The following is a 60,948-nucleotide window of genomic DNA, read 5'->3' on the forward strand; positions in this document are numbered from 1 at the left end:
TGAGGAAAAATGAGGTCTCAACATAATTCAAATAAAACAACTTCAACAGTTTTCACCAACCAAATCTCCATGCACCAAAAAAACTACAAAATCTCTTTTGACGTGTCGGTTCTAATTATAAAATTAGTCAATTTTAGTCTTAGTACTTTTTAAAATTAGTTTTGTATTATGTGTACAGTTGTAGATTTGGTCCATATTCTTTAATTGGATCATTCTAAGTCTCTTTACTTTTCAAATTTTGAAATTTCAGTCTCGATAGAAATAACAGGTGTTGATTCATTAACTGAATTTTTAGTGAGTAATAAACAGAAATAACTAGCTGACATGACATTACACATATAATAATATGTTTGGAACATCAAATTTTTAAAATAACAAAACTTAATAAATTTAACAATTATCATTTGATGATGACAAAAATTTTAATTAAATTCACACCTTCCACAAAATTTAACTTTTTGGAAACAATAACAAAACAAAAAAGACACAGTGCAGGAAATTCAAAAGAAAAGGCTAATTATTTCAAAGATTTGATATTAACCGAATTAACCGACCCTTTTAAACCCTTAATCGTTAACCGAACGAAATTTTTAAAAAAAAATTTAACCTAACCAAACTTTTTCGATTAATTTGGTCGGTTAACCGAATTAACTGAAATTTATATATATTTTTTATTTTTGGTTAAAACAAGTATAAAACATATAAAAAAAATTAACCAAATTAACCGACCGATTAATTTATACTTCCAAAAAATTAACCGAACCGACCGACCCCCGATCGAATACTTATGTATTATAATATTATTTATTAAGTTCGGTTAATTCGATTAACTGACTGATTTCGAACCGAATTAACCATTAACCGAACTTCCAAAAATTTATTAACCGACCGATTAACCAAATTCGATCGGTTAACCAAATTAATCCGATTTTATCCGAAATTTGCATACCTCTAGCTGCAGGTGACTCTGACTCCCATTTTAAACCTCTAAATATTTAATAAGCTGGAATTTTTCAGCATATTCTCAAACAGAATGGTGGGGTTGTGGGGGGACCTTGCATGGCATACCTTTGAAGACAATTTCATAGCCTTGGTAAGATTTGAAAATTTGCCACATAATATTAATATAATTATTAATGAAGTTTTGGTAGTAATGAAAAAAGTTGAGATCCTACAGTTTTGATGTCGTAAGTTTGAATATCATTCTTCGTAAATCATGTTGAATTGTCTTTATATTTATTTTGAATTAAAATTCACACATCTCATTATAAATAATATGATTACATTAATTAATAATTTTTTAAATTTTGGTGAATTACAAGTAGAGAGCAAAGCCTTAACAGCAATACGACTAGCACAACTCGAACCCAAATCACACTTGAAGTGATGAATATCTTAATTATCAGGCCAACAGATGAGTTTAATTTTTAACCTATTTTAAGCCTTCATTTAATCCCTCACACAGCATGTACTAAATATGAATATTTTAAAATTCTTTAATTTTTTTTTTTTTTTACTTATTTGAAGGATCCTTAGAGTAACATATTTGGTATTTAAGTAAGATAGGAATGGGATACCTTTGATAAATCATTACTATTTTTGTTATCTTAGACCAAAAATCTGTCCTGCACCATTTCTCGATGCATATAGAGTGGAACATATATAACAAAAGTTGAGATGGTCTGGAGCTATTTTGGATGACCAAAAAAGACATGCAAATGCATGAGAGTACAAGAAAAAAATATCTATGATATGATGCATGACAAATAGAATATATGTTGAAACCATGATATTCTCATTGAGAAACAAGAAGATACAGAATAGGCATTCATTCCAATGATACTGCCATGTGCATTCTTGCTAGTAAAAGAAAACAATACTACATGACATACAAGAAAACAGAACATGAGCCGGCAGCAGCTCTTATTGCAGTGATAATAATTTATCTATGTAGCCATAGTAGCTCAGTTGTCGGGAATGGTTAGCCGAGGAAATCTCTCTATTGAGGCTTCTCCAATGGAGGGTGTCCTGGATAGTGACCATATGGTGGCTTCTTGGGAGACTCATATACTGGTGGTTTAGGTTCTGGCTTCTCTTTCTTTGGTGGTGCATAAACCGGTGGCTTTGGTGGCTTAGGCTCATACACTGGTGGCTTCTTTGGAGGCTTATAAACTGGTGGTTTGAGTTCTGGTTTTTCTTTCTTTGGAGGTGCATAAACTGGTGGTTTAGGCTCAGGTTTTTCCTTCTTTGGTGGTTCATACACCGGTGGCTTGTGTTCATGCTTTTCTTTCTTTGGTGGTGTATAAACCGGTGGTTTAGGCTCAGGCTTTTCCTTCTTTGGAGGTTCATATACTGGTGGTTTCGGTTCAGGCTTCTCTTTCTTTGGAGGTGTATAAACTGGTGGCTTAGGTTCAGGCTTCTCCTTCTTTGGTGGTTCATAAACCGGAGGTTTATGTTCATATGGTGGCGGTTTCAGCTTAGGAGGATTATGAACAGGAGCAGGGGGCTTCCCATAGTTGGGAGACTCGTAGGTACCAAAAGAGGGAGTGGCGAGAGCCACCACTCCAAGTAGCAATATTAGCAAATGGGTAGTAGCCATCATTGAGCTTTTTGCTTTCCATGGTGCTATGAGAAGAGCCCTTTTTATAGTGGTAAAGGAGCCTTACTGTTAGCCCCAAGTGTCAAACCATTTTCTAGTTTTAATACCTTTCGAATTAGTCAGCTAGATGTTATTAAATCTTTGAAGTAATTCATAAATGAAATAGGGTCCATTTAGGTCCCACTTAGTTGACATTTTAGAGCATGGATACATGGTTAGTCATGGTAGGAGAAATTTATACAATTGTGCTAGTAGAGAGTGAAGAAAAATTAGCTCTTTCTTAAAACGAAATTTATACAAGTGGTTTTATTTTATTACTTTTTTGTTTTTATAATTTCAACTATTTTGATATAATACTTAAAATTATTTATAGTCCCTTTCCAACTCATAAATAAGAGGATAATGCGCTTTAATGCACTCAAACTTACATCCTCCTATATTAACAACAATACTCATGCCAATCGAGTTAAAACTCAATTGACCGAATATACCATTTTAATTAATTCATATAAGTTTTTAGAAATCATATATAATTTTAAATTTTAAATTCATATCCGCATATATATACATACTGTATGAGATTATTTTTTCTTTCTTTTTGAAAGAAAATAACCAAATAGGTTTAGGGTTAGTTGTTGAAATTTGTAGGTACAAATTTGTCAATAATGGAGGTGTAAAACTTGAACTACCACTACCACTCTCATTTCCATCATTCAACACCGCTACAGCATGTGAACTAGCACCCTCATTTCCCCTAGTAATTGTGTGTTATCCAAAGTTTAATCATGTGTCAAAAAATTTGGATTAATATTGACAATTGTGTACATGTTTTGGAGAATGGATTATATGGAATTGTGATTTCACGTCATCCCTACCTTCCTATTGGAAAGGGGTAGAGATGATGTGGAATCACAGTTCCATACAATCCCTTCTACATGTTTTGACACCGTAGATTATGGAAGTTGTGTAGAAAGCAAATAGAATTTGAGTGTAAACACTTATATGTTACATATTTAGATAACTATTATAATTAGTGGTATCATTGAAGTGAATATCATTAAAACATTTTAATTACATTCTTTAATTCGTAGAGGAGCGTGAGAACTAAAACAATTACATTGTAATTAACCATCATTAATTTTAAACTGTTTTAAATATTTTATTTCTTTTAGAGATATAATTACATTTTTTTACAATTACCTCACTTAGAATACCTTTTAAAGGAATACGTGGTACGATTGGATCGAATAAACCCTTATATCCAGTCGTCTGTGAACCTTTCGATATTGTTTTATTCAATGTTTGCTCAATTACTTTTTTACTTGCAAATGCAATATAGACATAGAGTTCAACAATAATGATATCCCCCAACATATCAAAACTCGCAGTCACTCCACCAATAATAAAAGTCGTAAGAATTAATACATAAAATAACTTTTTATTTAATTGTTAATCATATAAAACGAAAAATATTTTAACCATTTGGATCAAGCTCAAACTTGTTTCCTGACTTTATATTATTCAAACATGTTAATAATATAAGGTCTCATTATTGAGCTAGGTTAAAAGTAAGGCCTCTTGGGGGTAGGAGACATACTCAAAAAGGCTTAGAGAAAAAGAATATATGGGCTTTTGACCTTTAAAAATATTGGGTTAGATGATTCTTGGTGCTAGCCTAAATTAAGGCTAAGGAAGATATGGGTTGAATAATGGCTTCATTGGTGAATTGTGATTCAGCTTTTGATCGATACATGGTTAATGATATTTGCATTTAGATTTCGGAAGTTTTGTTGAGTTTTTATTGATGTATCCAATAATTTATGAAATGAAGTTCACATCTGCAAAGACTTTTATTGAAATAGTAAAGTTTGAGGAAAGGAAGATTTTGAGGGATTAAATTTATAATACATATTATATGCATGTTTTTTTTTTAAAAAAAATTGTACGTGAAAAGATAAAAATACTCTAAAAATTATATTTGTTGCTTTATAAAAATGTTGAGGTTTTGATAATTTCACAACTGAGTTGAAATATGATTGAGAGTGAGATTAACTCAAGCAAAGCTTTAAATGATAGTACTGATAGATACGAGTATGAATATAAGTAAAGCAAATCCCTCATTGATTTGTCAAGACTTGTTTAAAACAGTGGTTAAAGTTCTTGTGAACTTAGATGACAAATCATGTCATCCTTTTCCTCTTTCCGATACTGTAATGATAAAAGGTATAATAACTTATTTGGCCCTTTAACTTCATAAAAAAATTATTTTAGTTCTTCATTTAATTTTTTTTACCTCTTTTAGCCCTTAAACTTGTGTGACTTGTCAAATCACCTCAAAATAGATAGAACTGGCGTGGCACACATGTAGATTGCCACATTAGCAATTAATTAATTGTTTAATATAAAAATTTAAAGAAATTATAAAAATTATAAAAAATCATTTCTATATTTTTTTTTAATTTTAAAAAATTAATTATTTGCTAATGTGACATCTACGTGGCAATCCACGTATATGTCACATCAACAAAGTTAACAGATGTTAACTTTTCAATCTATTTTAGGTTGATTTGACAAACAATACAAGTTTAACAACTAAATAGACAAAAAAATTAAATAAAAATTTAAAATAACTTTTTTTATAAAATTGGAGGGCCAAATAAGTCATTGTCATGGCAAAAGAAAAAAAAACACTCGAATGGAACAAATTAAAGCAGCAAGGGAAAATTTACGTACCAGCGATAAGATTTAAATCACAAGCCACAATTGCTTCATCCTGCCTGAAAGGCTGACCAGATTGAAGGATTGGAATCCTTGTTCCATGTCCACTGAAGTAGAAAAACAAGACATCCTTTGGTTTAGCCTTTTTCGCCATTTCATTAAGTGTGCTTAATGTTAGCACCTGTAGGCAGAAGAACCGACGTCGAGCCTGGTGCATCAGTCAAGACCTGAACATTGCTTGCTTTCATGAAATCCTAATTTTCCCTCAACCACACTTTTGATGCGATTCACATCTCGTTACGCATCCATGCAACGTGAATTCGGTGTTGGGACAATTTCATCCTACAAGAACAGCTCTCTTCATACCTTTCATCCTACAAGGACCAAGACACTGCCTATCTATCCATCACCACCCTATCTTTACAAGTTACAATTTGAAAATGCAATTGACTTGTTTAATAAAATTATTACTTTACATTATTTGCATTATTATAATGTATTTGATTAAATTAGTGTCATTAATCGGGTCCAAATTCAGTTGTAAAATTATCAAAAGTTCATTACTTTTATTAAGTAACAGATATTATTTTAAGGGTATATATGTCTGTCTATACTTCGATAGATCATAAAAATACATATACATGGTAGAAACCATTGGACTTAAACACAAAACATCCTCAATTTTATCATTTCAACTAAAGCTACATTTAGTTTTTATATCAATTTTTTATAAATTTGCTGCATAATTTTTTTTACTCATATTGTAAGTGTGTCGTAATCTAGTATATATAATAATCTCATTATTGGTTTTGTTGTCAATACAGGAGGACATGGGTTCGAGTGCGTTGAAGCGCGTTATCCTCCTATTTATGAGTTGAAGAGGGGCTATGGGTAGTTTTAAGTATTATGTAAAAAAATTAAATATGACCATAACCTATAATGAGATTATTAAAAAAAGTAAACAAGGAAAAAAACATCCTACACACTAATCAAAAAAATTATCCAAAAGATTACTTAAAAGAAAACATATTAGACAAAATAAAACCACAAAAAATATTGACAAAATAAAATCACAAAACTATGAACAAAATCATGAAAATATAGATTGAAATTAAAAGCAAAATAAAATTACGAAAAAAATGTTACAAAAACCACAACCAGTAATCAACTCGAAGACCGATGTTGTCCACAAAAAAAGTTTAATTTGAAAAAAATTGAGTAGATGAATTTTTCTACGAAAAGAAAAAAAAGGAGAATAAGACTAAATGATTTCAAATTTAAGTAATTTAGAATTGATACAAACTTTGAATTTAAGATATTCCAAATCTAACTCTCTCTTTTAATCAAATGAGATTAAAATTAAATTTAATAAAGATTATTCTTATGGAATTGAATCAAAATAATAAATTAGGAAAATGATGATAATATATGTTTTGAAAACCATAAATGTTGTTATATATACTGTCGTTGAATATTTAATTGAGATTAAAAATCAAATTAGTGCCATTAAATTCATAATCAATGTGGAGTTGACAATTTTAGACCACAGGTGTCGTTAATAATTAGGTAAAGATGATCTTTGACTTAAAATAGAAGGTCGTTCCAAAATAATAAATAAATGAAAAACCCTGTTTTGGTAAAACAATGAACATGTGGGCACCTTCACTGCCTCATATTCTAAATTATTATACTAAGCATTAAACAATTGGAATCCCTCCTCAGCTTCAACTATGGGTTTTTGCCACTTGCCATTCCCTCCTATATGAATATGCATGTTTTATTTTTATAATCAAGGAATCTTTTGCTATGGAAAATGTTGATTTTTAATAAAGACTAATCACAATTTCATCATCTAGAGAGGTTGAAATATAATTTTACTAATTTAGAGGGACTAAAACACTTTTTTTTTAAGAGGTCAAGGCGCTTACCTTCCCCTCTAAATTTGCCCCCGGCTTTTGGTCTAGTTTTTGAAGTAAATTCAGCCCATTGAGGGGCACTAAATTAGTTGCCCTGACCAATTCAACTTATTTTTTTCTTTTTAATATTTTTTTATAAATTTTTAGTGATTTATTTTACTAAACCCTAAACATTTTTAGGGGAACATGCATTTATTGGTTGGTGGGTTTAATAGATTATAATTAGTTCTATTCGAATTTGGTTTGTATCTATTGAAAAATTAAAATTATGCTTAAAAAAGTGTTTAATTATACTCCAATCTTTATACTCTTTATAATTTTTAAATTCGACTTTTCTATTAAATTATCAATTAGATTTTAAATTTTGAATATTAAAATACCACACATTCAAATCTAATTGAAATTGCCATCAGTGTAATCAATTGGATTTTCATTTTCAAATCAATCAAACAAGTGACTGAAAATAAAAACAAAGGACTAGATTTCAAATTTTCAAAAATACAGCTACTAAAAATAAAATTAAACCTTTCGAAGCCATGTTTTTGTGATTACAACAAGTCACATATCTATATCTGATTGAACTGTAAATATATCATGGAACTTTCTACATTTAAATCCTAATTTTTCCATTATCATCTTCTTCTTCTTCTTTTTATCTAGTGCTTTTTTTTTTTTTTGCTTGGGGGTCCATTTTTTCACCTACTTTGCATTCTCTTCTGCTTTATCTAGGTTTTCAATTTTGTTTTTGAAATTCCTAGTCATTTTCTTTATATAACCCTCTCTTCTTATTCTTCTTATCATTCCTTTTAGCAAACAACTTTGAAAGAATATATTCTCATGGTTGCTTTTTTATTTCAAGAACCAACAATCAACCATTCTTTTTCTGCACCATGAACAACCATTTTATTCTTTCCTTTTTTAAATAAAATAAATATTCTTTTTTCACTTTCACTAGAAAATCATAACATGTAATAGGTGGTAGTAGAATGAAACCCTTCTTTGAATTTTAATCTCCTTCTTAGCTTTCTCTTCTTCTTGTTTGGTGACTATGGAAACTAGGGTTCTTGATGGTATAATCAATAGGTTGCTTGAAGTTAGAGGAAAACCAGGGAAGCAAGTCCAACTTTCTGAGCCTGAAATAAGACAGCTTTGTCTTGTTTCTAAAGACATCTTCTTGATGCAGCCCATTTTGTTAGAGCTTGAAGCACCTATTAAGATCTGTGGTATATCTTTTTCTTTTTCCTCTGTTTTTTTCTTCATTTTAATTTTCATTTCTATGTTGATTTTGATCCTTTTTTAAATGGGTTGCTTATAGTTTATGTGTTTGAACATGGAAAGTACTTGTCTTTTTGGTGCGTCGTGTTGTGTGATCACTGAAATGTTCTAAATTTGACACCCTATAACCTGTTTGTTGGAAGTGATGTCTCATGTTTATGTTGTTCTACTACACCTTTTAAAGGTGACTGCATGAACCAGTTAAACTAAATTTGAGTATCTATGTCTTAAAGGAGACATACATGGCCAGTATTCGGATCTGTTAAGGCTGTTTGAAAATGGCGGCTTCCCTCCTCGTGCCAATTACTTATTCTTAGGAGACTATGTAGATCGTGGCAAGCAAAGCCTGGAAACCATATGTCTTCTCCTTGCATACAAGATCAAATACCCTGAAAACTTCTTCCTTCTAAGGGGCAACCACGAGTGCGCGTCCGTGAACCGCATCTACGGATTCTACGACGAGTGTAAACGAAGGTTCAATGTCCGGCTCTGGAAAGCATTCACCGATTGTTTCAACTGCCTTCCCGTCGCGGCCCTGATCGAAGAAAAGATATTCTGCATGCACGGTGGACTGTCCCCAGAGCTTCGCAATTTAGACCAGATTCGAAACTTGAAACGGCCTACTGATGTCCCAGAATCCGGCTTACTATGTGATCTCCTATGGTCTGATCCTAGTAAAGATATCCAAGGCTGGGGGCCTAATGATAGGGGTGTTTCATACATATTTGGTGCTGATAGGGTGCTTGATTGTCTAAAAAAACTTGATCTTGATCTAATATGCCGTGCACACCAGGTTCAATAATGCAGCTCACATCAAATGTATTCAGTATAAACTCGTATAGTCTCTCGCTAAACCGAATCTATATGGTTGTTTGCTTGCAGGTCGTCGAAGACGGATACGAATTCTTCGCCAACAGGCAACTCGTAACCATATTTTCAGCACCAAATTATTGCGGAGAGTTCGACAATGCTGCCGCCATGATGAGTGTAGATGAAACATTGATTTGTTCTTTCCAAATATTAAAGCCTGCAGCTAAGAAACCGAAATTCGGGTTTGGGACATTCACATCAACTAAGTCTCCTACACCTCCATCTAGAATCAAGGTATACATAAATTAACATACTCGTGTCAGATACATATTTATATCCGGAATCAACGGTGTCCTTACTTTGTTCTTTGAATCTTTGTTTTGGCAGTCATTTCTTGGAGCCATGGTATAATGATGGCTACCATTGGATATGGGAAGAATTGCAAAGTAAAAACTGGAAATCTGGTGATTTCTAGGAGCATTTTTATGATTGGTATAAGGTAAATTTGAAATAGTTTTTTTTTTCAATGTATTGACCCTTTTGTAAAATAATAGTTTAACAGAGTCCCCCTCTGTTCCTCTTCTTTCATCTCTGTATTTAAGCTTTTGGGTTTTTGTATTGTAATCAATGAATGAAAATGAAAAGAGGGATTGGTGACTATTTGCAGTAGTTAGTAAATCCATAAGCTTCTTGATCTTGCCATTTGTCTCTATACTTGATTTAGTTAATCTTAATGTTTATTTTTTTAATTTTAAAATTTAGTCCTTAACTCAAATAATAGCATTTAAATAAGTTAGGTCAAACTTTGCTTTTAGTCTCGTACTATATATAACTTGGAGATTTAGTCTTTGTTCTCTAAATTTATTGTTTTTACTTTTATACTTTTCAAATTTTGAAATTTTAGTCCTGATTCAAACAATCATCTTTAAATCCGTTAACTAAAATTATGTGACTTTTATATGAGAATTATGTAAAAATAGCATTATGACATGGCATTACACATGTGATAATGTATATTTGTCTAATAAGATTTTGAAAATAGTAGAATTTAGGGATAATAGGTACCTAAATTTGATAACTTGTATCGACTTGGTACCCAAATTTGGAAACTGTAAGTTAACTTGGTATTTTTTTTAGGTATCTGACTAACATGGTTAAAAAAGCTGGTGAGGCACTTAACTAATAGCACAGTGGCACATGGCAACATCACATTTTTACATGTGACAACTTTTTTAAAAGAAACTAAACTTCAATTTTTTTGCACATGTCAAAATGTGAGACTGCCACGTGTCATCATATTATAGGTCATTTGTGTCATGTCAACATGTTTTAACGGTGTTAGTTAGGTCACTAAAAAAAGTATCAACTCGGATTACGATTTTCAAGTTTAGGTCCAACAAAAAATTTAGTTACCAAATAAATATAAGTTGCCAAATCCAGATATCTCGGTATATATTAATCCTAGAATTTAACTGAAAGAATTAATGACTCTCTTATGATAAAGGCTGAAATTTCTAAATTTTAAAAATATAATAACTAAAAATGATGAAAATAGAGTGTAGGGACTAAATTAATAAGAATCAGACGAATAAAAGCGTTGAATATGTGTAAATAATACACTTTCTTTTCCATTGTGCATTTGGAATGAGTAAGAGGGAACACGAATAAGACTCAATAGCAAGAAAGGGTGAAGGCAATGTGGCTGCACTTTCGTTTTCAAGTACATCAATTATTTCTACTAGTGGTTTGATCGAATATCATCATGTCTTGGTGATCCTCATTACCTACTTTTGCTGCTTGATTAACCAATTTGTCTGAATATCAAAGCACAATTTGTTGTTGTTTTATACCATTCATAAATTTGGGTAAACTACACTCAAGATCACTAAATTATTTATAAGTTTATGTTTTGGTTATTAAATTTTAAAAAGTTACAAAATGATTACTGAACTATTTAAAAACTTTCATTTAAGTCACTGGGTTATTAAAATTATTGTTATATGGCTGCTTGCACCACTTCTCTTCTATAGTCTGGTCTATTTTTCATGAAATAGTTTGAATGTCATGAATATGTAAACTAAAATTCCAAACAGCTTTATACTCCAATTTCTGATACTGACCGTCAGATCGACTTGGACCTAAGGTATGTTATTCTACTCACCGATGGGTACTGATCCACCATATCGATTGTCAAATCGTCGCTTGGAACTCGCTAACCAGAATTTTTTTTTAGAAAAATAAACTTAACAACCCAATGGTTTAAATAGAATTTTTTGAATAGTTCAATGTATTAAATGAAAACTTTTGAATAGTTTAATGTCCATTTTATAATTTTTTTAAAGTTGAGTGACCGAGATGTAAATTTACTAACAGTTTAATGACCTTGGGTGTAGTTTAGTTTTAAATTATTTGTTTAATACATAATTTGGTATTTGACTCGACACTTTTTTTCTAATATAGTAATTATGTTTTTTTCCAATGTGGTACATGTATTTAGCAAAAGTTATACATTTTGGTACCATAATTGTATTTATTTTTTAGCAATTAATTCTAGCTTTAGAGTTGATTTGATGAAAATTCACGCTAGCTAATAATATTAGCAATTAACTTTCATCAAATTAACCCTAAAACTTGAATTAAGTCACATTCATCAAACTGTATTTGACAAATTAAACAAATTCATAATTAACACTAAATTAATTCTATTAACAAAATGATGAAAAATTCAAATCTAATAATATTGACAATTAACTTTTTATCAAATTAACCCTAAAACTCAAATTAAACACTAAAAAGTTAACAATGCTACATTTGGATACCAAAATATATAACTTTTTTATTTAAAAATATCAACCGAATAATTAGGATTGCTAGTATTTCTTGTCAAAATTTATCAACTTGGCATGTGGATTAGGTTGCCTTCATATTATGTAGCATATGATTTTTTTTTTGGTACAAATTATGTGACATATTGTTGACAAAAAATAAACATGTTAAGTTCGATTTAATTTTAACAAAAACTACCAACTAATATAATGATTGGATTATAATTTTAATTTGAAAAATAAGAAGATTGAATTTTAACTTTTAAAGTATAATAACTAAATCTCAAATTCTATTAAAGTATATGGACTAATAGCATATTTTAAGCTTCTAAAATATATTTACTTTAATAATAAAATAAAGGGCTTTTATGAGTAAAAATCATAGATTAAGAGCTTATTTAACTACAAAAATAGATTGAGGGCTTGTTTATTAAATAAAAAAGTGAGTTGAAGGGGAATAAAAAGAAAATAATAAATAAGGAGGGCTTAGAAGGCAATTAGCCACATTTCAACTTTAGTGTCGCCACACCAAGGCGGTGCCAATTCACTTTCAAAATTTAAAATGGTAAATTTGCACATCAGGTCCTTGAAACTTTAGATCATTACATTTTAGTCCTGTGCCGCCTATGGGCACCATTGGTGTCGCCTTTCTATTCCCCTCCATCAGCCTCCTTTTTTTGTATTATTTTGGTAAATAAAAAAAGTTTATAATATTTTGGTATTTTTTATTTTTTGTAATATTTTGATAAAAAAACCCTATTATAAACAAATAAATATTTAATAATAAAATGTGTCATATCTTAATTTGTCATTTTATACATATAACTTTTAATTATCAGTTAAATTTTACTAAAACTTTAAATAAACAATTAATAGAATAGTTGATCAAATCAATTAAGTTATTAAAATCGTTAACTGCACCAACCATTACAATCAAGAATTAGCTATACCATTCCAAATCCTTTTTGTATATTTGTAATTTAGTCTATTTTTACTTTTAACAATTTAGCTCCTCTACAATTCAGATTTCAAAATTCAAGTCCAGTTATTAATACCGTCAAAATTTTTCTATTAAATCTAAAAATAGAAAGATTAAATTCCTTGAAATGAAAATCATAATTTTATAAAAGAAATATTTTAAAAAATCAAAAGAGTCTAGATACGTAACCAACTCTTTTCTCCTTCATCCCAATCCTCAGTTCTTCATTATCTCTATATTTCTTTGTAATTTCATCCTTTACTCATTGAACCATTAAAAAGGAAAGATTATTTTTGTTTTTGTTTTCTTCATTATAAGAGTTGTTTAAAAATCATCTTAGTGATGGTAAAGGATCAATTACAAGTTCTTAATGCACTTGATGTAGCTAAAACACAATGGTACCATTTCACAGCGATTATAATTGCTAGCATGGGATTCTTCACTGATGCATATGACCTTTTTTGCATTTCATTGGTCACCAAATTGCTTGGTCGCATATATTATCACAAGGAAGGTGATTCTACCCCCGGAACACTTCCGTCCAATGTCTCGGCTGCCATTAATGGTGTTGCCTTTTGCGGTACTCTTGCGGGACAGCTCTTTTTCGGTTGGCTAGGTGATAAGATGGGACGAAAACGTGTCTATGGCATGACACTATTGCTCATGGTTATCAGTTCGGTTGCCTCTGGTCTTTCGTTTGGCAGTGACTCTAAATCCGTGATGGCTACACTTTGCTTCTTTCGGTTTTGGCTTGGTTTTGGTATTGGTGGTGACTATCCTCTTTCTGCTACAATCATGTCCGAATACACTAATAAAAAGACTCGTGGTGCTTTTATTGCTTCTGTTTTCGCGATGCAAGGTTTCGGGATATTGGCTGGTGGGATGATTGCCATTATGGTTTCTGCAGTATTTAAGGCTTATTACCCTGCACCAAGTTATGAAATTGATGCTAACCTATCGACTGTGCCTGAAGCTGATTATATTTGGAGGATTATCTTGATGTTTGGAGCATTCCCGGCTTTGCTCACCTATTATTGGCGCACAAAGATGCCCGAAACCGCTCGTTACACTGCCTTGGTCGCCAAGAATGCTAAACAAGCAGCAGCAGATATGTCAAAAGTTCTTCAAGTCGATTTGGAATCAGAACCAGAGAAACTACAACAAAAGAAAGGGAACGAGTTCGGGTTGTTCACCACACGGTTTTTCAATCGACACGGACCCCACTTGCTCGGTACCACAAGCACTTGGTTCTTACTAGACATTGCTTTCTATAGCCAAAACCTGTTCCAAAAAGACATCTTTAGTGCCATTGGTTGGATCCCAAAGGCAAAAACCATGAATGCCATTGAAGAAGTTTATAAAATTGCAAGAGCTCAAACTCTCATTACACTATGCAGCACTGTTCCTGGATATTGGTTCACAGTGGCATTAATTGATAAAATAGGAAGATTCAAGATCCAATTGATGGGATTCTTTTTCATGACAATTTTCATGTTTGCATTAGCAATCCCATACCATCATTGGACACTACCCAACAACCGGATCGGATTCGTTATCATGTACTCGCTAACGTTCTTTTTTGCAAATTTTGGACCGAATGCCACTACGTTTGTAGTCCCTGCCGAGATTTTCCCAGCAAGGTTGAGATCAACATGCCATGGAATATCAGCTGCATCAGGCAAAGCAGGGGCAATGGTGGGTGCTTTCGGGTTTTTGTATGCTGCAGACGCTATCGGAGTGAAGAAATCACTAATGATTCTGGCTTTCATTAACTTTCTGGGAATGTTGTTCACATTTTTGGTGCCTGAATCTAAAGGAAAATCACTGGAAGAGATATCTGGGGAAGCTGATCAAGAAAAAGGAACTGAAACACAATCTGGCTAGCTAAATTGATGGATTTTGCTAGCAATTCTTGCCATTTTTTTTCTGGTTTATCTTTGTTTTAAGTTAATGCTATGTTGTCTTTTGAGATTTTTTGTTAATTCTTACCTGAATCCGGGAAAAACAGATCAATCCACCCGAATTTAAGCCGAATAGAATCCTATTTAATCCGAAAAATTTAGTAACACATATACATATAATGCTATCATTCCTCATAAACCAACAATAGAAGTAATAGTTTCATTTCATCAAATGTACTACAAGATGTGACCTTGATTGCATAACCGTAACTCAATTGTTTCCAAGAACACGAAAACATAAGTTGAAACCCTGGTTATTTAGTCGATTTCTCTATGCTTGGAACAATATCTAAAAGGGAATATAAACACATATACCATATGCATATGAGAGGAAACTTTTATGTTAGTCAAGCCCTGATGAAACAGTCTAAAAGGAGGGTATTCGTGAACTGACCATTTCGGTTTTCTTTATCAGAACACTGCTGGGAATACAAGAGAGATACAGGCGACTATTGTCTTAAAACTCCTGCAATGCTAATAGTATAAGTGTCAAATCCAACATTAGAAACCAAAGTTCAAACTTCGTAAAAATCCATAGCACAAATAGTACTAACCATTTTTGTTGGAAGCCTGTTCCAAGTCAAATCTTTTCGTGCCATGTTAGGTTGAGATTGGAAGATTCGTGGTCCTGAAAAGGTCTGCCATCGGATGAGGAGCAATACTGTGGAACTGTGAATGAAATTATGCTAGTGCTAGTACTACTAGTACTCTTCTGCTTCTTAGATGCCGAAGATTCAGCCGTCGAGCATAAGTCTTCTCTTCCTGAGGTCCCTGCTTCTTTATTCTGCTTATTCGGTTTATCCATATGCAACTTCTCTTCATCTACAGGTAATGGTCTCTTCCTAGGCAACAAACCATTGTTGCAGTTTTGAAATGATGGCACCCTTTGATCATTAGATGAATACGTCAGACATGAAGACTTTTCCTTTGGGATAACTTTCAGGATGGCAGAGGTCTTGATACTATCAGAATTATCGAAAACATCTTCATTCATCTGATCTGAAGTTGCGGATTTTGCAGCTGCTTCCATTTCCCACATTTTAAATATAGCTTCTCTTAGATGTTCTCGAGCTTTATCTATATCTATTATGGGTTTCGGATAGTTTAAGCCCAACTCGACACCTGCAGCTTTAAGCACGGTAAGAGGTGCATCCCATGGATGATGGATCCACTCGATTGGCATCCTTGCTAACTCTGGCAGCCATTGCCTTACGTATTCACCTTCAGGGTCAAATTTGGAGCCTTGAATCTGACTCAAAAAACCAACACAATATAAGGTCCAGAGATGGGAGAGTACTGGATTAGTTACTTATTTTGCATTTAATAAATTAACTAGTGTACTCAACGCACCTGCGGGCAGTCTAATTGTTCTAGCTCTTGACCATCTGGTAAACTCCCGGAGATGTACTGCCAACCAAGAATATCACATTCCAAATCTGCATCCAGAAGTGTGTCCCAGAAATATTTCATTCCCCACTTCCATGGAAGAAGTAGAAACTTCACCGCGAAACTCGAAACAATCACTCTTATTCTGTTGTGTATCCAACCGGTTGCCCAAAGCTCCCTCATTCCTGCATCCACTAATGGATATCCTGTCCGACCTTGTCTCCATACCTTAAAATGGTCCGCATCAGCATTCCAAGGAAAATACTTCATGTTTCTCAATAACGATCTCTCATGAGTGAACGGATAGTTGAAACAAAGATAACGAGAGTATTCTCTAAGCCCGATAGCCTTTAAAAATAGATTGACACTCTCTTCCCCTTGAGACTTCCATTCTCTTCGCCATAGTATCTGTTTCATACGTACACACCGGAAAACTTTCCTGACACTTATCTCTCCAAAATGAAGATATGGGGACAAAAGTGATGTTGAGCTGGCCCCAACCTTGAATCTACTTTTCGAATAGTCAAATAAATTCTGTTCGACAAACTCAGTTAGAGCCTTATCGGCATTGCTCCAACCCGGAGAACATCCTCTTCCTAACAAAGCATTGCTAGATTTTTCCAATTCATTTTCAAGCCCCAAACCTTCAATTGTGCACCTTTCAACCGTCCCTGTAACTAATAACAATTCAGCAACAAGTTATTCATTTTGCAATGAGAATATACGTATATATGTATACAAGCAGATCATTCATCTACACTCCATCTTTCCTTTTCATCAAAATCTATGTGCATAACTACGTATAAACTTACATATACATATACATATAAATGATGTTTGGTTTAAATCTACCTGCAGCTGGCATCAATCTCCACGGGGGAAGAAGTGAAACCGGTTCCATTTGCATGTTCAAGCACTTGTCCCAATATGCATCAAAGGTTGAAAAAGCTCGTCCCTCATCATCGTATATCTCCCATGGTTCATACAACAAATCTCCATTATAGCTTTGCACGGAGATGCCAACCTCTGCTAGTTTCTCTTCGATGCTATGATCACGAACCAGCGAAACAGGATCTGGAAAAAAAAGGACAACAAACCGTAATCTCAAGTATTTCGATGCTTTCATATATTAACCGAAAACATTGCACTGCAATTGGCATTAGTTAAATTCTCAAACTATTTAACCATGTCTAACTCGCCATTTCAGTATAAACAAATTAGAATTCATATTGGTTTAAGAAAGCAGCATTTGATCTGTAGATCGGAATATATACCGTAAAGACGGTTGACTACAACTTTCGTCGCCTCAGTAGCTTTGATGCAATCTAAAAGAGCTGAAAGGGTACTTTGGGTCTTAATCATCACAAGTTCAGCCCCAAGAGACTTCAATGACTGCTCCAAATGAGCAAGAGATTGCTTAAGCCACCATCGTGAAACTCGACCCGGGTAAAACTGCCCTTCCTCTTCAGGACACCATATATAAACCGGAAATACACTACCGTCCCTTGCAGCAGCTGCTAAAGCAGGATTGTCTTCAATCCTGAGGTCCCTCCTGAACCAAACTATTGTTTTACCGCTACTCATGTCAAACTAACAAGATCTTTCGAATAACACCGACATATTCGAATTCATACAAAGGCCTAAAAATTCTCACAAAACTTGATACAAACACTTGATAAACATCCCAATTAGACAATCACAATATGTATCCATGATATCCAACCATACCCTGACTTCAATAAAACCTTCCCTACCTGTCTCGTCGTCGGTCCCCGATTCGACCAATCAAAAAACACCATAACTTTCCCAAAATATCTCCAAAATCCAATACCTTGATGCAGACCTGCACTAGAATTAATAAACCTTAAAACCACACTATGAACTTTCCAGTACAATACAGAATACAGATACAACCTAATTCCCTTAATAATTGACATTAAAGAATGTTATCTTCAAACAATGACAACTAAAACAAGTAAATGGACCAAACCCCAATTTTTATTTGATATTAAATTGTTGAAGTTTTACCCCATTGTTGCTAGAAACTCAGAAAGAACAGATAAAAAAAAAAGATCACGAAGGGTTAGGTAAGAAAAAAAAGAAACATGATTGATGATATTTTGTTCGTTACTTACAGCGAATTTCCAACAGTGAGATTGAAGAAATGGAACTGGCAATGCCCATTTTGCTAAGTGTGGCTTGTATGTGTCAAGATCATGTGGGACTCATATGATATTGATGATGATCGTGGTGGGAGGAGACATGCCTTGTCAGCTTTGTTGATCCACTGTAAATTTCTCTCAATGAAAAAATTGGGTAAAAAGACCTTTTCAATCCCTCTCAATTTTAACATTGAGCAAATTGATCACTCTCAAAAAATTTGGAGCAACTTAATCCTTGCCAGTTTCGAAAGTGAACAACTAAAGACAATTAATTATCATGCTAATGTTTTTCATCAATTGTACGTGATTTTGATTGATATAATAATAATTTTATCCCTCAAAGTTTACACATTCTGTTAATTTGATCCCGATTTAATAAATTTATCTCATAATATTTATGTAAATGTGTAAATGTCAAAGCTGAATTTTTGAATTTTTAAAATTAAGGTCAAAATGACAAAATATATAAACATCAAAGGCTAAATTTGTTACTATATCAATCAAAATTATGTATAATTGTGGAAGATATTATCGTCCTGATTAATTGTTCTAAGTTGCTCACTTCCGAAATTGACAAATTAAATTGCTCCAATATTTTTTTGAGAGATCAATTTACTCAATTTTGTAATTTGAGAGGGACTAAAGAGGCTTTTTACCATAAAAATAAGTGATTAATTATCCTAATTTAATAAGGGTTTTTTCTTTCTTTCTTTCTTCATATTTGCATGAGCGAAGACTCATTTGTAAAGCTGTTCATTTGAATCATACAATGAATTGGAAATCCCCCAAGTTTTGTAGCTAGTATTTTTATTGATAAATTACACCAAAGGTCACTAGACTATTAGTAAATTTATGTTTTGGTAAATCAGCTTCAAAAGTTACAAAATGGTCACTAAACTATTTGAAAATTTTCATTAAGTCATTGAACTATTAAAATTATTGTTATATGATTTTCTCTGTTTGTACTGCCTACACTAATCGAAAACTCTCCTTCCCTTATCTTCTACAATTCAATTCTTTTTTCATAAAACATATTTGAACGTCACGAATCTGCGAACCAAAATCCAAAGAGCTTTCTTCTTCAATCTCCAACACTAATCGTTCGATCAACTTTGATCTAAGGTATGTTATGCTACTTGTCAATAAGTATTGATTCACCGTACCAATCGTTGAATCGTCACTTGGAACTCACTAAACAAACATTTTCATAAATAAATAAAATAAAATAAAAAATCAGCTTAACAGCCCAATGTCATAAATAAAAACTTTAGAATAGTTCAATGACCATTTTGTAATTTTTTGAAGTTGAGTGACCAAAACGTAAACTTATTAATAGTTTAATGACCTTAAGTGTAATTTACCTTTTCTTTTACAAATTGTTTTTATGCCTTGCTTTGGGAAAACAACTTCTCTGGTAGAAGGGACCATAAAAATGGGGGACCTCAAATTGGGGATATGGAACAAAATAATTTTTCTTTAAACAGCTTAGATACATTTAACAAAATGAATTTGGATCAGTTTTATACTTTTTTACAGTATATATTTCCATTTCATATATATTTTTTAAAATTCCTAATAAAAATTATAGATGTTGCAGATCAATCATATAACTCATATTTTTTTTGGTAAAGGTAAATAACAATCATTTTAGGCACTATAAAATTATCTAAACCTTCATGTAGAGTTCGAAGAATTGCATTTAGTGGTTGTAGGAAAATACAAATACTCGGTTCCAGGTTAAGAGTCATGATAGTCATTCAATCCGTTAATCGATTCCATTCACAAAACACGTACTTGAGTTCAATTTTTCAATCACAAGCAACTAGTCTTTTTATGCTCCATAGCACAACATTATCATAATCTATCTCACCTTTCGTACGGATAAGATCCAAAGTTGTTAAACTGTCCGTATCCAGGAGCACCCGCCTCACTTTCATTTTCCTTGCTAGCATCAATCTATTGTAGATACCTCATAATTCAATCTCAATACTACCACAGATCTTTATGTCCCATGCAAAACCATATTGCCCAACACAAAAACTTTTAGAATTTTGTTGTTTCCGTAGCTTCTCTCAATTTATAATTTGTAAAAACAAAATGGACACAAAAACTTTTAAAATGTCGAGTCATTGTTTAGCTCGACTCAACCTATATAGGAAAGATTAATTTCAAGTTTAATTTTTATTTTAGATTTAGGTTAGATCAGTTTTTCTTAATGGTATAAATGAGATATTAGTACTTGCAAATTATTTCAAGTATGATTTAATAATTATTGAGTAACTCAAGCCAAATTCAAGCTTAATATTCAACTTAAATGGCTAGCAAGTCTCATAAAGCTTTTTATATTTTTATATTATTAAATTATATTATTACCCTATGTATATATTATTAACCCTAAGCTTAATTATCGAGTCAAGCTCGAGCTTCAGTACAAAAACAGGTAAATAAACTTAATTGAGATTGAGTTTAAGTAGTTTGATTATATCTCGAATTGAACTCGAGCTTCAAGAATATGTTTGATTAAGCTCGAACCGAGTATTAAGCTCAAATCTAATAGTATTTGGACTCAACTCGACTCGATTACACCTCTAGACTTTTTTTTTATACAAAAAAAATTTTAACCGAGTCTTGTTTAGGGCTCCTAAATCAATTAAAAAATAGTAAAATGGAGAAAATATTTATATATAATTTTTAAATTAAATATTGATTCAGACCATAAATCTAAATTAAAAGATCAAGATTTAATTCCCTCTATAAGATTTTAAATCAGAAATTTTTATTTTATGTGAGTCGACTTTGAAAGAAAAATTATAACATTTATACTTTTTATTATTTAAAAAAATAAACGGTTTGAAAAAAAAAATCTTTATGGAAAACGATTAAAGATACTGTCAAAATCTTCGTTTTCAATTTTCTCTGCTCAAGCTTTTTTATTTTCTTTTTCCTAACGAAAATGTCGTTAGGGCACAAAAGTTCGGGGAATCCAGCCGCCATCCTTTCTTCTCTCATGAACAAAAGAGAAAAGCTTCAAGACGAGCTTCGCAATATCGAAAAGCAGGTAACAGTTTTCCTGCTTCCCCATGGAAAATTTTGCTCTTTCCTTTCCCTCTTTTCTGTATATATATATTGGTAAAGAAGCTACAAATTCGTTGAATTTTGCTATTAAGATTAAATTTCTTAATTTAATTCATATTTTTTGCAGGTTTTTGAGTTAGAAACTAATTATTTGCAAGATTCGAGCCATTTCGGGCATGTTTTGAAAGGATTCGAAGGGTTTCTTTCTTCATCCAAGAACACAGCAAAGTAATTATATTTTTTATTAACCCATATTTTATCAACTGCTGGTAATTTTAATCTGAATTTATTTTTAATCATTTAATTGCCAGTTTGCAGATTATTGTCAATTGTATGAATTTGAACTTCTTCGCTGGAAAATTTTCTAGTTCTATTGAAAGATTAGGGTGAAAATTGTTACATAAGCTTGTATTTTCATAATAGCTTAGGTTACAATAACAATACTTTGCTTGATTAATGAAGATTTTGTACCTGTTTTTATCATAATTATATGTTAATTGAGACTCCTACTGAATACTCTGCTGGTTGTTAAGTATTTCATGTTTGATTTTCTTTTTTTCTTTTTTTTTTTGTGATGGAAAATTCATGTGAACTTGTTTTTGTATGTAGCTTGAAGAGGTCTAGGAAATTTCAGCCTGAAGATAGATTGTTTTCTTTGTCATCAGTCACGTCACCAGTGGTATGTGATGGAATAAGCTTCGGTATTTATACATTAATTGTTCCTTTTACCGCTTTCTAGTTCGTTCTCACGCAGCAGAGGCAACACTTGCGAATTTAGTGTTAGGTAGTTAGAGTTAGGAATGCTAATTTGGCACGTCGAGTTGCTTTTGGCGTATGCATATTTGGATGTTACATTTTATTGTGCGGACAGACACTAGGAGAACTTGCGGCGTAATGTAATAGCAACAACACATGCTGAGATGGTTAGTGGAAGTTTGGTATTAGGGTTTCGCTCAAAACTTGATTAAACTCGAAGCATAAAGGAGCTTTTTCAGTAATATACCCTTCTAGGACTGATATGCTCTATTTCTACTATCTATGATCATATTAGAACATAAAAGCATTTAATTGAGTGACTAAGTGTAAAGTCAGTACGGTTGATTCTCATCTTTAGATTTTCTTATAGTGTATCTTTCTCAAAAGAATATCCGTTTGCTTATTGTGTTGAGACAAACTGTTATTTACAGTTGGTGAATGAAATTGTTGCTGTTTATATTGATAATGTTTATATTATCCCAGCCTTACCATGATTGTGCAATTGTGCTGCTCCTTCGATTTGTTTGAGCAGAAATCAATTGTGCAAAAATGGACATGTAGTTGAGATATTTATTCAGGTTTAACAAAGACTGCTTTGTTCACTTTGCTTCTTTATGTTCAGGCTGACGAACTCGGAGTTCGACAAGATGGTAAACCTTGTTCATTAAGATACTAATGTTACCCCCCCCCCCACACTTAAAATGCCATTTTTTTACGATGTGTGATACGGAATCCTCTCTGTTGCAGATGGAAGATCCGACTTCGGCTCAGCTCGGTCTAAGGGTGGAGGCTTAGCTGCCAATGGCCAGTGAGTGTGCTCATCCATCTTTACTATTTGGGTTTCTATTTTAACAAGTTAAAGACTGAGTTGGTTCATTTATTTATTTTTACTTTCAGAGGGAAACCAAAGAAGGGAAGGACCGCCTCATCAGCAAGAGATGGAAAGAGAACGAGGCCATCAAGCGAACAAGATTTCGATGATGAAGATGACCCTGATATGAGCTTGAGATAACTTATAAAACAACCACTTAAAATGTAATTTTAAATGTAGGTTTGTAGGTGTTCTTTTTTATTACAATTGAAGGGAATTCTTAGTATTAGTCTTAGGTAGCCTTGATGTTGAAAGCAGTCGCTAGGGTAGCTTGTATTACTTTGTCAAATGTAGCAAATCTAGGTATCATGTATTATGTATAACTATTGTATAATTTCCACTTTCCTGTATCTTGATTGATTTCATTGTATTATGTTGTTGAATATTCGCATAGAATTATGTATACTCTAAGCTCAACTCCAGTTGTATATTTTTAGACATAGTAATTCATGTCGTAGCTGTTCATTGTTTTCAGATTTCAGATATTGTCGTGTTTTAATTGTGTTTTAAATAATCATTAGTTTAACGAGAGGGGAAAATTTTTAATTTTGCCCTCACTCGTCCGTAACGTATTAGCTATGTATCTGGATATCGTAGTAGGAATTTGGGAACCATTACTACCCCAAGTGAATCATATGATCAAGGTAACGTGACCGCAGAAAACTCCAGATTTATGGGTATAAATGAGACATTATTAGTTCCCAAGCTGCTCGAATTTGATTCAAAAAAGTTACAACTCAATTCAATAATGAGCTGTCATTAAGTCAAATTCGAGCTTAACAAGCCTTATTCAACTTTTCACTTTTAATATATTTTATAAATATTTTTTTGTAAAATTATTTTATTACCTTTAGTATATATTATGAACTCTAAACTTAATTACTTAACCAAACTCAAATATGAAAATTTATGAACAAGCTTAATCAAACTTCAACTCAATTAGCTTGCTTATATCTGAGTTTGAGTTGTAAAGATAGATATTCAATCAAAGCTCGAGTCAAGTATCAAGTTCCAAACTGCAAGTCAGGTTCGAGCTCGACTCAACTCAATTATACCCTAATTGAGATTCACAGTAAACAATACACTAGATAGACAAAAAAAACAATGGTCACCAACAGTATCGATATCCCATTTAAAATTGGAGCATAAAATCCGGGATTACGGTAAAATATCCAAAATATCCATGAACAAGTGACAAGTATAATGAAGATCTCGATCAGAGGACGTCGCTTACCAATCACTAACAGTTCATCTAGAACGGTTTTTTATTCAAAACTGCAGCTAATCCTATTAAGGCAAACCACTCCTCTTCCAAACAGATTATGGAAATGATGAATGCATTCATGAGAGGCACGAGTATGCCAATTCCTTCTCCTCGGTCAGCTCCACTCCAGTCAAGTCCAACTTCTTCCTCGAGAATTCATCAATTGCCAGCCCTAAGACAAAAGAAGAAATAAGGAAACTTACCAATGAGCATATATACAATAAGACTTCACTTCAGCAATAAGTGATGGTTTCATCCTCTTAGGGAATCCCAAGGTGTGGGAGGGGAGGAGAAAGCATCAATATCTTGTTCTTCGTATTAGTTTAACACACACTGAACAAGACTACATACAACTAACATGTAATGGGATCATATTTTCCTGTATTCTTACCTTGGACAATTGTCCATTCTCCATTCTTACAAGTTACAGGGAAGGAATAGATGACCCCAGCTGGGGCATTGTATGAACCATCAGAGTAAACCCCCATGGAAACCCATGTGCCCTACCAGTGCAACCAAATAAAGTAAAAAATGAGATCATGACCGTATGAAATATCATATAAAAATTAACAGATTAACAACATTGCCAACCTCGGGAGTTCCAAGGACCCAATCACGAATGTGATCACAAGCAGCACTAGCAGCAGATAGTGCACTTGAGAGTTTCCTAGCTTTGATGATTGCAGCACCACGTTGTTGAACAGTGGTTATGAATTCTCCATTCAACCTTTAATGAATCAATAATTTCAAAATGATGTTTCAAAAATCTCATTTCAAATAAAATTATTTCATCAGACAACAAATCCTGTTTGTATTATTTTATTTACCATGCATCATCCTTAACAAGCTCGCGAACCGGCTTTTCTCCAGATGGAGTCATAACAGTTGCGTGATTGACATCAGGATATTGAGTTGATGAATGATTACCCCAAATAATCACATTCTTAACATCAGAAACTTGGACATTTAGTTTCTCTGAGATTTGACCTAGTGCCCTGTTATGATCCAGCCTTGTCAAACAGGTAATGTTCTTTGCAGGGATTGAAGGTGCAAATTCCTTCAGGATCAATGCATTGGTGTTGGCAGGGTTAGCAACAACCAAAACCTGAAACAAACAGGAAAGTCAAACAACAAGCGAAATCTTTGAATTGAGCAATTTGCTACAATTTTAACAAGTTATAAGACCATACGTTTGTCCATTCCGCAAAATCAGTAACAAAACACAAAATACATGACACTTCAAAGAATTCCAAGAAATAGAACTTCAAAATTTCAACAATATATGCTCTGATCTATATACGTGGAGTTGAGACATTTTTTTCTCACCTTGCAGTTAGGAGCTGCATGCTGTTCCAAGGCAGAAGCCTGAGACTTGTAAATAGACACATTCTTTGACATAACATCTTTCCTCTCCATTCCTTCCTTCCTTGGGAAACCACCAACCATGACAGCAACATTGACTCCAGTGCATGCCTCAACAGCATCAGTTGTAGCAACAACACCTGACAAAACAACAAGAGGTTAAATCCCAAACCATACAACATATTCATACTAATTCAGTAGAACCTAAAATACAGCTCGAGAACACCATTCAAAACTTAAACAACGTGATAATGACCATATATATACCCTTTAGAAGAGGAAATGCAGCATCCACCAACTCCATTTTGACACCATTCAAAGCCTCCGCAGCAGGTGGGATATCAAGCATGTGAAGGATCACGGGCTGGTCAGCACCCAACATGACTCCCCTAGCAATCATGGGTACAAGAGCATACCCGATTTGTCCTGCAAATACAACAATAACTCTTTAACAAGTCCTTTCGAAGGGATAAAAAAAGAGAACACCAAGTCTGAGCTAAGTTAGTCCGACTCAGGTGCAAATATTTGATACAGTATACGGATATCTTCAAGTACTTGAAGGAACTTTTGAGAAAGTCGATCGCAGGTACTCCAAAATAAATAAGGAATCAAATTTAATTCAACTCCTAAGCACTAAATTTTTTAATGTCGATTCCAAACATAGCAGATTCCTCCATTTTATTTGTGACCTGAGCAAGTCAACATACTTATTTTTCACATTAGCATAAAGTTCAAAAAATTTCAAAATCTTAAATCACTTCTTCCATCATTTATCATATAAACTTCTACGATCACTACTTTGAGCTACTAAGCACAGATCCATGGCAGATCAAAATTACTTTTCAGTAAAATCCGACTTCTAGAGCAATTTGTGTTCTAATCCAAACAATAATCAGTCCAATCAAAACATCCAAAATACGAACAGTTGAAATCCAGATCCCTATTAACTAGATCTGAAAAGAGAGATCTGATTCATCCAAAAAGAAAACTAGATCTACAGATAAGATTTAAGCTGAGAAATGTTTTAAGTACAGGATCTGATCAATGGAACATAACAGTACCTGCAGCTCCAGTAACGAGGACGCGAACTGGTTCTTTCGCCATTGATGAAAGACTGACTAAAACGATACCGTTTAGCAAGAATTCAGTGGAGAGAGAGTGAGAATGAAGAAGACTTCGAGCAGAGAGACAAAGAGGGAGAAGAAAACGCGAAGAATCGGAGGTATTTATAGGCCAAAGGAAATGATATTACCGAGGAAAAATTTATGATAAAAACAAGTGGGCCTTTTGAGTTTTGCAAAAAAAATCAGTGGAACGTCGTCGTTTGGAGATGAGAGAGAATATATATGACGTTGAGATGCATGCGAGCAACGTTTATTGAGCCCACACCGCATAGATGCGTGAGAGTAGTGGACAGTATCATGCGTGCCGGAACGTCAGTTATTTTTTTTGGTAAATTTTTTTTTAGTCCCTGTGCCTGTGCCTACGCTTAGGATAGAAAAAATTTAAATCCGACAGTAGGGATGGCAAAACTTGAACTTTTTAATAGATTTCAAATGAAATAGAATGAATTTTCGAAAAGTGGATATGGAGCAAGGTAGTGTAAATTTTGTTTTAATAGTGGGTACGGAGCAACTATGGTAATTGTTTGCCCTGTCTCATCTCACCCTACTTCACTACATAAAATTATTATTTTGTCATTGTATATATAAAACTATTAAACGGGTAAAAATATTATGATGGATTTATAATATTAATAAAATCCTTGACTGAGTTTGTGTCATGAGTCAATCAAACATCAACTCGATTAAAAGAATTATAAAATATCTTTTCGTAATTAAAATAAATTATATTATTTTGAGAGTACTTTACTTTTTTATTTTAATAAAACCCAATAAAATAAATATATACATGGTGAGATTTGAACTCACGCCAATTAAATTAGTAAAATCTTAAATTTATCATTCAACCAAAGCTAAATTTTAATATGTTTTATACATTTTTATTTAATATGCACAATTTATTATCTCAGTCAATTTTATATACTAATAATATTATTAATTGAGTTTCGACATAAGTAAACTTAACAATACCTCACAATTGATGAAAATGTCATGATAAATAATTGTAATGCGTTTAGTATAGTTAATTTGATGTATTTATGTGTTTAAACTTCGTTTTACTCACAATTTAATTTATTTTTATTTTAATATAGTACATATTTCATGTGTTATTATGATTAATTACTTCCAAACTATCGTTTCATTGTTTATTGTATGTTATTTTTAAACATATTTATGTTTTAAATCTATAGTTTACCCACACATACGCATGTGATAAGATTTCAAGTTATAGAAAGATGGTTAAATATTTTTATGAATAATTATGTTTAAATATTTGCATGACTTCAAAAATATTAAAGATAAGTAGCAAAACTAAATTGTAGCACAACGGGGTGGGAAAGGTATGAGTGCATCCAACATTCATGAAGATGATAGTAGTTTTCAAGATTATATATCCATGATGAAATAGAACAGACGATGGAACAAAGTGTGTCTATTGTGAAATGATGATGAATTTAGCAACATTTATCCCTACCCTCATTCCATTGCCATCCCTACCTCGATGAGTCCCAATCAACCTCAATACTATTTTTTATCATAAAATTTCAAGATGGGGTGGGTTGATTTTTCACTCTCTATTAAAAACTTGGGGATCGGGATTAGATGAAATTTACTAATCTCGATATATTTACTGAAATACTCATACATTAATATCATAACTTTTTATATTTTTTATTATAATTTCTTATTTTTATACTAATTTAAAACATATATTTTAACTTTTATAATTATTTCTATATACTTCATTATAATTTCTTAATTTATTATAAGATTTTATAATTTGATATAATTTAATTTCAAACTATTATTAATTATATGTTTTAGTTACAGTTGAAATCTAAAAAAAATCTAAATTATGTGGTTGAGTTAAATTTTTAAAATGAGAAATTAATTTAAAACATTTATTTTAATGTTTAAAATTATGTCAATTTAACTGTGTCAATTGTAAAGTATGACCTTGGAGTTAATGATAATGCGAGAGTTAAATTTTGTCAAATTAAAAATAAGGGTAAAAATCTTAAGTTGAAAATAGTATAGGGACTGCAACTGAATTTGACTCAAAATTTAAATTTAAAAATAAATATTTTTATCTGCTAGACTAAAGAAAAGAAAAAGTAATGGCTATAAACTGAGTGTAGCAGCAGGCCCATTGATATTAAATTATAGCCACAGATGTCAAATACTCCACCAGATATTATTTAAAATTACTTTTTTTAAAGATTTTATTAAATAACTACTATTTGTCAACGGTCCTATACTAGATTTTATTTTTAAAATGTTGTCTAAAATCGATTTTTTAATAATCAAATAAAAATGTTTATATTATTTTTAAAATTTTAAATATAATTTAACATATTTTTAATGGTTATATAGTATTAAATTATTATATATTTAATTTATGCGAGGTGTAATAAACTATAAAATATATTATAAAAATATAAAATGGGTCAAACTTGATATTAAATATAGAAGCTCAAGTTTGACACATATTTTAAATAATTTTTTGCTCAAATTTATTTTTCAAATAACATATTTTTGCCTAAATATAATCCTATCTTAAAACATGTTTAGTTGTGATTTAATGGACAAATATGCCCAAATTAATCATAATAATAATTTTTTGATAAAATATTTTTATAAAATCATATATCATATATATTATAATTTTAATATTATCCTAAATAGTCGATACCCTAAAGCTTTGAGATGTTAGTTTTAGGTTCGAGTCTCACTGCATGTAGAATTTTTAAAATTTATTTTGATTTAAATTTTATCATGTACAAGTTATGTTTAGAATTATTTTAATTATTAATTTTGTCGTATATTGCAATGATTAATTTTAATTGGAATTATGGGAATGCATTATTTTACTTATAATTTTACTTTTAACTTAAAAAAAAAAAGAAGGCAAGGACTGATTATACATGGAGTTTTGCGTGTGGAGGGGGTAAATTACATCTAAGGTTATTAAACATCTGATAAATTTTTGTTTTGGTCATTTAATTTTAAAAAATTACAAAATGGTTATTGAACAATTCAAAAGTTATTTTAAGTCACTAGGCTATTAAAATCAACATCATATGGCCTTCTCCATTCGCACTGCTGACACAAATAGAAAGCTTAACAACCTAGATGAAAACTTTCGAATAAGTTAAAAACTATTTTGTAACATTTTTATAATTAAGTTATTAGAACGTAAACTTACTAATAGTTCAGCGAACTTAAATTTGGTTTACCTTCTTTTAAAGGATTTTTCAAATTGAGTAGGCTAGACAGGGCCAATATTGCCTTTGACAATATGGGCCAAGCTTAATCCATCAATTGTTTCAATATTTCAAAACAACAAGTACGAACCTGCCCAAACTCATTCCGGTCCGACCCAACCCAATAAACCGTTCTCCACTCATAGAGTCATAGTTAATTTAGGATTTTCATTTGTCGGTTTATATATTGGGGCAGATGCGTCTGTATATATAATTATCCGGTAACGTAATCATTAATTATCAGTAAAAAAAAAAGGAAAAACTAGCAAATTCCGCAAGGCAATCGACTTCCATTAGGGTTCTTCGATTCCGATTTTACAGAACTTCTTTTATCGAATTTGTGAAATTTCATCTTCAAAACCCTAGTTTCTGCTAATATCTTATTGATTCAACATGGCTACTGCATCAGGTACGTTCTCTATTCTTTTTCCCCCAATTTCTTTCTTCCGTTTTCTTTCTATGCCGAAAGAGAGTGAAAATTTTAAATTTTATCTGATAATTGTTTTGGAATTTCAGTGGCGTTTAAATCAAGGGAGGATCACCGAAAACAGCTGGAATTAGAGGAAGCTCGAAAAGCGGGGCTTGCTCCGGCTGAGGTTGACGAGGATGGAAAAGAAATTAACCCTCATATTCCTCAGTATATGTCATCAGCACCTTGGTATCTTAACGCTGAAAGACCTAGTTTGAAACATCAACGGAAGTGGAAATCTGATCCCAATTATACCAAATCTTGGTACGATAGAGGCGCGAAGATATTTCAAGCTGAAAAATATCGAAAAGGAGCCTGCGAGAAGTAAGCGAATCTCTTGTTCTTTTTTCTGTTATGGTGCACCATACTTGTTCGCGTGTCTATGAATGCCTTGTTTCGTGTTTTATGTGTATTTTAAATTTTAGATCGCACTTTTGATCGATTTTAATCATTTGGGGTAGAAAAGGGAGTTAGAATTCTGGTTATTAAAGATGGATTCTTGGCTAATGTGAAGCTAAAATTGTAGGTTAAAATTTCGTGCAATATGACTTGATGCTGATGTTCTTCCTCGTACTGTTTCTTTGAATTTTTCTGTTTAGCAAACAAGAATAAGGTCGTATTTTTTTTTTTATATGTTCCATTTCTAACTATTCATTTGGAAGTGATGCAATAGATGTTCAGTTGTACTAGTAATGGAATTTCTCTCTAATGAGTGACGAGCCTATTTATTAATTATCAAATTTATTGACATATTGAGATAGAAGTCGTTTAGGTATTTTTGTAGGTAACCATATAGGGATAGATCCCAATGATAGAACTTTTTTCTGCCACATCAGACAATAGCTGGGTTATGTTAACTAATGAAGTTCATGCTTTCTTTCGAACACAAGGCATGGCTCATGGAAGATACTTATTTATTGATCGAGTTGAAAGTCAGAGATTAATTCTGTAGCTTATGTGTTCTATACTTGTAATATGGGATTAAATAGTTTTAGTTTAGATGGTGATACTAGTTTGTGACTTTGTGCTTTAAACTCTTATTTTGCCATGATTCATAATTTTTTATTTCCTTTAATTGTTTCTTATAGCTGTGGAGCCATGACACATGATGCAAAGTCATGCATGGAGAGGCCTCGTAAAAAGGGCGCAAAATGGACGAACATGCACATTGCACCTGATGAAAAGATAGAGACTTTCGAACTGGATTATGATGGCAAGCGTGATAGATGGAATGGTTATGATGCATCTACATATGCTCGTGTCATTGAAAGGTATGAGGCAAGGGATGAGGCTAGAAGGAAGTATCTGAAAGAACAGCAGCTGAAAAAGTTGGAGGAGAAAAATAGTAAAAACGAGGGAGAGGTAGAGGGAGAGGGGGAGGAAGGAGAGATTAGTGACGAAGAAGATGATGATGATGCTCTGAAGGTTGATGAAGCGAAGGTTGATGAGAGCAAACAGATGGACTTTGCTAAGGTTGAGAAGCGTGTTCGTACCACTGGCGGAGGGAGCACGGGAACTGTGAGGTACATTTATTATACCATTCCTCAGCTGTATCTTATTTTTTATGTATTATTCTTACTTATTTTGGTTTCTAAAGAACATTTCTTCCGTGCAATACAAAACAAGTATTCTTATTTCATATTTGCCTTTTTCTTCTAGGAACTTGCGTATTCGGGAAGACACAGCAAAATATCTTTTGAATCTTGATGTCAATTCCGCATATTACGATCCCAAAACTCGATCAATGCGTGAAGATCCACTTCCTGATGCTGATCCTAATGAGAAGTTCTATGAAGTGAGTATCGTGCAGAATTTTCCCCTTTAATTTCTTTCATATCTATATGCCACAAAGTTAATTAAACAATGAATTTTGACTTGTTTATTTGTTACCTTGCAGGGTGATAATCAATATAGGATGAGTGGGCAAGCATTGGAGTTCAAGCAGCTCAATATTCATGCATGGGAAGCATTTGATAAAGGTCAAGATATTCACATGCAGGCTGCTCCATCCCAAGCTGAACTCCTCTACAAGAATTACAAGGTCATTAAAGAGAAGTTGAAATCAAAGACGAAAGATACCATAATGGAAAAGTATGGCAATGCAGCGACTGAAGAAGAGATACCCATGGAGCTTCTCTTGGGGCAAAGTGAGAGGCAGGTCGAATATGATCGTGCTGGAAGGATTATTAAGGGAATGGTATGTATGGAACTTTCTGCTTATTCTAGTTAGTTTGTGGTTCTCCCTGTCTGTTAATTTGTAAGAATTTCTCGTACAAAACTATATTTTCACATGCTGATGTTGGTTGCCTTAAAGACTATCTAAATTAAACAACAATATCGTTCTTTTGTTCTTCTTGCTAAAAGTATCATGATATCTTCATGCTCTTACTAATGCTAGAATGCATGCCAGTAGATGAAAACTGTATCGAGTGGTTAATGACTTTTAAAAGTGAGATGCATCTGGAAAATATTGGCAATGCATGTCATCCTGGTCTTTATTTTTCCCTTTATTTTCATGATTAAAGCCATTTAATTTTGTTTCTGACTTGTTTGAAATAATCTTCTTAAGTGCTTCTTTATAGGTTATCAAGTTATATGAAATTAGTAGTTTAGTCCCAATTTATATTATAATTTTACAGTGGCTTTTCTTTGAAAATTGAGTGCTAAGTCCTATAATTCCTTTCTCCTTGCAACCATTTTTGTAGGAAACTTCTCTTCCAAAAAGTAAGTATGAAGAAGATGTTTTCATTAATAATCACACCAGTGTCTGGGGCTCCTGGTGGAAGGATCACCAATGGGGATACAAGTGTTGCAAGCAGACCATTCGCAATAGTTACTGTACTGGTGCAGCCGGTATTGAAGCTGCAGAAGCAGCCACAGACTTGATGAAGTCAAACATTGCTCGTAAAGCGTCCTCCGAAGGTGGGTTCTTCATATTGATTACATACATTAAATTAGTTCTTTAAGTCGGACTCATTCTTCTAAGTGATGGTCTTTAAGTTCATATTATGTTGCAAATAATTTTGGTTTTTACATAAATCATCTAATAGAAGCCTAGATGGTGAGCTAGCTTCTATTTTATATCCCTGAATTGCAAAGTATCTGCTTCTTTTAGTTCCTAGATTTTTTGCACTTCCGTCATTTTTAATCCTTGTACCTATCTTCTCTATTGGACTGCCAACTTGAATGCAGATGCCCCAGCTCCTGCACAGGAGAGGAAACACGTTACTTGGGGATCCGATGTTCCTGAGGACTTGGTTCTCGATGAAAAACTTCTCACCGAGGCTCTTAAGAAGGTAAATGGGATGCATAACATTTACTTAACAATCTGGTTGTATACCAAAACGATATATTGCTTATTTTTATGCATGTTCAATCTGACAGGAGGAGGAGCGGAGGAGAGAGGAGAAAGATGAAAGAAAACGGAAGTATAATGTCAGATGGAATGATGAGGTAATGGTCTCCTATCAAAGCTAAATTCTCCAGATATTCTTTGCGGAGATATCTTGTCATGTTACTAAATCATCGTGTTGGTTGTAGGTAACTGCTGAGGAAATGGAGGCATATCGGATGAAAAGGGTACACCACGATGATCCAATGAAGGATTTCTTAAATTGAAAAGCATGTTGATAAAAGTAAGAACAAATAAAATGGATACTTTTAGCTATTATGATATCGTCATTGAGTTGTGATGAAAATCATATGTTCTTTTGTTTTGTTTGTGCGATACACCATGTATTTTCATTCTACATCAATGACATAGGTTTCCCCTAATATATCATGTTCTCTGACAGTGCAACCATTTAAAATTTCTCAACCATGCTTTATTAAAGAGCTTGAAAGGTTTACTGATATGGTCATTGTGTTGTTACCTGTGGAAATCTCACGTTCTTTTTTATATTTTATTTGTTTTTTTTTTTTGCCTTTTTTTCTTCAATTGTGATCCCTACTCTCTTGAACCTCACCACACTACCTTTATTATGATCCCTTAACCGAGACACCCTCAATATCCATATTCCCCAATCCATTGCCTAAGCCAAATTCAATGTCACCATCTCTCCTCATCATTTCCCCAAACATAAACAGCAACTCAAAACTCTCCCATACATTACCCAATCAGTCGCCATATTCGTCACTATTGGCCTCTCCATCAGCACCTCACCATATACTCTTAAATGAACTATTTATTGTTGCAATCATTAACCATGACCAAAACCTTCTAATCTCCATGGCATATCTAATCAACTCACAAGTCTCGTCGTGTCAAGTTCCTATACAACCCCAGCAACACAGCTATAGTGTGCATGAGCCAGGTCGGGCTCAACTAAAAATTTAGGCATGTTTGTTTGGCCCAGGTTTGGTCTAAAAATTAAGCCTAGAATTTTGTCCAAGCCGACCCGGATAAAAATGTTAAAATCCTAGTCCGATTTGGCCCGTCCATATTAATTTTTATATTATTTTTTATATCAAAAATACTAAAAATATCAAAATTTATTTTCAAAAATTATGTATACTTAAATAACACTAAGATAGATGCAATTTAACAAGCAAATGTCTCTAAAATAATAACAAAATTAACAAATGTCTTTAAAATAATAACAAAATTAATAATAAAATAAAATTTATATAATATTTAAATAAAAACAACAAAATAGTAACAACATAATAGTAAAATGGTAGCAAAATAGGGAGAAAAAATAATAAAATAATATTTGAAAATAAAAAAAAAATTTGTCTTTTAGTGATTTGGGTTGGGCCCGGGCCAAAAATGTTTTACTCGAGCCCGACCCGTTTTTTAAATGAGTCTTATTTTTCTGTTCAAGTCTATTTTTTAAGCCTATATTTTTTCTTAAACCCTCCCATATTTCGGATAAGCTTTCAGGCAGGCCGGGTGGCCCAACCTATGAACAGGTCTAATCATGTAATGTATAAATGTTGAGGGATAATTTTTTTGTTAAATTATATTCCATCTTATAATATGTAAATTAAGTAAATAATAAAAAAATTATAATATATAACATTTATAAAAGGATTTTATAAATTGTTGAGTAACTTTCGTAGCATTTTTCTATAAATAATATAAGTTTTGGTTGTAACTTTATTATAAATAAATTATGATAAAAAAATTATAACATATATAATATGGATACAAATAAGTTGCGTTGATATTTCTTGAAAAATATTATAAATAATTATATCATAGCACTTTCATAACATGTAAATAATAAAAAATTTATCATAACTTTATGATTTTTAATATTTAAGTAATATAATTTTTGTTATAAGTTCAAAAATACATAAATTATTTTATAATATAATTTTTAAGATTTATAATATAATTTCTTTTGCAATAACTAACCCGAACACTCATACGTGTTAATGTTTATAATATAATTTTATAACTTGTATAAAAATAATTTATTAAAAATTGGATTTGGATCGCGTAATTACTCAAATTCTCACTCTCCCCTTAAGAATTGAAAAGTATAATTGAGGTGTTCTAATTACATCAAATTCACACCACCCTTCAAGGGCGTAGCCGGCCCCTAAAATGGAAAAGTTTTCATTTAGTCCTTTTAAAATTTTAAATTAGTAAAGATAAAATTACACTTTGGCCCCCTTGAAATGATAAAAATTTGATTTAATCCTTTAAAAATTATAAAGATAGACTATTGAAATGGTGAAATTATATTTTTATTATCATAGAAATTACAATTTAATTTTGCCTCCCCTAAAAAAAATTCTAACTTCACCTCCGCCACCATTATGTAATTACAAATAATTATACCCAAATTCAATTATTAAATAACTTTCTAAATATTACAAAGTATGAATATAGATAAGCCTTTGAATAATTAAGGTTATAGATTATAATCGAGTCTAAAGCCAAGGCATTTTGGGAACACAACATCTCAAAAAGAAGGTCTTATTGGTGAAAATAAAAAGATAGAGAGATGCGAGATCTCAATATCTTACTTTGCTTTTTGATAATCAATGTGAAAAAAGAAAGAAAGATAGAGGAAACAAATTGGGGGTAGGCTTTGGATGGTTGCCCACTTTCCGGATCTCCATTTTGATCTTCCAATTTGAAGCTAATCCCACTAATTAATCTCATTTCTACAAAGTGATTAGGGCATATATATTGTTTAAAAAGATTTATTCTATTTGTTTCTTTGTCATTTAAAGAAGCAAACCAAGAACAAGAATTTGGATGATGCTAAATTTAAATAATAAATAATTACCGATTAAGTCTTAGCTCGATGCGAGAGGATATGGGTTTGAGTATGCTGAAGCGCATTATCCTCCTGTTTATGAGTTGGAGAGAGGTTATGGGTAATTATATGCATTATGTTAAAAAGAGTAAATATGATCAGAACCTATAATAAAGTTATTTAAAAAAAAACAATAAATAATTAGAGATGCTATTCGACCCAATAATAATTGATTTCAAATTCTCAAGTCTATGGTGATTTAGGGATACATTGGATTTCACCATATATATATATAGTATTAAAAAATACAACTTTATTGGTCAAATTTTTCGTTTAACACCTATACAACATAGATTATAATATATATTTTTTAAAAAGAATAACTATAGTGGCATATATTGCATTAGTTGCCAAAAATGTAAGGGACACGGTGGATTAAGCACTGGTGAATTATAAAAATAGGATAAAGCTCGAAACAGTAAACGCGATTAGCATGACTCGAATACAAGTCACATTTGGGATGGTGAACATCCTAATTATCAAGTCATCACATGGGACTCAAGCACCAGTTTATTGGTATCTTATACTTAAATTGTGTTAATTAAGTGATTATCTATGCTACATATAAAATGATTGATTGAGATGATGTTGAACTTTTGGTGCAAGATTGCAATAACTACACAATACATCATTACACCTTTTGGTTAATGTAATTTTGGTCCTTAAATTTAGTTATTAAGATCAATTTGATATTTGTACCTTTTTTTTTGTTTACTGCAGTACTTAAAGAAGTAATTTTTCTCGTTTTGCTTCTTGAATTTGGATTATATGAAAGAGTAATGATATGGTATTTAGAGGTTGGACCTGAAATTTAAATTTAAATTTTTTAAGTGACTTAATTTTATATTACTACATTATCACATTCTTATGCAATCCAAATTCAAAGAGTAATCTGAACTTAATTACGAAGTTCAAGGATAAAAATTTATATCAACCTATAATTTATTATAAACACGAATTTATGTATCTTCTCTAAATTAAAATTCAAAGTTTGAATTTATTAGAAGTTACTTGTTAAAAATTATTACATAAACAAGATTAAATTTTGAGTTGGATCATTAAGAGTTAATTGATTAATTTAAAATTGAAAACCTTGTGGTTTTTCGTTCGAGTCCCATCATGTAAGAACTCCATCCAAATTTATCTTTAGTTTAAAATCGAATATAGTTTGATTATTAATACGAGATTCTGATTATATTATTAAATCAATATGAAATTAAGGCTAATTTTTTTCGTAAATCTTATTCTTCCATTGTAATGATTGAGAAAGAAATTATTGGGAAAAAATCAGATTTAAATGAAAATGCAAAATAGTTTACTATAGAATCCAACCTTAATACAGTAGTTGAACTGTGGAAGTCATTTTCATTAATAAGTGAATGCTTCTATTCTTGAAATTAGCTACTTATGTTGTCCAAATTTTCAATCAAAAGTATATATACTTTTAGACTACTAATCAATCATGTGTATTGTCGAAAACTATCTTTTCCCAAAATTTAAATGCTAATAATTTCAGTGGTTTATTAAAATCATTTCATTTAAAATATATATATATAATTTCCATTTGATAAATTTAAAATATAATTAATATATGTAGAAGAAAATTACTTTCTTGTGTAAATAGAAAATTATATTGTTTTGCATAAAAAAAAATTATATTTTCCCCTTGCATATTTTTACCATTCATAATTTATATCTATTTAAGAGTTAACCTAATTTTAGTTACTTGATTCAAACAAAAATCTTGAATTCATTCCTGCTGATGGATTGGTAGTTAAGGATGTTCACACCATAAAATTCACTCGGGTTTGAGTTTTTGAGAAAGCAGTCATAAGTGCAGCTCCTTGAGTCCTTGTTGGACGCGGTGTATACAAGTGATGTGGGTATATCCCAACTATACGTGTATGAGTACAAACTCTCTAATTGTACAATATGTTTCTTTGGTCGAATTTTGGATAAGATAATTTGTAATTGGCTTAATACATTATTTGATTTCCAAGTTTGACATTTTTTAATATCGTATTTGTGTTGTTTTGGTCTCTTGTAGTACATATATTTGATGAAAATTATATATTTTGATACCGAAACTAATAGTGTTAACTTTTTAGTACTTAATTCAAATTTTAAGATTGATTTGACGAAAATTCATAATTGATCAATAATATTAACAAGCATTTTATTGTAAATATATCTTAATTTACTTTTTATAGAATACACATGTTTTATTACTTAAATTTATTATAAATACATATTAATTTATTTTTTATACAGTACACATTATTTTACCACACGGAAGGAACCTAAGCATCGAATTAGGGTTTGAAACTGATAAGATCATAAAAAAAAAAAAATTTGGATGCGATCTTAAAATCAATTTAAAGAACTTTCAGACCACTACCTTCCCTATCAACACATCGAGTAGCATCCTACCAAAGCTAGTTTCTTCAAGAAAAGACTGGTGATGACTGATGGGAGATGGTTGCCAAAGCCACGTGGGGGGTAGATTTTACTATGAAAAATCCCAAATTGGAAGTGGAATGGAAAGCCACAAATTAGGGTTTCAAAAAAAAAAAAAAAAACTGTTGCCACATGAACTGTTTGTGAATCAACTGTTGCTTGACTGACTGATGGTTCCGGGTGATGCAAGTTATGCCCCCATTTTCAAAGTTACAAGATTTCCTATTTCATAATTCTATTATTTATTAAAACACAAAATCATTTAAAGACGCAGTTTGTAATAATTAAAAAAGTATATTGATTCAAACGCGTTTAAATTTATACATGTCGGTTCGAGAGAATTCACTCTCCCTACTTAAAAAATCTTACTCGACTTGATTTTAAATTCAGACAGACTCGTTGTAATTATCGAATATTGGAGTGCGACTATATCACGCTAAAAATATACATCAAAATTATTGACAAAGTTCGAAGGGGTAAAATGGTCATTTGAGAAAAGGTGTTGTCAATCAAAAGAAAAGGGTGAAGAAACAAAATCATGTTATTCCCCCAAATAGCTTTATCCTGTCTCCATCATCTTTTCCTTCCTCTTTCCATTTCCAAAAAAGCCCTAGACACACTCACTTATTTCCACTTGCATCATTCTCGGTACCTATTATTATACATTTCAAAATAGCATTTTATTTAGGCTATATAAAATCTAAATTCAAATTTTCAAAATCATATTTCTAAACATAACATTTTAATTTAATTAAATCTTAATTCAATATTTTGTATCTTATTGTATGCCATGCTCATATTTAAATTATAATTTTTTATAAAAATATTGATACATTTCAATCATGTCACACTATATATATCATATTTTATTCTTCCTATCATATTATTTCTTATATTGTACACATATTTTAAGTCACTACTTTATATAATTATATCAAGCTTAAAGTTACTAAATTTACACATACATATGTGTAGATTTATGCTAAAATACTACCTCTCAGATATATATATATATATATATATATTAAATTATAATTAGATTGTTCGATAAATATAATATTAAAATAAAAATTGAAAATATTTTTATTGAGTGAATCTTTATAGAAAAAATTGCATCATATTGTGTTTTTTTATTATAGATTATAAAACACATGTAAAAAATTAATTACTAAAAATATTATACATTCGTTTGACACGGGTTGAAACTATGTGACCCCATCTCTTACTATTAATATTGTATAAAAATATTTATTTTTATTTTTATTTTCAGCAATCAACTAAATAAAAATGATAGAAAATGGCTTAGTTAAAACTTTATTAATATTAAGGATAGGTTTGAACGGACGATACATTTACTTGCGACAGATAATTCTTTATTAACACTAAGGTGGGTTTGGATGGGTAGTGCTTTTACTTGTGGTTAGTGTAAAAATAACGGTAGCGGTAAGATTAAATACTATAACAATATTGTAATATAAGACAAAAAGTAAATTAAAAATATCGCACCACACTGCATCTAACCGTCCATCCAAACTCACCCTAATTTTAGAATTCAAATTTCACACAAAAATGATGAGAACCTTTCAAGTTATCTAGGAAAGATCAAACAAAAAAAGATTGAAAAAAACCTCAAGGTAAAAGAAAGGGAGGCTCACTCTACCCTACCTTTACTATTCTTTTTTCCTCTAATTTCCCTCTCCATTCTCTCTCTCTCTCTCATGAATTAAATTAATAATATGTTCTTCAACCCTCCCTCTATATGCCCTTCTCATCCCATTATTGAGTCCCCCCCCCCCCCCTCCTTTGTTATGTAAATATCTCACTTTTTTTTTTTTTTAAATTTCACCTTTTTAGTCTCTTCATTCATCACCTTCGATCTCTATAATCTTCACATATTTTTATAGCATTATTATTATTTATCCTATAATTTTCAGTTCATTGTTTACTGTTCATCTTCCTCCACTAGAAAACTTGTGTTTTGATGACTTTCTTTGTTCTCATGCTGAAAATCTGAAATCTTTTGTGTGTTTGAAATTATTACTGTTTCAGTCCTTTTGTTTTTGATTTCCTTTTGTTTCAGTCCTTTTCTTTTCAAGCTAAGTGTTGATCATATATGGATTCTCTTCAGGGTTTCCAAACAGCAAATATAAACCCTTCTTCCACCACCAATTTGAATCCAAATTTCCCTGCAAACCTCTCCATCACCACCGTGGGAACCACCGCCGGCGCCACCACCAACACGATCCCTTTATCAGCAGCCGCGGCCTCCTCCTCCTCCTCCTCTTCTTCCACTTCTCCTTCGACACTCAGTCGCTACGAAAACCAAAAGCGCCGTGACTGGAACACGTTCGGGCAATACCTCCGCAACCACCGCCCGCCGCTCTCCCTCTCCCGCTGCAGCGGCGCACACGTCCTGGAGTTCCTCCGCTACCTCGACCAGTTTGGGAAAACCAAAGTCCACACTCAGCTTTGCCCTTTCTTCGGCCACCCTAATCCCCCGGCCCCATGCCCTTGCCCTCTCCGCCAAGCTTGGGGAAGCCTCGATGCCCTCATCGGACGCCTCCGAGCCGCCTTCGAAGAACACGGCGGCAAACCCGAAGCAAACCCTTTCGGTGCCCGAGCTGTTAGGCTTTACCTACGTGAGGTTCGTGATTCACAAGCTAAAGCAAGAGGCATAAGCTACGAGAAGAAGAAAAGAAAACGACCCCCTCATCCTCAACCTCAAGTTCCTCCTCTTCCACCTCCCCATGGCAATCAAAACCAGTAAGAACATATATATATATATATATATATATATATATATAAATGGAAAGACGTAATCATGACCCATCTGCATGGCAAAAGAACATGGTTTTTCCATTGTTCCTTTATATTTTTATTTTAATTAATGTCATTTTAATTTGCACCTATAAGATCCTGCTGTGAATCAAAGCAATTCCTTTTTGTTAATTAAAACAATATTTGCTTAGTTCTGGTTTCATAATACTAGTTAATTAACTAATATTTCTTCTTTTTTTCTTCACAAGAATTTATATTAGAAAAAATGGGGGGCATGAGGAAAATCAGATACTAAAAAGGAAGTCAAGTGTCGGTTGAGTTAAAAGAAGCATTCCTGTTTTAGTATCATTTATGTTCGTCGTTTTTGCCTTCTTTCTAATTTCTTATCTTTTGCTTGCCTTCTCTGTGTTTGACAAAAGATCTATAATTGCTTTCAATTGTTATATAAATATATATATATATATATATGTATATATATGAATATGAAGTAAAGTGAAAGGAAGAGACTAAACGTGTTAACCAAAAAGCTGCATCAGACACTCGAAACAGTGAACTAAAACAGTTGTTTCCATGTTTTTTACAAAACATGGGAGTTTCCATTTCTTTTTTTCAAGAACAAAAGTCCCATTAATCTGCAGAAATATCAGGCTTTAATACTGATGATGGGGTCTTCTTTCTCTTGATAACTAGCGTTCAAACCTAGTTCATTGTCTGATTTGGTCAATTTTCATCTCACATTTACCTTGTCATATGTTTTCAGTGGAAAAATCCCTAGTCATATGAACCCTAATAAACAGCACTGAAAAATATTATATATGTATAATCATATATGTTTGATTAGGTCAAGGATTTTTATAATAGTTGTTTTTTTAAAGAACAAATGTGTTTGGTTTTCATGTCTGAAACATGTTTTTGTTTGGGGTTTTATCTATGCATCTTAGAGATATGTCTAATGGAACATCAATTTATGATATTTTTCCCACTAAATTTAAGAATAAATTAAGAAAGAATGACATCTATATATTATAAAAAATTTGAAATTATAGTGTGTCATGCTAAGTACCTATCTATAATAATATTTATTATATTTTTTGAGTTTCGATCATATCTGTTTTTTACACAAATCTTAGAACTATTTATAACCCATTTCCAATTCATATATAGAAGGATAATGCGCTTTAACGCACTCGAACCCACCTCCACCTATATTAGAAATAATGTACATACTAATCAATTAACACTAAATCCACATCAATTTATAATATTAAAATTCAACAAATATTAGAAAGACTATTATTTTACCAGACCTTGGTCATCAATAATAATTTATAATATTAAAATTCAACAAATATTAGAAAGACTATTATTTTACCAGACCTTGGTCATCATATTCAATGAATTATTAATTAAAATATTCAAATTGATTGATTTTTTGGTATTTTTAATGCATGTATAGAATATTTCAATTAATAATTCATTGAATTTGATGCTTTAATCTTATACTGATTAGAAAAGCTAAGATTCCGGTGTTTGTTTAATTGTTTCATGCAAATGTTTATAAGAGTTGAGATTTAATATATTTGAAAATCAAATTTAAACATTTATAATTTTTTAAATAATAGATGAATATATAAAAATAAAAGAAGGAATTATCTAAACTGTGTAATTTCACGATATTAGTATTCCTTTTCAATAAGAAAATAATAAATTAGATTTTTCACCTGAAAAAAATTAAAAATGCTAAAATTAAGAGTAAAATTTGATTTGTCATTCTCTCATTGAGAAAGGATAAAGATAACATGGAATCACAGTCTCATATAATCCTTTCTCGTAAGAATAATGAGTTTGGTTCTAGGTGTTTGAAAATATTTTTCTAGGTAAAGCAATCCTTTCTCCTATTGGTATGCAAGTATATATAAATGATAGCCAACCTGGAATTATATATATGAATTTATATTTGATATATTAATGTAGTTTTGAAAAGATAAAACGTGCTTTTAGTTCTAATAATATATAAATTTATATATTAATTATCAGAAAATCAAATATATAAACTATATATATATATATTTATTGCCTAATTCACGTTATTGAATATTAAAATAAGGGAAGCAAAAGTCTCACACAAACTCAAAAGAAGAAAGCACGAATTTTTTTGATAAATTAGACATGAAAAAAATATGATGAGATTACGTAATAATATAGGATTAAATCAATGAATAACGTTATAGAGACGGATGGACGGAGATTTTCAAAAATAATGTTAAAGTAAATTTTGATTTTGTGTAATTTTATATAAAAATTGGGTAAACTACAAAAATAGTCACTTTTGTTTGTCTCAGACTACATTTCAGTCACTTACGTTTGAAAAGTTACGTTTTAGTCACTTACGTTATCGTTTTGTTACGAAGTGATCACTCTATCGTTAAGCTCCGTTACCTCCCTAACGGCGGTCCTACGAGGCAGTCCAAATGGGTTTTAATTATCAACTTGGATGTCCTACGTAACAGTCCAAATTGAATTTTATTTAATTAAATCCCATTTGGACTGCCACATAGGACTTCCGTTAGGGAGGTAACAAATTTTAACAGTAGTGTGACCGCTTCGTAACAAAACAATAACATAAGTGACTAAAATGTAACATTTTAAACATAAGTGACTAAAATGTAATTTGAGGTAAACAAAAGTGACTATTTTTGTAGTTTACCCTAAAAAATTTATTTGATTTGGTTTTAATAATTAGTTAACACAATTATCGATACAGAATTATTTTACGATATTGTATACACAAATAATTATATTTATCTAAAATATAAAAAATTAATGTATTTATTTCTTTAAGTGTATATAATTGAATTAAAATCAACATTTTATCTATATATTTGAACCACAATCAAAGTTTCGTGTGTATGATTGAACAAAATCAAAGTTTATGTATAATTTTGAGATTCATCAAAAAATATCATATTAAAATTAGTAATAAGTATTATGAAAATGAGATAAAATGTAAAATATTCGAGCCATCAATTGAATATTAGTTCACTTGGTATTATTTTTGTCGCAATAATTTAGAGGTTGTAGATTTAGTCGTGCTTAAACGTACAATATCCACATACGAAGGGATTATGAAATAAAGGGTTGACTTGTAAGGAGGAGATGAAAGAAATAACCATTAAAATACTTTTACATTTGTAAAATTATGGAATATTATTATTTGATATGATTATAGTGTCGTCCAATTTTGTTTTGCAGTTTATAAATATTGATTTTTTCGTGGTTTGTAATTACCCTTTTAATAATATTATTTTTAAATTTTCTTCCGATGGTGTAATGTATCTTATTATTGCAACCATGTTAATGCATATATAATATTTTGTTTGATCGCTTGGATGTGTTAAAAACTATATTCCTTTCTTTTTTTAAAAACTTAAAATGAGTTTATTTGATGTATTTTTATATACAATTCTTAAATTACACATAAACTTGTTTAAAACTCTTAAATTAAAATATATTTCACATTTAAATGTGCTCGGTGCATATTCTCTAATTTATTGTAATAATAATGGTGTTAACTAAACTAAGATTCAACAAGAATTAAATTTTAATTGGATATAGTCTTATAAATTAAGAGAGTTAAATTCAATGTTATTTGAATCGGCTAGATTTGATCGGTCAAACAGATCAAGTCAAAAATCGGTTCGAACAAAGATTTTAGACCGACAAACCATTCAATCAAATTAAAAAATCAATTAATTAATCGACGATTAAATAATTTATCAAATCGATTAAACTGTGGAAGATCAAATTAACTACCGATTCGCCTCATAGGAGAAATAAAACAAAAGGTGGCAAAATCAAATGCATAAAACGAAAGAATACGAGAATTGAGCAATTCCCCTATTTAATCATTTTTCTTGGCCACTGTGCATCAGCCCTCACACGTGCTTTCCTGTCATTCTACCAGCATGGTATCGAATACGATCAAAACACGTGGAAGAAGATCAACCGTTTGATGCAATTTACACCCTCCCCACTGGTGACAGTCAGAAAATGAAATTGTCAAATTTTTCATGTCAACAATCTAAGTCAGTGATTTTCTTATGAACGCTTCCCCTTTTCAAACAGTTTCGGGATTGGGTTGTCTCAATTTTATTATACTTTTTTTAGATTTTTTCTTTTTATTATTTCATGAAAATTAAGCCTTTTTAACTTAATACCATGGCAAAACACTAAAAAAGGTCCAATTTTTAAAAAATTTACCGAAATGGGTCCGGTAATAAATTAATTACCGGATTGGCTCAATTCTCCGAAAGCGCGTCAACGTCAACGCGATGTCAAGGGACGTGGCAGGAAAACGCTTCCTCAAGGAAGCGCTTTGCCTACGTGGCAACAAAGCGCGCCCTCAAGGACACATTTTTCTGCCACGTAAGCTCTGCCCTAGGGACTCGTTTTGGCCACGAGTGAATAGTAGCAACGACTACTTTTTTTACCGTTGGTGACACCCCAACTGTAAAAAAAAAAAAACTATAAAACCCCCCACCCTTTCATTTTTTTCACAAATAATTAAATCATTTCTCTAATTTCCTCTCAATTTGCTCTCAATTTCCTCTCAAATTTCTCTCAAATCCCTATTTAAAAGAGCTTTAATTTTTTAATTATTTTTTTAAAAAAATTTAAATTTTATTTTTTTGATTTTTTTTAAATCGTAAAAATTTGTACGAATTTAGCAATGGCCGGAGAATTGATTCGTCTTGATGACAATCACATATCCGTCGAACAAATGAAAATGGTAAGTGTTAAATTTAATTTTTAAATATTATTTAAGATTTTTTTATTTATGCAATTTTAAATAATTATTAATTTATTATTTGTTATAAAAGTTTGTAGATTGGATATTGCAATGCTATATCCATAATATGCATGACCCTCCATCACCGTTGGTAGAGAATTACCTGCGGGAAGCGGGTTTTTGGCACGTGGCAACGGTAGGTCGGGGATGCAAGTTGGACCCAAAACTTATCAGTGCGTTGATTGAGAGGTGGAGACCCGAGACGCACACATTCCATCTTCCACATGGAGAGTGCACTATCACTTTGGAAGATGTGAATCTGCAATTGGGATTGCCGGTGGACGGGTACCTAGTCACCGGGTCTGTTCAATCTGGCGATTAGGGAACGGTATGCTACGAGCTTTTAGGCGCTATTCTGGAGAATATTAATGGAGGTCGGATCGAGATGGGCTGGTTACGAGACACATTCCAGGATTCGGATGATGATTCAACCGAACTAGAAAGAATCTGATATGCTCGGGCATACATTCTTCAGATAAATGGAGGTTATCTGATGCCAGACTTGTCACGGAACCTCGTACATCTAAAATGACTGCTGAAACTCATTGATTTTAGAGCAGCCGATGAATTGAGTTGGGGATCGGTCGTATTGGCAACACTGTACCGGGAGATGTGCGGGGTGACGCGACCGAATAAAGCGAAAATCAGAGGTTGTCTGTCACTACTGCAGTCATGGGCACGGTTTCACATTCTATTTTTACGTCCTCGAATGGACCACCCATATACATTCCCACTCAATGAGGTAAATTTTATATTAGATTTTACAATTATTACGTAGATTTAAAATATAATAGTATGCTAAAAATTTATTTAATTAGGTGGAACCATCCGGCAAGTTATGCTGGATTACCTAGCTGTCTTGAAGATATACGGCTTCTATTAGACCAAAAGTCGGAAGCACAAGTATTAAATAAAATTGATATTTCCATCATGAGCTAGTCGATTGGTATTTAGTATTTAGTATTATGTATTATGTATATAACTAATATTTCCATCATGTTCATATAGTTTGAATGGATACCATACGAGAATTTGGCAATTCGGGCAGTAATTTCGGATGAGTACTTTCAAAATCCAAACGCTTGACACGTGAAAGTCACGTTGGTCAACTATGCGACCGTGGAGATGCACTAGTCAGACAGAGTATTACGGTAATTTGGATTCCGACAACCGATTCTCGTGGCACCTGAGGTGTTTAATGATCAGCACAAAATCGACCTACGACAATTGCATACGGATTGGCCGAGATTCTGGTCATACTACATCCAAATATGGGAAGATAAGTATGATTATATACCTACTCGGGAACCGATCATCGTTCCAGAGTTAGCGTGCGTGTTGAAATACATGCCATGTTTTAGGATCCATGGTAAGCCGTATTTACTGTCGGCAGAGGAGAAGCAGCAGCAATTACATGTCCAAAGGGAACGACATGGCTTTTTTAAATCCAAGACGAAGGGACGACGACGCAAGCCCATCAACGAGGCCTAGACATTCACCCAGCCCATCATCAGCGGCCATTCAATCACCAGGCCCAGCGAGAGCACCAACACAGTCACCCGACCCAGCAGTTCAACCGACAATACCCACGGTACAACCTTTTCAGATGATGCCAGGTGCGTATCCTAGCCCTTTTATGTATCCTAACCCTTATATGTTTCCTTTTTCGAGTCCTATAACAGGTCGGAGTTCATGGCCTGGTTCATCTCCATTTTCCGTTACACCGAGTGGACTGTCGATGTATAGGCCAACGTCGCACGAGGGATCGCAAGAGGGGCCGTCATGGAGCTATTCTTTTTACCAATCCCAGTCACCATATGGGTTTCAAATAGCTTCGCCGTTGGTGATGCAAACACCTCCACAGTCACTATTCTATCAGGGTGGCTCATTGTCCCAACATCGACAACCAGATACCCTACCGGAGGAACCAGAATCCCCACCGGAGCAACCATAACCCCCGCCGAAAGCTGGACAAAGGAGGAATCCAGCGCGTAACCATCGACGGCCGCCATGTGGCACTGAATCCGGCGGGCACGGAGATTGATTTTTATTTTAATATATTTGTACCAACATTTTGAATATTTTGATATTATTTGATGTAATAAAATAGAAATTCTTCTATATTATTTCATGTACTAAAATAGAAATTTACTTTTACATTTTTAATATAATAGAAATTCTTTTAAATAAGGTAATATGTTGAATATTTGTTTTGAATACGTTGTTTTGAATAAAGTAATTGTAATTTACTTTAATATTTTTAATAAAATAGATTTTCTTTTAAATAAGTCAATATTCTGAATATTTGTACAAATTTTGATTTAAAAATATAAATAATACAAATTTTTTACAATAACGTTCAACTATTGCGATTTGGGCATGATCAGCTTGTATGGGCTGAGTTCCTTGAAATTTTTTAACTATGATGTAAAAATTAAGGCTAAAGGGTCTTTAAAGTCCCTCAAGTTTTTCCCAAAAAAATCAATTTATTGATATGATATACTTAGACTACTAATTGTAATTCTATAGAATGATTGGATTTACATTTAACTTACAATGTGGATAATTATTTAATTTCGATTATTTAGATGTAATAAACAAAATTGAAATTTGGAAAAGAAGAAGAAATCATGAGTTGTAACTATTTCTTAATTAGCAAAAGTAAAATACTTTGTTTAAATATTAAAAAATGATTGATATGAAAGAGAAGATAGTTGGCATCTTTTTTATTACCAACTCAATTTCATTTTAATCTTCTTTCTACTTTCAATGCCTTCAGGTTGATGTTTCAAACCTTCTTAACCATTCTTTTCTTTCTTTACTGTTTTTCACTCTTTCATTTCTTCTTTGTTTTCTTCATTTCTTTTTGCTCCCCAAAAAGAAACCCCTAATTTTGATTTGGATTTGATGATTTGTTTGGATTTGTTTAAATCCATTCTTTTATTTCAATTTTTTTTCTTATTTATAACTATTTCTTGGGGTTCGCAAATCAATACTAGTTTTAAATTGCTAAAAATTAAGGAAAATATCAATGAATAGTGAATCTATGCATCCACGTGAGAGCTTTTATCATGAGCTACTGTAGCAAAAGCGCGTCCACGTGGGAGCTTTTTTCAGTACTTCTGCAGACAAAGCATCCTGCTTAAAGCGTTTTTGACACCGTTTGCTCAGAAACGTCTACTCGAAATTATTTTATCAAGAGCCACTGTAGCCCTAATCTGATTTTTAAATTTTTTAATTAAATTAGTAACCCTAAACCCTAATTTAATTGATTTTTTCTTAAAAAATAATAAACACGAAAACTAATCCAATTCTGAAAAATTTATAATTAATTTAATTGGCAAGCCCTAGACCCTAATCCCTTATTTATTTAATTTTTCTCTAAAACCCTAAACTTTAAAACACCCAAACCCAAACCCTAACCCTAAACCAAAAACCCACTACACAGGAGACGCGGGCAAAACGCAAACCCACTATGCAAGCCCTTAAGGGAGCGATTTCTATCCATGTAGGCAAAATGCTTCCTCAGGGACGTGTCCTGCCACGTCCCCTGACATTGCGCTGACGTGGACGCGCTTTCGGTGAAATGGGGTCATTCCGGTAAATAATTAGTTACCGGGCCCATTTCGATAATTTTTTTTAAAAAGGACTTTTATATGTAATTTGCCCTTAATACCACTCTTTTGAAACTATTAAGACACTCGAGTCTTCATCATATTTCTCAGGAAAATAATAAACTCTCAGATAAGACCATTAAGACAGTACGAGATAGGAGAATTGATTTATGGTTGGTTGATAATCCCCTTAAGAGAGATTATTTAATTGATTTATATTTGAGTTATATTTACTTTTCCACCAAAACAAAATTCTACCTCCCACTTAAGCTATTCATTAAATTCGTTGAATATGTTGGAAAAAATTGTTAATTGATCAAAGGCTGCTTTCTGCATAGTTAGTGTGAAAATGCGCTTAGTTGGACAAATTTTACTACTGACATGTTAAGGAAAGTGCACTCAGTTAGACGTGCTTTCTTTATAATTATCAGAAAACTCGTCCAGTTATGCGCGCTTTACTTAACATGTCAGCAGAAAAGTTCATCTAGTTGAATGCGCTTTCTTACTCTCTTTCCAAAACGATTTATTTTCCTAAATTTAAAAAAATTCGACCTATTTTGCAAATTAATATTTTTTTTCAGAATATTTAACTAAGCCTAAATTATCTTACATTCATTTGATAATGTAACGTTTTTGACAATTTTACATCTTTTTATTATTTTAATTTATTTTACTTGAATCAAAACAAAATAATTTTGTAACTATTTACTTACAAACATGTTTAAAAAAAAACAAATTTTGTAACAATGACAATTTAATAAATTGTGTTTTTGCTGTAATCTTATATTTCGCTAGTTAAAAATAAAACCCTACATTCCAGCTAAATAGACAAAGTTATGTAATATCACATATCCGATAATGTGATTTGAGAGTTTAAACTACTCAAATCCACATTTGAAATTCCTTACAAATTTTGAAAATTTCATCTATTTTTACTTAAACAAGTAAAATTTTTATACAATTTTACTATTACACATAACTTTCTCAAAACCCAATCGGAAGATAATATTTACTTAAACATATATTTTTTAAACAAGTAAAATTTAATTTGTTTTATCTAATATCATTTTTAAACCTATATTTTAATCCAAATTTTCTTAAAATCAAACTAACCGTCATATGTGAACAAATAACCCGATTATTGAATAAGTTTACTGACTAAGAGTTCATTGTCATATATTTATACTACAAATTTGTATCATGAGTCAACCGAATATCAACTCAATTAGAAAATAAGTAAATGATATCCATCATTTTTACGAAATAAAAGATATAATTATGATGATATTTTCGTCTTGTTATATTTTATATAAAATCTATAAAATTTATTTAAACCCAAAATAAATCTAAGAAGTACCATACGGTAGACAATGAATTTTGAAGATTTATTGTTTCAAAAAAGAATTTTGAAGATTTAACTTTATATTTTCATATATAGCATTATTTTTATTGAATTTTTTAATTAAAAACTTTATAAACATTTAAAAATAGTCCATTGATGCATGATTTTAAATTTAAAGTTGAAATTATTTATTGTCAAATAAAATAGAAAAACTCCTTTAAAGTCCAAAAACAATAAATCAAAACCCAGAGCCTAAATTTTGTAAAAGGCTTGGAATTTGGTCATCAAAAGCAAATGAACCATTCATTGCGTGGACTATGGCCCTCAAACTTCTCACCTTAAAAGCCCTTTTTAATTTATAGTTGAGATTAAGAAATTTTCATGTATTTATTAATTAATATTTTAAAAAATAAGAAAAATACATTTACGGAATAAAAAAACTCCACCACTATGTATCAGATAACACTCATATTATTTATGAAAATTAAAATAGTTTTATATATTTTCGTAATTATTTATACGATTAATATTTTAACGACTCAACCGTTTTATTTTATAGTCTATTTATGTAGATTATGCATGTCAAATTTGATGTAAATTTAAAATTTCTAACTATTTATTTTATGCAAAAAAATTCAGCCGTTGAATATATATATTAATGTATAGAGTATTTTAGATCGATATGATAAAGATATCGAATCAGTTCGAAAATTTACATGCATGACAAGCCAATTATATTGATAAATTCAAAGGTTAGATTGTTACAATATTAATCATATAAATAATTACGAAAATATGTAAGACTATTTTATTTTTTATACTGTATAAATGAATCTCTCATATATATTAAGTACTGTGTATTGATATAAAACATTCACAAGTAAAATTAGAATCATACCAATTGTTAGTTTTTTATCATTCTAATTATGTTTGCGAATTTTTTACTTTCTATTTGTGGTCAATCCCACAAGGACTAAGACCCCTAATTTTTCTGTTTATGTAACCAAATTCCTAAGTTTAGGCAGTTGTCATGCCTACGACCCATGTGTTGCAAAGCTAAAAAAAATAAAAGTGAGATTTTAGTTGATAAAGAAAATAAAAAATATAAAAATATAAAATAAAAACAGAATTATGATTGCAAAATAAAATTAAGAAAATTAAATTAAATTAAATCGGTGAATCAAATGTATTAATGCTTAGCCTCAGCTTCGATACACTCCGAAATTGAATCGATCCTTGAACATTTCCAAACGATAAGCTAGTTATAACGATCAAGGACACCCCAACCGCCAACTTTTCATTGTGTAGTTTGTTCTAGCACGACCTGCAAACCAATCATTACCAATTATCTAACCACGTAACATGCGTCCATAATTTAAGATCTCAGTAGTCTAGGAAAGCCCACCTCGAATTAACGACCTCAATTGCATGGGTTGTTTAAATTCGATTACTATCTCTCTTGACAGAATTCAACTAATTTTTTCCAATTGAACACGCTAATTTGTTCGTGGGAATTTGAACTCGGCAGGCGATCGTCTTGTTTTCCCAACTGTACGCCAAACATCTCCAACCTAACGTGTACTTTTTGAATTGAAATTGAATTAACTTTAATGGACAATTGTGACTATCCCATATTCTGGAGAGATAACAAATACCGTGTTGAAAGGTTTTAGTGCAGGTTCATATCTTACGATTTTTTATCGAAACGATAACCGAACTAAGGCTAAATGAGGTTGACACCTTGATTGGTGGATCTCCAATGTTAACACCAACATCCCACTAGAAAGAGCAAGGACTTCAAAAACGAGGGGGAAGGAGAAAGAAATGAAAACCACAACAACAAACGATAGATCTAAAACATCTCGATAGAGAAGAGAAAGGGGGAAACATATGTACTTAATTAGGACAAAAGGAAAATTCAAATACTAAATTGCACATTGAAGTTAAACTTAAGTATTTGTATAAGACAAAAAAAAAACTTGAAACATCAATTTTTTTTTTTAAAAAAAGCTCATAACCAAATTGAGAGAAAAAAAAACTTGTTATAATAAACGTCGATAATGACGGTAGAACGATCGCAAAGTAATAGGAAAAGAAAAATAAGAACATACAGATTAAAAACTAAGGGCAGAGGAGAGAAATTCATTAATGTTGAAAAAGAAATGATATAAGAGGAGTTTTAACTACATCTATTTAAGGGTTGAAAAACTCTGTTCTAATCAAAGTAAAATAGTAAAAGTATAGTTCTATATGGACTCAACTTGTGCGGTATGGTCCGTACCGCGAGAGTGAAGTCCAGTTTTGTGCTTAATGGGGATCTGTGGCGAGCTTTAGCCTACGACCCTCGACTTCTCACCCTCACAGATCCCTTATTTTACTATTATATTTATTTTTTAATAAATAATAAATTCGGGTCACACAAATTTTAACAAAACTCAAATACCAAAAGCCAACCAATAGTAATAATAACTTAATGAATGAATTAAACGGAGCTTTCATATCTGAAGTTCTCATCGGTGATTTCCAAAGATAGCAAATGGCAATCACCCAAGTAAGGAAAAGGCAATGAAATGCATTAAGAAATGGGGGATGTCTGTGCTTTTACTGCATTTGCAGGCAGAATGAAAGAAACAATCACTAATAATAAATTGCTGCAACTTGCAATTTCATCAATTATTTCTTCTTTCCATGGACTTACCCACTTCTCTCATCCTAAGGATTATGAGATCTATTCATTGCTATTTTTACTTTCATTAAATCATGTCTTTCCATTTTTGTTATTAACAAATTAAATCATTATATTAAATAATTTTAATGTAAAAACTAATCCAACATTTTAATTTACAAACAAAATCTAATTCGATTCTTTTCATATTAGTTCGACATTTAAAGTAAGTTTGAATGGACGGTGGGGTGTGATGCGGTGCGTTTAGCTTACTTCTTCTCACACGTTATATTATTTATCTTATCATCACCGCTGTTTTTACACTGACCGCAGGTAAATGCACTACCCATCCAAACCCAACCTTAGTTTGCTATGCATTGTTTTAGATGAATTATATATTATAGTTGACCAAATATATATTTATAATTCACCGTTTTCGTATTAGTAAAATTTTGAAAAAAATTTATTTAATAAAATTTATGTAAGTAATTAAAAAACAATAGCACTTAGTTAATTTTTTTCATTAAATTTTTTTGCACTTACTAGTGTTTTTTTTCTACTTTCTCTCTACTTCCTTCCCTTCGTTTATAAGAAAATGTTTTTTTTTCTTCAACAAAATTCAGATATTAAGTAAAAAAAACCTCCATTTTCACATAAAATGCTCACTTATTTATTTTTTTAAAAAAGTACCTAATATATTACTTTAAAAAATTATTTCTCGAAGTTATATTTTTTTTCACCGAGTGTCAATTTCTAGTCATATTTACAAATCCAGTCTTGGACAGATAGATGCATATGCCATACATATAGATTCCTTCAAAAACGTGTGAAACTCAACACTGTCTTGCACTTTCTCTCTCCCTTTTCTCACTGTGCATATGAAAAAGAAGAAGAATCTTTGAGATCTAATAGTTCCTCCCTCTCACTTTGCTTTGGTTTTGGTTCTTCATTTAAAGATAGCCCACAGCTATCTTTTTTCTTTTATCTCTCAATTACACTTTGCCCCAGTTCGGTTATTTTCATTCAAACCCAGTAAGCTCTTCTTCTTTTTTTAAGCTTGTTTCTTGTGAATACATTTCTGGGTTTTTATTAACATGTTCCTTTTCATATTTTTGGGATCTGAATTGTGGGTTTTGCTTGTCTTTGTGGTGGTTTGAATGGGTCGGTTTCAGTTTCTTATCTTTAATTCAAGAATGTTAATGATATTGATTCCTTTGTAATCCAAGTTTGATTCTTGATGGTTGAATTTGTTCAGTTTTTATGCTCTCTTTATTTTTTTTTTGGACTCAGATCTGTTTAGTTCATTAAAGAGCATTAGTTACATGCTTTTTAGTGTTTTTTCATATCCTTTTCATTTCATGGTTGTCAATCAACTGGTTACAACTGTAGGCAGATAACATGATGGTATTTAATCATTTTCTTTTCTTTACCTTTTTTTATGTAATGTAAGTTTATCATAAGTCTGGGCTATTAACATGGATCTGACTTGTTACACGAGTTTAAAGCTTAGTTTTGAACTTTATTGTTGAAATTAAGTAACTTCGGTCGTTGATTCAAGAGCATTATTAATCACCTTATGGTTTCTTGCAGGTTTGATGAGTTTTCCAAAGTGTTTGATTTTGACAAGTTTTTGAAGTGAGTTGTGTTATTCATTCAATTGAATTGAGCCCCCTGATGGTAGCGACAAAACAAATTTATTTTGAATACAAAATTTGATGTTAGATTGAGTAGGATAAGGATATTTGTGCCTGTGACAATTCAGTGCTCAAGTGAAAACAGTTTGTGAAGAAATCATAGTACTAAAAGAAGGATGAGGGGAAGATCTGATGGAGGCCAAAAGAAGAGATTAATCACCTCTCTTTGTGCTGTGGCAATCTTTCTTGGTTTTCTCTATGTATATTATGGATCTATTTTTGGATCTTCAAGCAATGGTGCTTCAGCTCTAGAATATGGTGGCAAATCTCTGAGAAAAATTGGATCATCTTATTTGGGTGGAGATGATGAATCTTCAACCAAATCTGGACTGGAGGATGGAGATGTTGTTGTTCCAAAAACGTTCCCTGTAAGTTGTTTTTTGCTGAATCATTTTGATATGTAATTCCACTGTGATTCTTCCATTGATTAGTTGCTATGGCCTTTAACTTCTCTGTTTATGGCTTTGAAGGTTTGTGACGATCGACATTCGGAATTGATTCCTTGCTTAGACAGAAACATCATATACCAAATGAGATTAAAGCTTGACTTGTCGGTAATGGAGCACTACGAACGTCATTGCCCCCCTCCTGAAAGGAGATACAATTGCTTGATCCCTCCTCCTCCAGGATACAAGGTACTGATGAAGCGTATGTGTTTTTATAATTAATTTGTCATGAATGTGTTATAGTGATGATCATAGTCATATTTGTCATATTTTGAAATTGTTTTAACTCATGTGAAATTACAGGTCCCAATTAAGTGGCCTCAAAGCAGAGATGAAGTGTGGAAGGCAAATATTCCCCATACTCACCTTGCACATGAGAAGTCTGACCAGAATTGGATGGTGGTAAAAGGTGAAAAGATAGTATTTCCGGGGGGAGGCACCCATTTTCACTATGGAGCTGACAAGTATATTGCTTCAATTGCAAATGTAAGTTCACCAATGCATACTGATTTTGGCTCGAAAAAAATATTTTAAAACATGATCAATAATCTTGAATGCCTACTAAAGGATGGTTGTACTCGGTATATTTGTGTCTGTTTTGAGTTTTCCGTATCATATTTTGGTTCCTAACTTTACTGATCAGCTTCATATATAATGCTCCTTATTTAAACTTCTCAAAGCTATGGTAGAAGCAATGACATTAATTTCTACGATTTTGTTTGGCAGATGCTCAACTTTTCGCACAACAACTTAAATAATGAAGGAAGAGTCCGTACAGTTCTTGATGTTGGTTGTGGTGTTGCAAGTTTTGGAGCGTATCTTCTTTCTTCTGACATTATAGCAATGTCATTAGCACCCAATGATGTTCATCAAAACCAAATCCAATTTGCCCTGGAAAGAGGAATTCCTGCATGTCTTGGTGTTCTAGGGACAAAAAGGCTCCCTTACCCGAGCAGATCATTTGAACTTGCTCACTGTTCTCGTTGTAGGATTGATTGGCTTCAAAGGGATGGGATTCTTCTTCTCGAGCTAGACCGGTTACTTAGACCTGGAGGCTATTTTGCCTACTCGTCTCCAGAGGCTTATGCACAAGATGAAGAGGATCTCCGGATATGGAAAGAGATGAGCGCCCTTGTGGAACGTATGTGTTGGAGAATAGCTGCAAAGAGGAACCAAACTGTCATTTGGCAAAAGCCTTTGACAAATGATTGTTATATGGAACGAGCACCTGGTACAAATCCACCGCTCTGTCGGTCTGATGATGATCCAGATGCAGTTTGGGGTGTGCCAATGGAAGCTTGTATCACTCCTTATTCTGACCGTGAGTATATTTATCTGTCAGTGTTGCTAATATTAGTCTCTCCCCCCTCCCCCCCTCAGTTGATATTTTCTTTTCGAGTATGCTAATATTTAGATACAAATTTTCATATAACGTGTCTTGAATTTGGTTTTTCATTGATTTGGAAGTTGACTTCGATTTCTGAAGTCATAAATTGGCTGGCTGATGACTTTTATATATTTATTCTTCCACAGATATGTTGCTTACATATTTTAACAAAATATGAAATGGCTTGCTATGTTTTTCCAACTCTCCATTTTGCTTGAAGTACCCTAGTTTGACACTTGTCTCCAACACATATCCGATCTTGGGTTTGAGGATATGACCTTCCAAGTCCCCTCCAAATACATAGAAGAGAAATTGAAAAAAAATTAAACATACCCGTCCCTGACACATACTCATATCTGATGCTTACACTAAGTCCAAGTAACATTGATGGCCTGTTTTTCAACTTCATATCAAATTCTGATGAGGTGAAATCTTGACATATTCTTTTATGTTGCTGAGTTCCTTAACAGTAAGCTCGATTTGCTTTTAGCTTAAGGATAAAGAGAGAAATATGAACCGGAATCTTACCAAATAAAAGTAATTGCTTGATAATTTTGGAATTAGTTGCCTTGTGCTTAGGTTATGTGGTAACAAGTGCATTCATTCTGCTCAATTATTCTTTTTGAATATTTGCGAGTTATACGATATAATTGTTGCTCAATTATATGTAATTCCTGATTATAAATTATGGTATATTTTGCGACGGAAAATTATAGGGATTCTTTGAGTTTATAGCTTTAAAAGATTGGTTTAAACTTTATCTTAACTAAAACTTCTCTTTGTTTCTATCAGATGATCAGAAAGCCAAGGGAAGTGGTTTGGCTCCTTGGCCAGCGAGATTGACATCTCCTCCTCCAAGGCTTGCTGATTTCGGTTATTCAAATGAAATGTTTGAAAAAGACACGGTAATGGAGGCAGCATTGTTTCATCTATGCCTTTACTTATGATTAGTGTGTTGTTCTTATATTGTGACTTATGTGGCCATGACATAGGGTATAGATGCTAATATAGCTTTTGCAATTTCATAGGAAACTTGGCGCCAGCGGGTAGAGAATTATTGGAATCTCTTGAGTCCAAAGATTGAGGCCAACACTTTGAGAAATTTGATGGACATGAAAGCAAACATGGGATCTTTTGCGGCTGCTCTAAAAGAGAGGAATGTTTGGGTGATGAATGTCATCCCTGAGGATGGACCAAACACACTTAAGTTGATATATGACAGAGGCCTCATTGGCACTACTCATAACTGGTATGCGCAAATTTACTTGAAAATCTACATAACCAAGTATGAAATATTAACATATTTCTCCTTTCTGATAAACACCGAATTTTGTCTAACAAAACACAGCTACAGCTTGCGCCCCCCCAACAGCATGTATATATATATTCAGTGAAATGGATTCTCTGACAAAACACAGCTATCTGCAAAAAGACTGCTACATGCTCCGTGTCCTACTCATGTCTGGATATGATTAAGGATACGACTTTCCAAAGATTTTTCACGCACACGAAGAAACGTGGAAAATCTGTTTAAACATATTTGTTTCCGACACTCGCACTGGAGTCCAAGTATCATAGTTAGGAGAAAGTACAATGATGTATTTTCATTTTAATCTTATAAAGATCTTTTTCCTTCTGGCTGGTGAAATAGTGGAATGCATGTTGAGGGATAGTAAAATTTGTATTGATTGAAATTGATCTTTTTGGCAGGTGTGAAGCCTTTTCCACATACCCTCGAACCTATGATTTACTCCATGCTTGGACTGTCTTTTCTGATATTGAGAAGAAGGGCTGCAGTGCTGAAGATTTGTTACTCGAGATGGATCGCATTCTCCGTCCCAAGGGTTTCATAATCATCCGGGACAAACAACCAGTTATAGATTTCGTAAGGAAGTATTTATCAGCTTTGCACTGGGAAGCAGTAGCAACTGCTGATTCAAGTTCGGATTCAGAACACGAAGGAGACAACGTCGTGTTTATTGTCCAAAAGAAATTGTGGCTCACAAGTGAAAGCATCCTGAATTCTGAATAGAGTATTTCCGGATTACAATTCCCACGTACTCTCATTATATCTTCTTCAGCAGCTCCAAGGTATTAAGAAGCTCTCCTATTACTAATCCGGCAAACAATTTCATTTTGTAGCATTAAGCAATGGTTCAAATTGTTTTTTTCTTTTTTACCCTTTTTTCCTTGTATTGAATTACTTTGACAAGCCATGAAATGATCATCATCTATATAGGCTATGCTTCGGCTGATCATGGTTACCAAATACTATGTTACTCCGACTCATCGTTTTACTTGAACGACATGCGTATCCCGACATAAGTATAAGAATATAGTGAAAGAACTTGATGCTCGAGTTTGAGTAAACATAGCCCATGTCCATTTTTGTTTTTTTTTCCTTGAAAAATATTCTTCTTATCCTTTGTACTTTTGTTTTGCATGCCTTGTCGTTTGCTCTTAGTGGTTAGGCTACTTTTGAAAAAGCTGTGGCTTTCATTGGCAGATTTATCCCTAATTTTTATGTCTGGTTTTGCCCCTTCTAGTTGTAATTTACAAAGCTGGGGTTGACCATCAAGGGAAGAATAAATGATTTTATGGCATTTTTGGGAATAGATTTGACCAATTT

At 32.2% G+C, this 60,948-nt stretch overlaps 9 protein-coding genes across 13 annotated transcripts; 6 read left to right on the forward strand and 3 right to left on the reverse strand.

Annotated features, from left to right (window-relative positions):
• Positions 1-1,774: 1,774 nt before the first annotated feature.
• Positions 1,775-2,632, reverse strand: LOC105796732 (repetitive proline-rich cell wall protein 1-like). Its single transcript, XM_012626530.2, has one exon. The coding sequence runs from the start codon at positions 2,600-2,602 to the stop codon at positions 2,000-2,002; it is 603 nt and encodes a 200-aa protein (XP_012481984.2). The 5' UTR covers positions 2,603-2,632; the 3' UTR covers positions 1,775-1,999.
• A 5,287-nt stretch (positions 2,633-7,919) lies between these two features.
• LOC105796730 (serine/threonine-protein phosphatase PP1 isozyme 3) lies at positions 7,920-9,978 on the forward strand. Its single transcript, XM_012626528.2, has 4 exons — positions 7,920-8,456; positions 8,742-9,301; positions 9,391-9,612; positions 9,706-9,978. The coding sequence occupies exons 1-4, from the start codon at positions 8,282-8,284 to the stop codon at positions 9,727-9,729; spliced, it is 981 nt and encodes a 326-aa protein (XP_012481982.1). The 5' UTR covers positions 7,920-8,281; the 3' UTR covers positions 9,730-9,978.
• Positions 9,979-13,464: 3,486 nt separating this feature from the next.
• Positions 13,465-15,006, forward strand: LOC105796728 (low affinity inorganic phosphate transporter 1). Its single transcript, XM_012626525.2, has one exon. The coding sequence runs from the start codon at positions 13,465-13,467 to the stop codon at positions 15,004-15,006; it is 1,542 nt and encodes a 513-aa protein (XP_012481979.1).
• A 212-nt stretch (positions 15,007-15,218) lies between these two features.
• LOC105796727 (cryptochrome-1) lies at positions 15,219-18,730 on the reverse strand. Of its 5 annotated transcripts, none has more exons than XM_012626520.2 (6): positions 18,605-18,730; positions 17,744-18,312; positions 17,322-17,543; positions 16,434-17,146; positions 15,638-16,332; positions 15,219-15,549 (listed from the first exon to the last, which is right to left on the reverse strand). In XM_012626520.2, exons 2-5 carry the CDS (start codon positions 18,051-18,053, stop codon positions 15,664-15,666), a joined length of 1,914 nt encoding a protein of 637 aa, XP_012481974.1. In that variant the 5' UTR covers positions 18,054-18,312; positions 18,605-18,730; the 3' UTR covers positions 15,219-15,549; positions 15,638-15,663. The 5 variants fall into 5 exon arrangements, with proteins under 5 accessions (XP_012481974.1, XP_012481975.1, XP_012481977.1 ...); XM_012626521.2 differs by having other exon boundaries at positions 17,744-18,317; positions 18,605-18,717; XM_012626523.2 differs by lacking the exon at positions 18,605-18,730 and having other exon boundaries at positions 16,434-17,140; positions 17,744-18,478.
• Positions 18,731-21,495: 2,765 nt separating this feature from the next.
• LOC105796731 (chromatin modification-related protein EAF6) lies at positions 21,496-23,814 on the forward strand. The gene is made up of 6 exons (XM_012626529.2): positions 21,496-21,689; positions 21,834-21,934; positions 22,316-22,385; positions 23,085-23,112; positions 23,210-23,270; positions 23,360-23,814. The coding sequence occupies exons 1-6, from the start codon at positions 21,585-21,587 to the stop codon at positions 23,472-23,474; spliced, it is 480 nt and encodes a 159-aa protein (XP_012481983.1). The 5' UTR covers positions 21,496-21,584; the 3' UTR covers positions 23,475-23,814.
• A 624-nt stretch (positions 23,815-24,438) lies between these two features.
• On the reverse strand, positions 24,439-27,189 carry LOC105796729 (malate dehydrogenase). The gene is made up of 7 exons (XM_012626526.2): positions 27,021-27,189; positions 26,227-26,385; positions 25,924-26,099; positions 25,425-25,702; positions 25,189-25,324; positions 24,989-25,100; positions 24,439-24,769 (listed from the first exon to the last, which is right to left on the reverse strand). Exons 1-7 carry the CDS (start codon positions 27,061-27,063, stop codon positions 24,675-24,677), a joined length of 999 nt encoding a protein of 332 aa, XP_012481980.1. The 5' UTR covers positions 27,064-27,189; the 3' UTR covers positions 24,439-24,674.
• A 3,376-nt stretch (positions 27,190-30,565) lies between these two features.
• On the forward strand, positions 30,566-34,591 carry LOC105796733 (pre-mRNA-splicing factor SLU7). The gene is made up of 9 exons (XM_012626531.2): positions 30,566-30,755; positions 30,863-31,139; positions 31,904-32,338; positions 32,475-32,610; positions 32,713-33,012; positions 33,521-33,737; positions 34,008-34,111; positions 34,200-34,268; positions 34,356-34,591. The coding sequence occupies exons 1-9, from the start codon at positions 30,740-30,742 to the stop codon at positions 34,431-34,433; spliced, it is 1,632 nt and encodes a 543-aa protein (XP_012481985.1). The 5' UTR covers positions 30,566-30,739; the 3' UTR covers positions 34,434-34,591.
• A 6,773-nt stretch (positions 34,592-41,364) lies between these two features.
• Positions 41,365-42,512, forward strand: LOC105796734 (protein LIGHT-DEPENDENT SHORT HYPOCOTYLS 4). The gene has a single exon (XM_012626532.2). It carries the CDS (start codon positions 41,658-41,660, stop codon positions 42,309-42,311), a length of 654 nt encoding a protein of 217 aa, XP_012481986.1. The 5' UTR covers positions 41,365-41,657; the 3' UTR covers positions 42,312-42,512.
• Positions 42,513-55,596: 13,084 nt separating this feature from the next.
• On the forward strand, positions 55,597-60,588 carry LOC105796735 (probable methyltransferase PMT3). The gene is made up of 8 exons (XM_012626533.2): positions 55,597-55,824; positions 56,383-56,854; positions 56,957-57,121; positions 57,236-57,418; positions 57,659-58,253; positions 59,112-59,224; positions 59,348-59,568; positions 60,030-60,588. The coding sequence occupies exons 2-8, from the start codon at positions 56,603-56,605 to the stop codon at positions 60,349-60,351; spliced, it is 1,851 nt and encodes a 616-aa protein (XP_012481987.1). The 5' UTR covers positions 55,597-55,824; positions 56,383-56,602; the 3' UTR covers positions 60,352-60,588.
• The last annotated feature ends 360 nt before the right edge of the window (positions 60,589-60,948 follow it).

This window comes from Gossypium raimondii, chromosome 3, assembly GCF_025698545.1.
Source record: "Gossypium raimondii isolate GPD5lz chromosome 3, ASM2569854v1, whole genome shotgun sequence".
Lineage (NCBI taxonomy): Eukaryota > Viridiplantae > Streptophyta > Magnoliopsida > Malvales > Malvaceae > Gossypium > Gossypium raimondii.

Excerpts from the sequence above, each read along its gene's own strand:
- LOC105796734 (XM_012626532.2), top strand. The coding sequence starts at position 41,658 with ATGGATTCTCTTCAGGGTTTCCAAACAGCAAATATAAACCCTTCTTCC.
- LOC105796732 (XM_012626530.2), bottom strand. The coding sequence starts at position 2,602 with ATGATGGCTACTACCCATTTGCTAATATTGCTACTTGGAGTGGTGGCT.
- LOC105796733 (XM_012626531.2), top strand. Across the intron at positions 31,140-31,903 it reads CGAAAAGGAGCCTGCGAGAA|CTGTGGAGCCATGACACATG; the intron begins GTAAGCGAATCT and ends TGTTTCTTATAG. Across the intron at positions 34,112-34,199 it reads TCACCGAGGCTCTTAAGAAG|GAGGAGGAGCGGAGGAGAGA; the intron begins GTAAATGGGATG and ends TCAATCTGACAG.
- LOC105796727 (XM_012626520.2), bottom strand. The coding sequence starts at position 18,053 with ATGAGTAGCGGTAAAACAATAGTTTGGTTCAGGAGGGACCTCAGGATT. Across the intron at positions 17,544-17,743 it reads TGTAGTCAACCGTCTTTACG|ATCCTGTTTCGCTGGTTCGT; the intron begins GTATATATTCCG and ends TTTTTTTTCCAG. Across the intron at positions 17,147-17,321 it reads GAGATTGATGCCAGCTGCAG|TTACAGGGACGGTTGAAAGG; the intron begins GTAGATTTAAAC and ends AATTGTTATTAG.
- LOC105796729 (XM_012626526.2), bottom strand. The coding sequence starts at position 27,063 with ATGGCGAAAGAACCAGTTCGCGTCCTCGTTACTGGAGCTGCAG. Across the intron at positions 26,386-27,020 it reads CCTCGTTACTGGAGCTGCAG|GACAAATCGGGTATGCTCTT; the intron begins GTACTGTTATGT and ends TTGTATTTGCAG. Across the intron at positions 24,770-24,988 it reads AGAATGGACAATTGTCCAAG|GGCTGGCAATTGATGAATTC; the intron begins GTAAGAATACAG and ends CTTTTGTCTTAG.
- LOC105796735 (XM_012626533.2), top strand. The coding sequence starts at position 56,603 with ATGAGGGGAAGATCTGATGGAGGCCAAAAGAAGAGATTAATCACCTCT. Across the intron at positions 56,855-56,956 it reads TTGTTCCAAAAACGTTCCCT|GTTTGTGACGATCGACATTC; the intron begins GTAAGTTGTTTT and ends ATGGCTTTGAAG. Across the intron at positions 59,569-60,029 it reads ATTGGCACTACTCATAACTG|GTGTGAAGCCTTTTCCACAT; the intron begins GTATGCGCAAAT and ends TCTTTTTGGCAG.
- LOC105796728 (XM_012626525.2), top strand. The coding sequence starts at position 13,465 with ATGGTAAAGGATCAATTACAAGTTCTTAATGCACTTGATGTAGCTAAA.
- LOC105796731 (XM_012626529.2), top strand. The coding sequence starts at position 21,585 with ATGTCGTTAGGGCACAAAAGTTCGGGGAATCCAGCCGCCATCCTTTCT. Across the intron at positions 22,386-23,084 it reads CATCAGTCACGTCACCAGTG|GCTGACGAACTCGGAGTTCG; the intron begins GTATGTGATGGA and ends CTTTATGTTCAG. Across the intron at positions 23,113-23,209 it reads ACTCGGAGTTCGACAAGATG|ATGGAAGATCCGACTTCGGC; the intron begins GTAAACCTTGTT and ends TCTCTGTTGCAG.
- LOC105796730 (XM_012626528.2), top strand. The coding sequence starts at position 8,282 with ATGGAAACTAGGGTTCTTGATGGTATAATCAATAGGTTGCTTGAAGTT. Across the intron at positions 9,302-9,390 it reads TAATATGCCGTGCACACCAG|GTCGTCGAAGACGGATACGA; the intron begins GTTCAATAATGC and ends GTTTGCTTGCAG. Across the intron at positions 9,613-9,705 it reads CACCTCCATCTAGAATCAAG|TCATTTCTTGGAGCCATGGT; the intron begins GTATACATAAAT and ends TTGTTTTGGCAG.